General features: G+C 54.5%; 4 protein-coding genes across 10 annotated transcripts; 1 reads left to right on the plus strand and 3 right to left on the minus strand.

The window, feature by feature from the left end:
- Positions 1–3,068: 3,068 nt before the first annotated feature.
- Positions 3,069–24,631, minus strand: DEDD2 (death effector domain containing 2). 3 transcript variants are annotated; one of them, XM_004060833.4, is made up of 5 exons: positions 24,554–24,631; positions 21,151–21,516; positions 19,605–19,724; positions 14,187–14,327; positions 3,069–4,297 (listed from the first exon to the last, which is right to left on the minus strand). In XM_004060833.4, exons 2-5 carry the CDS (start codon positions 21,476–21,478, stop codon positions 3,906–3,908), a joined length of 981 nt encoding a protein of 326 aa, XP_004060881.1. In that variant the 5' UTR covers positions 21,479–21,516; positions 24,554–24,631; the 3' UTR covers positions 3,069–3,905. The 3 variants fall into 3 exon arrangements, with proteins under 3 accessions (XP_004060881.1, XP_004060880.1, XP_055225560.1); XM_004060832.4 differs by lacking the exon at positions 24,554–24,631 and adding an exon at positions 22,103–22,620; XM_055369585.2 differs by lacking the exon at positions 24,554–24,631 and adding an exon at positions 21,736–22,100.
- A 119-nt stretch (positions 24,632–24,750) lies between these two features.
- Positions 24,751–31,521, plus strand: ZNF526 (zinc finger protein 526). 2 transcript variants are annotated; one of them, XM_019014728.3, is made up of 3 exons: positions 24,751–24,867; positions 28,681–28,774; positions 28,856–31,521. In XM_019014728.3, exon 3 carries the CDS (start codon positions 28,873–28,875, stop codon positions 30,883–30,885), a length of 2,013 nt encoding a protein of 670 aa, XP_018870273.1. In that variant the 5' UTR covers positions 24,751–24,867; positions 28,681–28,774; positions 28,856–28,872; the 3' UTR covers positions 30,886–31,521. The 2 variants fall into 2 exon arrangements, with proteins under 2 accessions (XP_018870273.1, XP_055225534.1); XM_055369559.2 differs by having other exon boundaries at positions 24,791–25,115.
- A 3,130-nt stretch (positions 31,522–34,651) lies between these two features.
- Positions 34,652–47,248, minus strand: GSK3A (glycogen synthase kinase 3 alpha). 2 transcript variants are annotated; one of them, XR_002003534.3, is made up of 12 exons: positions 46,658–47,248; positions 44,428–44,615; positions 41,342–41,425; positions 41,090–41,200; positions 39,029–39,159; positions 38,834–38,940; positions 37,767–37,864; positions 37,591–37,686; positions 36,977–37,163; positions 36,538–36,630; positions 35,145–35,333; positions 34,652–34,857 (listed from the first exon to the last, which is right to left on the minus strand). XR_002003534.3 is itself a non-coding variant. In XM_004060834.4 (11 exons), exons 1-11 carry the CDS (start codon positions 46,938–46,940, stop codon positions 35,260–35,262), a joined length of 1,452 nt encoding a protein of 483 aa, XP_004060882.1. In that variant the 5' UTR covers positions 46,941–47,248; the 3' UTR covers positions 34,652–35,259. The 2 variants fall into 2 exon arrangements, 1 of the variants encoding a protein (XP_004060882.1); XM_004060834.4 differs by having other exon boundaries at positions 34,652–35,333.
- A 4,817-nt stretch (positions 47,249–52,065) lies between these two features.
- ERF (ETS2 repressor factor) lies at positions 52,066–59,648 on the minus strand. Of its 3 annotated transcripts, none has more exons than XM_004060835.5 (4): positions 59,476–59,648; positions 54,833–55,067; positions 54,330–54,445; positions 52,066–54,241 (listed from the first exon to the last, which is right to left on the minus strand). In XM_004060835.5, exons 1-4 carry the CDS (start codon positions 59,495–59,497, stop codon positions 52,968–52,970), a joined length of 1,647 nt encoding a protein of 548 aa, XP_004060883.1. In that variant the 5' UTR covers positions 59,498–59,648; the 3' UTR covers positions 52,066–52,967. The 3 variants fall into 3 exon arrangements, with proteins under 3 accessions (XP_004060883.1, XP_030859939.1, XP_063557464.1); XM_031004079.3 differs by lacking the exon at positions 59,476–59,648 and adding an exon at positions 58,345–58,804; XM_063701394.1 differs by lacking the exon at positions 59,476–59,648 and adding an exon at positions 55,897–55,918.
- Positions 59,649–68,128: the final 8,480 nt, after the last annotated feature.

Below are 68,128 nucleotides of genomic sequence, written 5' to 3' on the forward strand. Positions count from 1 at the left end.
GCTGGGATTACAGGCGTGAGCCACCGCGCCCGGCCCCCTCCCTCCCTTTCTTCCCTCCCTCCCTTCCTTCCTCTTTCCCTCCCTCCCTTTCTTCCTTCCTTCGTTCCTTTTTTCCTTCCTTCCACCACCTTCCCTCCCTCCCTCCCTCCCTTTCTCCCTTTCTGCCTTTCTTCCTCCCTCCCTCCCCTTCCTTTTTTTTTTCTGAGACAGAGTCTCACTCTGTTGCCCAGGCTGGACTTCAGTGGCGTGATTTCGGCTCACTGCAACCTCCACCTCCCAGGTTCAAGAGATCCTTCTGCTTCAGCCTCCCTGGCAGTTGGGATTACAGGCATGTGCCACCATACTCGGCTAATTTTTATATTTTTAGTAGATACGGGGTTTCACCATGTTGGCCAGGCTGGTCTCGAACTCCTGACCTCAGGTAATATGAACAGTTTGTTTCTGTCCTGCACTTTTCAGAATGTTATTTCACAACTAAACGTTATCCGGGCGGTGGTGGTGGTGATTCGTAGCAGAAAGCACAGGGAGCTTCCCGGTGCCCCCAGCGTCCCCTGGGCTCCGACCCGCTGTGTCCGCATCATCGCAGGTGCCCTCCAGAGCCAGTACCCAGGCCACAGTCCCCTCAAAGACCTGTGGGCCATTTGCTGGGCCTGTCTCACATGATCTCCTTGTAACTGTCGGGTTTCGGGCCTGTGTCCCCACCTGTGCCTGCTCCCCACGCGGAAAAACATGGGGACAATGGCTAATGACCCTCGAATGGGTGGTGGCGGCACGTTCCCACTTACCTTTGACTCTGTCCGTCTGACTACATCCCATTCAGGCACGTCCCGAGGCCTTCACAAGGGCCGAAAAATTCCAGCAAAGGCTGTCCCCTGCCCAGAATATCCCATCACTCTGTTGAATTCCTCCTCAGCCCGCATGGGCCAACCCAAGATTCCGCTCCTCCGTGGGGCCACGCCGGCCTCCCACATCTCCCATGGGCTCCGATCTCCTGTGGCCCCACGCCCTGTCCCCACACGATCCTGTTTCTCTACCCGATGCTCCCAGGGTTGTCCTCCGGGCTCAGATCTGACCCACCTCCAGGCCCCGAGGGTCTGTCCCTCACCCCCCGCGCCTCGCCCGCTCTCTTGACTAGCTCAAGGGAGCTCCACGGCGCATGCGCTCAGGGAAGCTCTGGAGGCGCGAGCCTCTGCCTCACGGTTCCCGCCAAGTGCACTGCGCCAGTGCAGATCCCTTCAGCCTCAAGGTTGGCCTTCCTGACTTCTGGCAGGCACGTGCTGGCCAGAGGCACGTCTGGGGCTGAACAAGGTTAAGGGGGAGGTGACCCAGAGAATGGGGTGGGGCCAATGACATGGAACGGAAGCAGGGGCAGAGCCTGAAATGTGTCCAGCCTTGAGGTGGGACCCGTATTCAAATGAGGCCAGGAGACAAGCCAGGGGCTAGGGGCTCAAGGGAATGGCAGGTCCTAGAATTTGGCCCAGTAATTGGGAGCCCAAACACAGGTAACCCCACCTAGAGGAGAGCCTCAGCCTTAGGTCATGAAAATGGAAGGGTCAGGGCAAGGGAGTGGAATTCCCCACCTCATTCCCCGCCTAACTGCTGTCACTAAGGTACTCTCCATCTCAATGCTCCCACCACTCAGGTAAATCACCTGCCCTCTCTCAGTCCATTTCACATCAAACATGGGTTTAAAATCCCACAGGGTGGCTGGGTGCTAAATAGATCTTGAGTAGGTGTCCAGTGGAACTCAGCTTCCTCCCAGAGAGGGTCAAGGCAGAACCTGGGATCACACAGCAGCTGGCTCGACCAGGCCTTGGCTCCTGGATAGGACTCACGACTAGAGTTTGCCACTCCCCTCCTGCACATCAAGACGGGTCGAAATTCCAGGACAGGCTCCAAGGTGTGGGCAGGGGCACCCATCCCTGCAAGAAAGGCAGCCTTGGAAATCCCTGCCACCCTACCCCCCACTCCCCACTCCTGAGGAAGGAAAACCCTGAATATTGAGTAAGAGAAACGAGTTCCTGAGCCCTTACATGAGGGGTGGGGGAAGGGCAGGAGGCCACAACCTCAGCTGGAGCCACAGAACAGCAGGAGGAAGTGTTTGGCCTCAGAAAGAACAGAGATCCAGGTGAAGAGAAAGTGAATGTCCAGGTGTGACCAGTGGGGAGCCACGTGGAGACAAATTCCAGGCAGAGAACCCCTGGCTGCCTATCCAGAGGGTGTGACCAGTGGGGAGCCACGTGGAGATAAATTCCAGGCAGAGAACCTCTGGCTGCCTATCTTTTCAATTTCCAAAGCTTAGGTGCTCCATCAGCCTTGGGTGTAGCTGGCCCACCTCACTGAACAAATTAAAAATCCTGGGAGTGGCCGGGTGCAGCAGCTCATGCCTGTAATCCCAGCGCTTTGGGAGGCTGAGGCGGGCGGATCACGAGGTCGGGAGATCGAGACCATCCTGGCTAACACGGTGAAACCCCGTCTCTACTAAAAATACAAAAAATTAGCCAGGTGTGGTGGCGGGCGCCTGTAGTCCCAGCTACTCGGGAGGCTGAGGCAGGAGAATGGCGTGAACCTGGGAGGCGGAGCTTGCAGTGAGCTGAGATCATGCCACTGCACTCCAGCCTGGGCAACAGAGCAAGACTCCGTCTCAAAAAAAAAAAAAAAAAATTCCTGGGAGCCCCCAAGGACATACAGGAGCAAAGCATGTGTGAACATGGTTGGAAGGGTTTCTGACTCCGAGGCAGTATTCTATTTCTTCCTTTGACAGAGGACAAGACTGACGCCCAGAGGGGAGGACAAGCGTGTGGTTATCAGCTGGCATGTGGTCCAGCATCCTGCCCACACTCCAGTCCCTAACGCTGGGCCAGGAACACTCCTCCTCCCAGCCCACTGAGGTCCAAAAGCTGGGCATGGTGACGGGCACCTGTAGTCCCAGCTACTTGGGAGGCTGAGGCAGTAGGATCGCTTGAGCCCAGGAATTTGAGGCTGGCCTGGGCAACATATCAAGACCCTCAACTCTAAAAAAAAAATTTAAATTAAATAATAAATAAAGAGTCCTAGAGAGGCCGATGCCCACCTATGCCCTTTCCAGGGCAGTTTAATTGGTATCATTTGTAAAAGGTCTTTTCCATCACCCCCAAAGCCTTTGCATTCCCTTTCCAAGAAGGTGGCTGTTTACTGGTTTTGGCCCCATGTGCAACAGTAGGCCTTGGTATGATGCTGCCATAACACTCCCATGTGACACTCCAGGTGACATCCAAGCGCAAGTCTATGTTCAGCTCTGGACAGCAGGGGGAAGGTGAGAAGAGTCAGGTCTGTAAATTGAAGCTGGGCAGGGCCCTGGCTGGCTGGAGATGTGTGGGCAAGGTGAGCAGGCCCCATGTGCACCCCAGCTCCAGTGCCCACTGATGTGGCTGAAGCCCAGGTTGGGTGTGGTCAAATTAGAGGTCCTGAGAGAGAAGCCCTTAGGCCAAAGAAGTGTGTGCTGGGAAGCAGGCCAGGGAAGAGGCCCAGAGAAGATCTCAGCAGGGGCAGTGTGAGCTTGAGCGAGTGTGTGCACCTGTGAGAGTGCAGACAGCCCAAGATCAGAGATACAATGTGCAGGGGGGCCTTTGGTGAGTGTGTAGCTGTGCCCCTCCCTTCTGAGATACAGGCCCAGCCCCCGCCTCCAGAGGCTAAGGGGGCACACCTGGGGGTAGGAGGAGTCTGGGAAGGAAACTCAGCTGGAAATGGTTTAGGCCTCAGAGCCCACATCCTGTGGGAGGGGCTGTCAAGGGGCCTGCTGTCCTGGTCCTGTCGCAGTCCTCAAAGATGCTAGAGTGACAGTCCTCTAGGGGTAGAGATGGTCGTCCTCCCAGGAGAAGGTGGCCCAGAGACTTGGAGGTGGGATCAATCCTGCCAGTCCTGGATCAGGAGGCCTCTGTCGGGCGCCGCCCCCCTTCCTCCTCCATCAGCAACAGGCGGCGCCGGCCAGCCTCATAGTCAGCCTCATCCACACTGACCAGCAGGCGAACAGCCTCCCGGCCCACAGCCTCTCGCAGGGCCTCAGTCAGGAACACGCCCCGCAGGGCCTGCAGCAGGGCGCCACTCAGGTAGTCGCCCCAGAAGGCGTCCAGATAGGAGAGCTCTGAGAACTTGATGTCACAAACCACGGAGCCCAGGTCCCTTGAGCGCAGCACTGCGGTGGCCTGCCCAAACACGTCCAGCTGCCGCGCCAGCGCCTGGGGCCGCCGGGATGCCACGCCCTGCTCCAAGGCTGGCCCATGCTCGCAGTACTCTGCTCGAACCCGGAGCCGGATGTCTGCAGGGGAAGGAGGGATTTGTCAGGGAGGGGGCCAACACTAGACACACTTATGGGGAACGCCACCCTTCCTCCCTCCAGCCTTCTCCCTCCACCCCCTTCCGGTAGCCTAGTCCTGACACAGCCTCCCCGGCTCTGTGGGGTTCCCTGACCAAATACGTCCTCCTCTTCTCCAGCCCCACCACCTCCTCACTGCTCCAACAAGCCTCCCCCCCGCCAGGGGTGCTCTTTCCCTGGATCTGCACAACACTTGCTCCCTCTCTTCCTGTAGGTCTTTGCTCAAAAGCCACCTTGCCAACAAGGCCCACCTAGGCCAACCTATTTACAACTGTAACCACCCACCCAGCCCTCTCCACAGCATGCCAGGTCCCACACCCTGCTCCATTTTTGTCCAAGGCACTTATCACTTTCTAACCTCCTCTGTCAGTTACTATCTGCTCATCATCTGTCTCTACACTCAGCATGGAAAGACAGATGACAGCAAGGAAGGGGTTTTTGTCTGTTTTGTTCACTTGTGTAACTGCGGCACATAGTAGGCGTTCAATATGTATTTGTGAAGAACTAATGCATGAACTAATGGACTTGCCTTAAGGCAACCAGCCTCACACCCTGCCCCCAAACAATGAGATTCACATGGTGCCAACCACATCCCCATCCCTCCCATCCACCTGAGCCAGCACTGCGGATGCGCAGGGTCCTGACCAGGCCCGGGAGGCTTGCGGCTGGACCTGTGCTGGCTCTACTGGGAGTCAGGTACTCTCTTGCCACAGAGCTGCTAAGATGATGGGTTGGAAGCCCAGAGCTGCTGGGGGCCACTGTGCCAAGAGGAAAGAAGGAAGCCTACGCAGGGCCAGCCCCGGAGATAAAAAGATTCCTGAGGTCATCACATGAGCCCACGATCGTAGCTGGATTTTCAGCTACACTCAACTCCCCTTTTTGCTGAAGCCAGTTTGAGTTGGTTTCTGTCACAACTCTCCCCACATCTGCGCAAAAGAGGTGGCAGCTGTGTACAGGGGACAGGACACTGGACTTCTAAGGCTATCCTGTAATCATGAACTTCACATACCACCTCTCTTCCGGGATTTCTGAATTCCCACCCATCACTTAGGCTAGTGACAATACCCCCTCTCTCTACACACCCAATGAGGCTGTCCTGAGGATCAGCTGTGAGCCAGAAACAGCAGCAGCCAACACTAACAGAGTGCCGACTATCTGCCAGGCGCCAAGTGCTTGAATCACAGAAACTCATTTAACCTATAAATGACCCTGTGGGACAGGTCCTATTATCACCCCCAACTTACAGATGAAAAAATGGAGGCCAAGAGAAGTGAAGTGACTCGCCCAAGGTCACACGGCCAGACAATGGCAGTGCCTGACAGAGGTCATTTAACCTCCTATGTCCCTGAGAGTAGGCTCCTCAATCAATGAAGTGGATTCCCACACAGGAGCCTTCAGCAGTGTGACCTGTGACAAGTCACAACCTCTCTGAACATGGGTTCCTGCCTAAACAAGGGGACAATTCCTACTGTGAGGAGCTGTTAAGAGGATTAAAAAGAGAGCAATGGATAGAAAGGAACAAGCTAGCACTGCACACAGTGTCCAAGGGGTGCTCCCAGAATGGCAGCCACCAACCCCTCTGATAGGTCAATTGCCTGACCCTTGGGGATGCACTAGAATCAGCCCTGTGGGGCAGAGGCCACCTTCAGCCCACTTGACAGATGAGGAAACAAGGCTCTGGGAGGGAATGTCTCACGCTGTGGCTCCCTTCAACTTTCACAGACCATGTCAGCCACAGAGCAGAAAGCAGAATGCAGGGCCCCTGCTCCCCAAGACAACTTCACAGCCCTGCCCACTTCCTCCTCCCACCCCAAACCCTTCCTCTTTCTGGCTCTAGGGGAACCGCATCCTCTCCACCCAACGCCCAGGGAAGCCTGCCCAGCCTCAGCCCCCAGGCCCTCCCATGGCATTCAGACCCAGCTGTCTCTACCCAGACGACCAGATCCTTGACTGCATCCTTGACTCCAGTAAGCAACTGGCCATGACCTCAATCAATGTGGGTGGGAGAGCAGGGGGCTGGGAGGAGCGGCACCTGTTCCAGGCCACCCAGGAGTGGTTGGCCACAGAGGCAGGGCCAGGTGGCAGAGTCCAACAGACCTTGAGGTGAGTCCCAGCTCTGCCACTCTCTAAGCTGTGGGGCCTTGGGCATGTGACCTTACCTCTCTGAGCCTGTTTCCCCATCTGAAACACAAACAAACAAGAGGTCCCTGCTGCACATTGAAGTCACAAGGATTAAATGAGGCAACTCATAAAATGCTTGCTCACAGCCCTACGACAAAGAAGGCTCCCAGAAACAGGAACTGTAATTTCGACACCCAACTCCCTACCCCCATGGCCCTCATCCAGGCCTTCATCTCTGTCTCACGGGTCCCTAAGCCAACCTCCTCCTTGGACTCCTCCAATCCCTGCCATGTCCCCCCATACCCTGCACTCCAGTCACAAGAAAATGTTCCCAACAAGAGCCTTACTTACAAAATGACCTGTCCACCTCCTCCATCCAGAACATTTGCCAAGGCTCAGCTTGTGGGACCCCCACATCCTGCCCAGTTGAATCCTCTCTCAGCTCGTCCTTCTCCCCAGCATGGACCTCTGGTGTAAGTTCTCAATCCACCCAGAGCCCCCACCATGTCAGAGTGGACAGGGTACAGGGACAAGGCCAGAGCAGATCTCCATGCCCCCATCCAATCTCTTATTCAACAGATATTTTATGAATGCCAGGCATGCTAGGGTGACACGAGAACCTTGCCACAAGTGGGACGGGGAGACATGTAACCCACAGTTAGGAAGCACTCCCCACAAGCCAGGCTCTACTCAAGGGCTTTCCTCTCTCAGCCCACCTAATCCTCAGAGTACTTTCACCAGCCCCATTCACAGATGAGCAAATCCTTCAGCAGACCACACTCCCACCTCTGAGCTGGAAAACATGATCATGGTGCACAGGGAAAAGACAGGGAGGTGCCACCAGGCAATAGGAGTAGGCGAGGCTTCTCTGAGCCTCTGCTCCACCCTTAGCACCCAATCACGTGCTTTACCCCTCCCCAAAATAATGACAACAGGTGACAGGTGACACCTGCCTATAGCTTTTACTACAGGCTGGCACGGTACTACATACTTCACATCTGCTGACCCCTTTGATTGTCCCCACAACAATCAGGTGATGCTGTTATTATTCCTTTTCTGCAGATGGGGAAATTGAGGCACACAGGTTGAGTCACCTGCCTAAGGCCACCAGATAGGAAATGGCAGAGCTGGAATTTTACCTCAAGTGTATGGCTCCAGTGCCCGAGCTCTTAACTACCCCTATCCTGTTTGCTACCTCACACAGAACCATACACATCAAATACACAACTAAAAGACATCCTGAGAGCCAGCAGAGAAAATTAGACAGGGTGAGTTATAGTTTAGATTGAAAGGATCAGACAGGATCTCTCTAGGAAATGACATCTGAAGTAAAATGTGAAGGAGGACAAGTAGGTTTAGAAAGAAAAACAGGAGAGAAAAAAAGAATGGCATTCTCAGGAGAGATGAGCATTTATGGAAGTCCAGAGAGAAAATAAACTTCAGGCCTGCACAGGCTGAGGGGCCGGCGTGGCAGGAACGTGGAGGGGAGAAGGGCACTAAGGGAGAACGGGCAGCCAGGTCAGGGAGGCTGATCTCAATCCCAATCGCCAGCAGACTCAAGATTCTAGGGCCTCTGGAAGTGACCACACCTCTCTGTACCTCGGTGGCCTCCTGTGTAAAACAAGGCTCCCCCTAACATCCGCCCATGTGGGGCTACTGTGAGAATTCAAGGCTCAATGCAAGGAAAGAGGGGAGGCCAGGAAGGCCAGGCATGCAGAGAGGACAGGAGGCAGGACCTGCCAACTTAGGGGCGACTCCAGCTGTGCTGTGAAGTGGCAGGTGGGTAGAAACAGGGCCAGGGCAGCAGGCGGGGGAAGGGTCACAAATGGCTGTCCAGGATGGGAGCAGTAGACATGGAGAGAAGTGGAGGAACTGTCCAGTGTGGCCCTGAGGCGGGAGGCGGGAAGAGCACCCAGCACCATGTGCGCTGGACCGGGAGCTGGCTGCATCTTTTCCATTTTGGCAGCTGTGGGGAAAAGTTCCCTGTCCCTGGGAGGGTGGGGGGCAGGTGCCATGCCTTCCTAGAGAGGAGAGCTGCTCCTGCTTCCTGCACTCAGGTGGGCCCAGCACCCTCTTGTCCCCCACTCCCATCTCACCAGTCTCTCTTCTGGGGCAAATGGGACATCAAGTGAAATGGGCTTCTCAGTGGGGGACCAGGGTGAAGTTCAAGGGAGCAGGCCCTGGGCTGGGTGTGTCTGGGAGCCCAGAGATGAACCTCACTCAAGTCGTCCCTCTAAGAGTTCCTAGTTGGGTGGTGATAAGGTTTGGATGTGTGTTCTCTCCAAATCTCATGCGGAAATGTGACTCCAACATTGTAGGTGGGACCTCATGGAAGGTGTTGGATCATGGGGCTGGGTCCCTCATGAATCCCTTGGTGATGAGTGAGTTCTTGCTCTGGTATTTCCCGTGAGAGCTGGTTAAGAGTGTGGCAGCTCCCCCACCCCCCACCTCTCACCATGTGACAAGCCTGTTCCCCTTGGCCTTCCACCATGAATGGAAGCTTCCGGAGGTCCTCAACAGAAGCAGATGCTGGCACCATGCTTCTTGTACAGCCTGCAGAACCGTGAGCCAAGTAAATCTCTTTTCTTTACAAATTACACAGTCTCAGGTATTTCTTTATAGCAACACAAAAATGAACTAACAAAGACGGGCTGGGGAAGAAGAGGACCTGTGCTCCCACAACACTGGGAGATGCTTCCAGCTTTGCTGGAGAGAGGCAGCCAATGTGCTTCAGTGGAGAGACCCCACCCCCGCCCCGCCACCACACCAGGACCAGCACCAGCCCCCTCTGGACAATGGTGGGAACCCTCCCAGCATCTTGGCTTGCCTCCCTCGTCTCTTCTCCACAACAAAGCCAGCATCATCATGTCAAATGGAAAGTTTTTCAACTCCTACTGAGTTCAACTCCTACTGAATTGAGGCAATGAGGAGAAGCTGCCTCCAACTCCAGAGAGGGATAAGCAGCCATCACCTGCTTCCTGATGGAGGCGCACAACACACCCTCAGAAGCGGGACTGAGGAAAACAAAACATCAAACCAGAATCTGATCAAGCCTCTCCATACCCCACTACCCATCTTCAGGAAATACAAAAGACAGGGTAGAACACACTGAATCAACCCTACTGCAGGATACAGTCAGCAAAATCCAGTCTTCGGGAAATGCCACAGGACAACTGCTTTAGAAAAATACAACGCAAGGCGGAGAAAGAGAGATGGTAGGGGAAAGGAGAGACTTCAGAGAACCTACATTTATAAAACAACTGAAAATCTGAGCACTGATCAGATATCTGATAGTAAGGAGTTACTAATCTTTTTTGGCGTGAAACCCTATTTTTATCTTTGGCCAGCCACAGTGGCTCACACCTGTAATCCCAGCACTTTGGGAGGCCAAGGCAGGTGAATCGCTTTGAGCTCAGGAGTTCGAGACCAGCCTGGGCAACAGGGCAAGACCCTGCCTCTAAAAAAACACACAGAAATTAGCCAGGCATGCTGGTTCACACTTGTAGTTCCAGCTACTCAGGAGGCTGAGGCTGAAGAATCCCTTCAACCCGGGAGGCAGAGGTTGCGGTAGGCTGAGATCACGTCATTGCACTCCAGCCTGGGCAACAACAGCAAAACTCCATCTCAAAAAAAAAAAATCTCTTTTCAAGATACACAGTGAAACATCTACAGATGAGATCATAGGGCAACCAGAATTGACTCCAAAATTCCTAATTATCCTAAGATGAGATCAGCCATGAGTTGACAATGGCTGAAGCTAGTCTATCTACTTTGGTATATTTTCCATAGAAAAAATTGCAGGGGCCAGGCGGTGGCTCATGCCTGTAATCCCAGCACTTTGGGAGGCCAAGGCAGGTGAATCGCTTTGAGCTCAGGAGTTCGAGACCAGCCTGGGCAACAGGACAAGACCCTGCCTCTAAAAAAACACACAGAAATTAGCCAGGCATGCTGGATCACGCTTGTAGTTCCAGCTACTCAGGAGGCTGAGGCTGGAGAATCACTTGACCTGGGAAGCAGAGGCTGCAGTGAGCTGAGACTGCGCCACTGTCTGTGCTCCAGCCTGGGCGACGGAGACCCTGTCCCATAATTTAAAAAAAAAAAAAAAAAAAAAAAATTGCAGGGGAGAAGCAAAGCTGATCCTGTCATTCAAATCCTCCAAGTGCTTTCCATAATAAAAAAAAAAAAATGCAAAGCCCAGGCCCTGCAGGATCTGCCCTGGTTCCCTCTCCCGCCCTCACCTCCTAGGGGTCTCCACCCTACTCCTCCATTCCTGTCAGTTTCCTTGCCATCCTCCACGCTGCCCTTGAGCACTGGCACATCCCACTTGGGCCTGTGCTCCCGCTGTCCTCTCCATCGGGAACACCCTTCCCCTGACATCTGAAATCTCTCTCTTGGCTTTCTCCCACCACAGCACAAGCTCAATGAGGGCAAGGTCTCCCACCCTGGCTGACCTAGCATATAGTAAATACCCTATAAATACATATGGAATAAACAAATAAACAAACCCAAGTTTCAGCCAAGCTCTGCCCCCTGCCACTCAGACTAGTGACCGCCTTTCCCTGAGCACGCCTCTTCCTTTGCAAGGTGTCATCCCACCTCAATGGCTGTCTTGAGAATTCAGGGCCGAGTAGTGCCCACCACAGACCCTGAGAGGCACATGGTCGCTCAGATGTCCTGTGTCCAACCCTAGGACCACCAAGGTGTCCTTCCTCACTGTCTCAGGCAGTCGAGAGTTTGTCTAGTTCTATCTCTCAATGGAGGGCAGCTGGCTGGGGGTCACAGGTATCACAGGCGAGGAGGGGTCAAGAATAGCAGGCCTCTTCTTCAGTCAGGCCTCCTTCCACCTCTGGCATTCGGCCTCTCTAAAAAGTAAGCCATTCCATTTTTCAGAGGGAAAAACAGGAGCCCAGATGGGGAGAGCCTCACTCCAGCCCCACCCTGCCTGGTGAGTCAGCAGTCAGACCTGCTCACCCATCTCCCATCAAGACCTAGCCAAGCCCTGGTTAACAACCTCCTCGCCTCGGGAAAGAGACCTGAAGCCTCCCTTGGCCTGTTCCTGTCTTCCTTGAGGCAATGACTCCCTCACCTGCCCAGCCAGCCTGGTGGCTCTGGGAATTACTGGCTGATTCGAGGGGGAGTCACCACCAGGCAACCACCCCCTCAAACCCTGCTGCGCAAGCCCACATAGCTGCCTGAGGACCCAGGGCTGGCTCTCTAGGTCTGTTCCTTCTGACAGCACCCAGCACAGGTTATCTGCTGCCTCATCTACAAAGCAGGCATGATGCCCACTCCCTGGAGGGCCATTATGGGCACTAGGAGGGGGCAGGTGTGCGTGCTTTGTGGGCTGGAGAAAGCTCTGCAGATGGCAGAAGGAAGCACCCCCAGGCCAAGGTCTCCTAGAAGACAGGACATGCCAGCATCTCACCAGCTCCAACGTGGTCTTCTGACCTCCAGCTTCCACACTGGCCTCCTCCACTGAACCCTTCCACTCCCCCCAGGGGCCTCCTCCCCTCCCTCAGCAGCCTCAGCCCTTTGCAGGGGCTCGGCACCACCCCTGGCCTCATGTTTCATTAGGGCACTTGTCACTAGCTGATGCCGTCTGCTACGCTGGCTTATTTTCGAGTTATCTGTCTTGCCCACTATAATGTAAACTCCTGGAGGCTGAGGACTTTCTTCACCTGGTCCAATTCTGAGCCCTCCGTGCCTGGAACAGTGCTTGGCATAAAGATGATCCTAATAAAAACTGGATGAAGGAATTAACAAACCCTTCCATGGCTCCCCCACCCACCGCCCCCTGTAATAAAATCCAAACCTTCAAGGCCCCCCGCCTGCCTCATCTCCCCCTGCTCCCACCCACAAAGCCTCTGCTCCAGACAGTCTCAGCCCTGACCACATCCGGCTGGGGACATTGTACGCATGAGTCACTCTGCCAGAATCACCCTTCCCAGCTCCTCTTCCAGCTTCCTTGAGCTTGTTCTAGACATGGCACCTCCACAAGGAAACTGGGGCTGGCCAGGAGACTCCCTGCACACCCCAGAGCCCCTGCACTCACAATACCCGTGCCACCTGTCACACCAGCCTGGCTGCCACTTCCCTCATCTGTCTTCCCTGCAGTCTGAGAGCTCGAAGACCATATTTGATCCCTTCTGTGTTTCCCAAGCTTGCCCAACTAGAGAAAGGAGTACTACAGTTGAGGGGGTGCTCATTGCTGTGTCCTCCCCACATGACCAAGTGGAATTTCTCAAGAGCAAGGTCAAAGTAGTCTCACAGTGGAGTCCCCAACCCACCCAACCCATCGTGTCTACAGTCAGCCCTATGGCCAGTGCCCTTCCTTATTTCCTAGGTTACTTCTCCTCACCCTCTCCAACACGACCCCCAGGCCAGACCTCTACCTAGTCCTTCTCCACAGACCTCACAGCCTCTTCAAGCGATTAATTTAATCTACTTAACACACGCCTAGCAGAGCACCTACTAGAAGCCCAGTGCATCCTAAACACTTCGAAAACCCTAACTTGCTTATTAACTGATTTTCCAGATGGAGTTAGAGTTCCCTGAAGAGGTATCACATCACGTCACCCTCCTGCTCAAAACCCACTGCCAGTGCCTGGCGCATGGAATAAAATCCAAACTGTCATCCCTGCCGTGGCCCGCGAGGCCAAGCTGCTCCGGCCCCAGCCTGGCTCCTCCACCTGCTCCCACCCTCTCTTGGTGGCACTTATCATTGTCTAAAATGATCTTCAGTTTCACTGGTCACCTGACTAGGTCAGCTCCACAAGAGCCGGGAACCTTGCTGCAGCACTCCTGCCCCAGGCACACTGCACAGCAACAGTGAGAACAAACCCTCGTACAGCGTGTGCCGGGTTGGGCACTGCTCCAGGCATACTGTGGGTAAATTTGTTTTCTCACAACAACCCAAACAGGGAGGTGATTATCAGCCTCACTTTACAGATGTAGAAACTGAGGTGGATGGCTGGGTGCGGTGGCTCACGCCTGTAATCCCAGAACTTTGGAAGGCTGAGGCGGGTGGATCACTTGAGGTCAGGAGTTCAAGACCAGCCTGGCCAACATAGTGAAACCCATCTCTACTAACTAAAAATACAAAAATTAGCTGGGCGTGGCAGTGGGTGCCAGTAATCCCAGCTACTTGGGAGGCTGAGGCAGGAGAACTGCTTGAACCCGGGAGGTGGAGGTGGAGGTTGCAGTAAGCCAAGATCACACCACTGCACTCCAGCCTGGGAGACAGAGGGAGATGGCGTCTCAAAAAAAAAGAAAAGAAAAGAAACGAAACTGAGGCAGAGAGGTTCAATTACTGGCCTGAGGTCGGACAACTTATTTAAGTGCCAAGATCAGGATGTAAATCAGGCAGCCTGATCCAGGATCGTTGTTTTTTTACCCCTTGATATGCTGCCACTGCACAAGAAATGTCTGAATAAGTAAACCCCGGCAGACGTTTGCTGAATACACAAATGAAACTAGGGCAGGGGGTTGTCAGGAAAGGCTTCCTGAAGGAGGTGGCACAAGATCTGATCCTTCAATGGACATGTAGACAGGTAAGATGGCGAGAGAAAGGACAAGAATTCCACTGTGGTGAACGAGAGCTGACACCCATCTGCCAAGTGTGTCACATCCCCCAGAAAAATGCTCATTTCTCCCACCCTCTGAACCCACCCGGGGCACTCTACATGCATTGCCAAGGCCTACAGACACCTACCACAGGTCACTTTGCCTTCAGAGGAAGGTCTGGCGGGCTCTGGCTGCTGCTGGGGTGCGGCTGGGGCCCCTCTCCGCCGCCGTCTGGCACCACCACTGGGCCGGCCCCGACTCCGCCGCTGCCGCTTGGTTGGGGGGGAGCCTGAGGGGAAAAAAATGGGGCAAGTTGAGGACCAGGATGACAGCTAGAGTGCCCAAGTGTATGCCTGGAAAAGAACTCAAGGTGTTCTCAGTGCTGAGACCCTGAGTGAGCCACTCTGCCTCCCTTCTTCAGTGGCCCTGTCTAAAAGATGAACAGTACCACCTAGCATCATCTAGAAGGGCAGATGAGTACACCCCAGCACGCTGCAGCAGGCTCACTCCAGGTGTGATGTGACCCTAGAGAAATCCCTGCACACTTACACCAGGAGACACACACGACAACCGCCACCAGGGCATTGTTTATCATGATGAAAACCTGAGAACAACATATCTGGCAAGAAGAAACAGGAATATAGGGAGATGTCCAGGATAGACTGTTTAAGGAAATAAAGCAAGATACAAAGTAAGTGTCTACAGTGTGCTGTACTTTGCATAAGGAGAGAAATTAAGATTATATATATTTGCAAAATGAAACACTAGAAGCACAGACTAGAAAAGAATGAATTGGGGGTGAGGGGCGCCCAGCAGTAGAAGTGACATGTCTAAAAATACTTTTCATAGTTTTTTTTTTTAAGACCGAGTTTCGCTCTTGTTGCCCAGGCTGGAGTGCAATGGCACAATCTTGGCTCACTGCAATCTCCGCCTCCCGGGTTCAAGCAATTCTCCTGCCTCAGGTTCCCAAGTAACTGGGATTACAGGTGTCTGCCACGACAACCGGCTAATTTTTTGTATTTTAAGTAGAGATGGGTTTCACCATGTTGGCCAGGCTGGTCTCAAACTCCTGACCTCAAGTGATCCACCTGCCTCGGCGTCCCAAAGTACTGGGATTATGGGCATTGAGTCACCAAGCCCGGCCCCACACTTTAGTTTTGACTTTTGACTCATATAACCGATTTACACACTTAAAATGTTAAAATGAAATAAACCATAAAATTAACACAAATAGGCCGCACACGGTGTGGCTCCCGCCTACAATCCCAACACTTTTGGAAGGCCGAGGTGGGTGGATCACTTGAGATCAGCAGTTCAAGACCAGTTTGACCAACATGGTGAAACCCTGTCTCTACTAAAAATACAAAAATCAGCTGGCCGTGGTGGCGCCTACCTGTAATCCCAGCTACTGGGGAAGCTGAGGCAGAAGAATTGCTTGAACCCAGGAGCTGGAGGCTGCAGTGAGCCGAGATTGTGCCACTGCACTCCAGCCTGGGTGACAGTGTGAGACCCTGTCTCAAAAAAAAAAAAAAAAAAATTAAACACAAACAGAAGAAAATGAACCTGGTCGGATGTTGTGGTTCATGTCTGTAATCCCAGCCTACGGCCTAGGAGTTCAAGACCAACCTGGAACCCGGGCAACATGGAAAAACCCGTCTCTATTAAAGTAAAATAAAAATTAGCCGGGTGTGGTGGCACGTGCCTGTAGTCCCAGCTACTTGGGAGGCTGAGGTGGGAGGGCTGCTTGAGCCCAGGAGATCTAGGCTGCAGTAAGCAGTGTTTGCGCCACTGGACTCCAGCCTGGGAAAGAGAGCTAGACCCTCAAAGGGAGAAGGGAGAAGAAAAGGAAGGAAGGAAGGAAGGGAGAGAGGGACGGAGGGAGGGAGGGAGGGAAGGAGGAAGAGAGGGAGGGAGGAAGGGAGGGAGGGGATTGTATACATAATTGGTAACAGGAATACTCAGATGAAACAATTATTCAAGTAACTTGAAGAACATTCTGACTGTAAAATCTCAATGGGATATGCTCAGAGAACAAGAAACACAAATAAAATCTATATTTCATTCACTAGATACAGTCAGCAGTTGTACTGACTTTGTTATTTTGATGCTATTTAATTACTGTTGTAAAATAAATCAAACAAACCCACATCTTAATGTTATTAAGAGGAAAGACTTTTAGTATAAAAAAGTCTGGCTGGGGCTGGGTGCAGTGGCTCACACCTATAATCCCAGCACTTTGGGAGGCCGAGGCGGGCGGATCACCTCAAGTCGGGAGTTCGAGACCAGCCTGACCAACATGGAGAAACCCTGTCTCCACTAAAAATACAAAATTAGTCGGGCGTGGTGGCACATGCCTGTAATCCCAGCTACTCAGGAGGCTGAGGCAGGAGAATCGCTTGAACCCGGGAGGCGGAGGTTGCGGTGAGCCAAGATTGTGCCATTGCACTGCAGCCTGGGCAACAAGAGTGAAACTCTTTCTCAATAATAATAATAATAATAATAATAATAATAAATTAATTAATTAATTAAAAAGTCTGGCTGGGAGCAGTGGCTCACACCTATAATCCCAGCACTTTGGGAGGCCAAGGCAAGCAGGTCACCTGAGGTCAGGACTTCGAGACTAGCCTGGCCAACATGGTGAAACTGCGTCCCTACTAAAAATACAAAAATTAGCTGGATATGGTGGTGTGTACCTGTAGTCCCCGCTACTCAGGAGGCTGAGGCAGGAGGATCGCTTAAACCTGGGAGGCAGAGGTTGCAGTGAGCTGAGATGGCGCCACTGTACTCCAGCCTGGGTGACAGAGTGAGACTCCATCTCAAAAAAAAGTATCTGTAATGTTATTGTTTCTTTGTTTAGAGTGGGGATCTCGTTCTGTTGCCCGGGCTGGAGTCCAGTGGCATGCCACCACACCCGGCTCGTTTTTTTTTCTCTGAGACAGGGTCTTGCTCTGTCACCCAGACTGGAGTGCAGTGGCGTGATCTCAGCTCACTGCAACCTCCACCTTCCCAACTCAAGCAATCCTCCTACCTCAGCCTCCTGAATAGCTGGGACTACACGTGCACATCACCATGCCAGGCTAATTTTTGTATTTTTTATAGAGACAGGGTTTTGCCATGTTGCCCAGGCTGGTCTCAAACGCCTGGGCTGAAGCAGTGCACCCGCCTTAGCCTCCCAAACTGCTGGGGCTACAGGTGTGAGCCACTGCACCCGGCTAGGTTTTTTATCTTTTTAGACACAGGGTCTTACTATATTGCCCAGGCTGATCTCGAACTCCTGGCCTCAGGCAATCCTCCTGCCTCAGCCACACAAAGCACTAAGATTACAGGCATGAGCCACCAAACATGGCTATAACATTAATCTTTAAAATACTAACAGAAACTTTTTGAAAAGTCAAGTCTCTAACACTGTTCACTGAAAGAACCTAGAAACAATATACACACTCAGCACCCAGGTTTTGGTCTCTAAATACCACAGCTTCCTTGAAAAACAGCTGATTCTAGGGTGCGGAAGGGAAAGTTCAAAATCAGCTCAGGACATCTTGCAGTGCCACAAAGCAGGAAGCACACAAAGAATGATACAAACACATGAAGAAGACACAAGAGGCTAGCCAGTTGGAACTGCAGGAAGACTGACTGACTGTAACAAGTCAGTAAATAGTGTATGGGTCTATAGTGACACTCAAACTCAAAGGGGCATTGGGGGAATACCTCTTGAAAGAGAAAGGAAAAAGAAAAAGAATTAGAAAAATCACCATTTTGCAAACACCAATGTGATAACTGGTTCAGGCAAAGCTCATAGATGTGAAACCCACTGAGTAAATGGCTATTAGGGAACAGGATATGCCAAAGTATCACCCCACAGACTGTTTACTAACCATGAGAACTAAATGTCCCTTCACAATGGACAAACATGGCAGATATCCCCTTAACCAAGTGACCAAACTTTCCCACATCAGAAAAGCCAGGCCGTACATGCCTGGAGATGTACTCCAATATGAACTAGATGGCAGCAACCAAGGATTATTCCTGCTAAAGACGTGTAAACTGAATCTAACCAAGCCTCAGACACAATTCCCATTTAAAAAAAAATGTAAGGGAAAGAGGGACGAGTTACATAACTCCATCAGGAAAAAAACAGACAGATAAAGAAACAATCAGGACATTCTACAAAACAACCGGCCTGCTAGGGTGAATAAATCAATGTTACAGGAAAAAGAAAAAGGTATGGGGTGTAGGGGCAGTTTCTGTGCTATAGCAGGAGACATAACAACTGAATGCATACCAACTCAACTATGAATAGATTCTGAATGGCCCCACAATCTGGGGATTTTTGAAAATGGACCATTAGAATATCAGAGAATTCGTGTTTACTTTCTTAGGTATAATAGTCTTAAAGTGGTACAGGAGAATATCCTTATTCTCCACGGATGCCTAATTTAGGGGTAAAGCATCCTGATGTCTGTAATTTACTTTCAAAGGGTTCAACAAAAAATCCAGAATTACGTATACACATAAAGCAAAAGTAGCAAAATCTTAACAATTATTGAACCTAAGTGGAAGATGTTAACTGTACTAATCTTTCAACTTGTATGTTTGAAATTTCACATAATAAAGAGGGGTGGCCAGGGCGCAGTGGCTCAAGCCTGTAATCCCAACACTTTCGGAGGCCCAGGTGGGCAGATCTCTTGAGGCCAGGAGTTCGAGACCAGCTTGAACAACATGGTGAAACCTCATCTCTACTAAAAATACAAAAAAATTAGCCAGGCATGGTGTCATGCGCCTGTAGTTCCAGCTACTTGGGAGGCTGAGGCAGGAGAATTGCTTGAATCTGGGTGGCAGAGGTTGCAGTGAGCCGAGATTGCACCACTGCACCCCAGCCTGAGTGACAGAGTGAGATTCTGCCTCAAAACAACAACAACTAAAGGTGGCTGGCATGATGGCTCATGCCTGTAATCCAGCACTTTGGGAGGCTGTGGGAGGACTGCTTGAGGCTAGGAGTTCAAGACCAGCCTGGACAACAAGGGAGAGACCACACCTCTATAAAGGATGAAAAAATTAGCCAGGCATGGTGGCATACCCCTGTAGTTCTAGTTACTTGAGAGGCTGAGGTGGAAGGACAGCTTGAGCCCAGGAGTTCAAGGCCGCAGAGAGCCATGATTTCATCACTGCACTCCAGCCTGGGTGAGAGACCAAGCCCCTATCTTGAAAAAGCCAAACAGAAAAAAACAAAAACTGGGGGTGGTGAGAATAAATAAGTTAATTGGGGCATGGCAATTAAAATAATACAATTAGAGATACTCAGCATGAATAAATCTCAGACACATCTAGCAAAGACAGCCAGGTGCAGAGTAATATCCACAATGTAATACCATTTAAACGAAACACGAAACTATGTGCAACAATTCCGTATGTTGCTTCAGAACAGAGTATCTGTAGCAATAAACACACACACACACACACACACAGTGAAAATGAGACAGAATAACCCCTCAGGCCCCTTCCTTGATGGGCACAATTCATAAGGAAAAGAGGGATGCTGCCATTACACCCACCCAGCTGGACTCACCTGTCTCCCACTGACCCTGCTGAGAATTTGCAGAACTGCTTGACTGCCGACGGCGACGGCAGCTACCCTCTGTCCTCTTTGAAGAGCTGGAGGTGCCATAGCTATAGCGTTCTGGAGACACTGGAGGAAGAGAAGAACAGGAAGAAGCATTCAGCCTCCTGGCCCTAATTCCCACCCCTGGAAGAATGCCTGCACCACGAGGTGCCTAAGTTCCCCAGAAGTCAGAGCCCAAATACCCACTCATTCTCAAACACCTCCTGCAGAGGTTGCTCAGATGCCTCCTAAGAGAGAGAACTTATCACGACTTGGGGCAATCTAACCCACGTCTACGGCAGCTCAAACTGTCAAGGTTATTCTGTTGATAGTCATGGTGAGGGTCCCTGTAATGGCCCTTTGCCCTGGCATCAACTGCCCCCAGCTCTCCCCAAGGAGTAAGCAGGCCGCTGTGCAGGCTTCCCAAATCTTCTCTTCTAGAGCGTGATCTTCAGACATAGATATCCAAAAATGCTGTCAGCTCTTCCCTAGAGCTGTCCTTCTCCTGCTTATCTAAATCCTGTGGGCTTACTCTGGGCCAGGGAAGGCCATAATCCCCCCTCCCCAAACTAGCCACTGCCCCTTTAGTAACCCAGACAAAGGCTTGGTCTATGCATGCACAGGGCTACCGGCAGCCTGAACCCCCCCCAGCTTCTCATGTGAAGACTGCTATCCTCCAGGAGCACTTCCTTCACAAGGATTAAGGGCATCAACTCTGGGGACAAGTTGGCTGGGTTTGAATCCTGGCTCCCACACTTCCCAGCTACGTTCTCTGCAAGCCCCTTCATGACATAACTTCTTACCTCCCTCTCTTCCCTAGCTTGGGTCCCCTCTGCTCCTGCCACACTGGCCTCTGATGATGCCAAACTCATTCCCACCTCAGGCCTTGGATGCTCCCTGGGATTTTCTCCCCTGGGGTCTATGCATGGCTGGCAGTGCAGCCTCAGGCCAAAGCCTCCCTTCACCTTGCTGCTCTCCTGACTCTCTCTATTCCATTACTTTTAGTCTTCCTACAACAGCGTCTAAAAATAAGTTCTCTTATTATCTGATTGCCCCACTAAACTTAAACTTCATGGAACAAACACCTTGTCAGCTCCATCATCCTGTATCCCTCCTAGGCCCAGCAAACAGGATTGTTATTATACGTGCAAACTGCTTAACTTCTCTGAACTTGTTATTTTCCTGGTTACAGTGAAGACAGTAACAGGACTTCCTTGTGAGATTACTGGGAGACTATAAGGCACTAGTTCATATGAAGGGCTGACAGCTGTGCCTGGCATGAAACAAGCCCTCCGTAAACAGTAGCCAAAATCATCATCACTGATGTGGCCAAATTCCCAAAGCCATGCTTTCTTCCTCTTATGTTGCTCATTGATATTGTGGAAAGAGAGAGTAGCAGAATGGGACATAAGCTGCCTGATATGGCACTGTCCGTATCAGGGCACCAGGGAGGCCCAGCGGGAGCCAGGCCCTTTCCTCCCAGGAAGTGTGACACCCTCCCATTCAACCGTACCTGGCCGGCGCCGCTTGCGCGCCAGGTGCGGCAGCAGGTCGTGGCGGGCCAGCACGCGCAGGAGTTGCCCCAGCAGCCGCAGGTTGCTCTCGTCGCACTGCCCGCGGCGCTCCAGCTCCAGCAGGAGCTCTAGGCCGCTGCGGGCCCGGGCTAAGCCTCCGGCGGCGCCAGGAGCCTCATCCAGCAGAAAGGCCAGGAGCTCCAGCTCGCACTCGGTCAGTTGCCCGCCCACCACCTCGAACATACGGTGAAGCGACAGCATCCCGTAGTAGTCCAGGCACTCATCCTCCTCCCAGCACGGGGCCGAGGTCGACCCGGATAGCGCCATTCCCGGGGGAGGGAGGCGGAACAAGCTCAGAACCCGGCCTAGAACCCACACAGCGGGGAGGGGGCAGTGGTCAGCGACGCGGAGGCCCGAACCCCACACCGCCAGCGCGTCTCCCCCGCCCAATCGCGCCGGGCAGGGCCGCTCCCGCACCCCCAACCGCCTCGGCCTCCCCCTCCCCCGGGAGGGAATGGTCCCGCCCGAGATCCCCTAAGAACAGGTCGGGACGCCGGAGCCCGCTCGGCTTCTGCCCCCCCTACCGTGCTACGTTCGGAGCTCGCCTTCGGACCTGACCAAACGATGCGGCCCAAACAAGCCTCGGGGCCCACCCCGGGGCTCCCTGCTGACTGCCCCTGACTCTGGGTAGGAATGCCCAGACGAGCCCCTTTTCTCCGTCCAGTGGTACCGTCTGATGAGTCCCGCGGCTCTACGCAAGTGGTACCTCCCGAAAGTGACCCTCTGCCCCCTACACAGAGGAGCGACCCAGGCAGCCCCTTTGCTCCACACAGGTGGTACCGTCCGAACCCGACCCCCTCGCCATGCAAGGGCGGCCCCGCCCGCTCCCCAGAGTCCAGGTGGTCCTGTCTACCCGCCACCAGTCACCATTAGGCCTCTCTGGATCCTCACCAGATTCTGACGTCCGGTGACTCCTGGGCGACGGCCGCAGCCACTTGTTTTGGATCTTTCTGGCACCTTCTCTATTATTACGCCTGCGTCACCTCGCCCCTCCTCCTTCCCCCAACTCGCGCAGGTGCGACCGCCACGCCCCTTCGGCGCATGCGCAGAACGAGGCCTCCAAGCCCCGCCCTTCCTGGGCCGCTTGACCTGCCCCCAACCGAAGCGTCTTGGTTCGCGAGTGCTGCGCTTGCGCAGAGCGAGAGCACGCCGCCTCTGGGGCTGTATCTGGTACCCGGTTCCAGGTCCCTACTTCCCGCCCGTGACTCAAGCCACCGGGGCCATGTAGCGCCACGTCACGAGTAGTTGTAACTACTCATCTCATAAACTACAGCCCCCTCCTGATCACGAGCTAGACGCCCACATCACCACTGCCCCTAGTTGCCGTGGCAAAGTAACACAATCACTACTTTCCCGTCTCCCAGTAACTCCCAGGCCTTATATGATCTGGTCCTGGGCACTCCTCCATTAGATTGTCCCTCACTTCTAGTGACAACCAGGGATCTACATCTCAACTGTGCTCTCTCGTGATCCCAAATGGAAATCCCGCCCCCCCACCACCACCCCCGCAGTCTATAAGTTCCTTCCCCTGATCAAAACCAGAATTCCCTCATCTCACGTTCAGGACGGATACCTCCTTCCAAGCGGCAACAGAACCCTCCATTCCGACTGTGTACATCTCGATGGCGTCCATCACGACCCCCATCACAGTCAGATGTCTCCACCCAGAGCCAAAACGGCCCCTCCGTAACCCCTTCCAATCTCTGCCCTCCAGCGTCGCCCAGATACCCGCTCCCTAACTTGCAACAACTAGAGAGGGTCTGTCAGGGAGTCTAGGCTGTGGTGTATGCGTGTCCCCTTACCGCGGGGCCTTGGGTGTGACGGTCGCCACGCCCCCCACTTAGGTGACTCAAGGTCAGGACCTGCATGTACTTGAGACAAGTCCCCTCCCTGGACCTCTTCCCACCCCCGCAATTAACTCCTCTTGGGAGTCGGGAGATCTGGGTCCTGCCTAGCACTGGCCCAGTACTGGCTCTGCCTGAGCTGTAGCAGTGAATTCAAAAGAATCAGCTGGGCGCGGTAGCTCACGTCTGTAATCCCAGCACTTTGAGAAGCCGAGGTGGGCGGATCACACGAGGCCAGGAGTTCGAGACCAGCCTGGCCAACATGATGAAACCCTGTCTGTTCTTAGCCGGACGTGGTGGCACGCGCCTGAAATCCCAACTACTTGGGAGGCTGAGACAAGAGAATCTGTTGAACCAGGGAGCAGTGAGCAGAGATAGTGCCACTGCACTCCAGCCTGGGCCACAGGGCGAGACTTTGTCTCAAGAAACAAACAAACGCCGGGTGCGGTGGCTCACGCCTGCATTCCCAGCACTTTGGGAGGCCGAGGCGGGCGGATCACCTGAGGTCGGGAGTTCGAGACCAGTCTGACCAACATGGAGAAACCCCATCTCTACTAAAAATACAAAATTAGCCGGGCGTGGTGACGCATGCCTGTAATCCCAGCTACTCGGGAGGCTGACGCAGGAGAATCGCTTGAACCCTGGAGGCGGAGGTTGCCGTGAGCCGAGATTGCGCCATTGCACTCCAGTCCGGGCAACAATAGCAAAACTCTGTCTCAAACAAACAAACAAACAAACAAGACCGGACGCGGTGGTTCACGCCTGTAATCCCAGCACTTTGGGAGGCCGAGACGGGTGGATCACCTGAGATCAGGAGTTCGAGAGCAGCCTCACCAATATGGCAAAACCCCGTCTCTACTAAAAATACAAACGTTAGCCGGGCGTGGTGGTGGACACCTGTAATCCCAACTACTCGGGAGGCTGAGGCAGGAGAATCGGTTGAACCCGGGAGGCGGAGTTTGCAGTGAGCCAAGATCGTGCCACTGCACTCCAGTCTGGGCGACAGAGCGAGACTCCGTCTCAAACAAACAAACAAACAAACCCTCCAAGAAATCCCTTCCCCTCTCTGGGCCTCAGTTGCCCTACTTGTGAAACAAATGGATGGCAATGGTAAGCTACGGAAGCATAGTCCTGGGCTAAACTCACAAGGGGGCCTGGTAAGTGACTATCATTAAATCAAACGAAGAGTAGGGAGAATAGGAAAGCAATTTAACAAACTGTGAAGGATTCTGTCTTGCTAAGTGGGTTGTAGTGGGCGCCTACAGTGTATGAGCGCTGTGCATGTGTGATATCATCCAATCCCCTAAACAACCTTTGAGGTGGCTGTGACTCAAGCTCACTTCACACCAGTAAAACAGAGGCCCGGAGAGGAGAATAACTCCAAGTGTGTCGGGCTCTAAAGCTGTACTCTCAGAAATGCTCCGTCTCTTCAGCTTTGAAATGACATCTCTGTCAAGGTCTCCCGCCGCCCAGTTCACTCCATGGGCCCAACGCTCACCAAAGGTTGCCCGAGTTTCTGTACAGAACTTGCCGACGCTTAGCCCGGGAGCGACCCAGAGAAATGCGCAGGCGCATCTCCTCGCCCTGAGCCCCGCCCACAGGGCGCAGATGTGTGCGTGGATAACTCCCAGAGCCCCGCCTGTGTGGCAACACGCAGGCGCAAGGTCGCGTGCCCTGCGCTGCGGGCTCTGATTGGTCGCCACGGGTAAGGGCACCGCCCAATGGGAGGTGTGGATAGTGAGGGGTCCCACACGCCTGGAGCCGAGGGTCTGTGTCAAGAGCGGCAGGGGCTGCAGGAGATAAGAGAAACGGGTGAGGGCGCCGCGCGGGGCTGGACTGGGAAGAGAACGCTGGGCGGACGGAGGGGGCGGAAGGAAAACTAAGGGGTCTGCAGGGATCGAAGAGCCTTGGGGCCTGCGCTAGGGCGGGAGCGGCGCGGGCTGGAAGGAGAGCACTCCTTCCTGTGTGCCCTGGGGCTCCTTTAGTGTGCGGGAGCCTACGCTGGAACTCGCCCACCACCCACTGCTGCGAGCTCTCACCCTGCCGAGGAGCTGAGTCTGGTAGGAGACAAGCGTTGTAAAGCGGGAAAGTTGAATTTCCAGGGCCCTAGTGGGTTCCTTCCTGGAAAGACTTACTGATATACTGTGTGAAAAACCCCCATTCCTTCCCTAAGTAGTTCACAATTCAAGAGTGGGAGAAAGAATCGTAGACGAGGAAAGGGCAAATTTCAAGTCTCCCGGGCCACCTCGTAGACATTTATTGGGTACCTGCTTTGTGCAAGCTTTGCAGCAGGCACTGGGCCTCGCCCTAGGGGAGTTCCCTGTTGGAAATGGGGCTGTAATCAAGGAAAAATGGAACTCTCGGGCCCCTGGTTGCCTACTTCCAGGAAGGTCCTTTGTGGAATGGCTGTTGTGTGCAGGGGCCTGGCAACTCAAAAATTAGGAAGGGGATTGGAATAGTAGATAAGGAAAGTTTAGCTCCAGGTCCTTTAGTGAATAATTTACTCAAGGAGTATGTATTGGGCATTAACTGAAAGCAGGGCCCTGTACTGGGCTGTGTATTTTGGGAATTCACAGTCTAATGGGGAAGTTGGTCTGGTAGAAATGGACTGTGCATAGGGACAGTTAAATTCAGGGTCGGCCAAGCAGTGGCTCACACCTGTAATTCCAGCGCTTTGGGAGGCCTGGGTGGGAGGATTGCTTGAGCTCAGTAGTTCGAGACCAGCCTGGGCAACATAGGGAGACCTTCTCTCTACAAATAATTTAAAAATTAGCCAGGGGCTAGGTGTGGTGGCTCACACCTGTAATCCCAGCACTTTGGGAGACCATGGTGGGTGGATTTCTTGAGGTCAGGAGTTGAAGACCAGCCTGGGCAACATGATGAAACCCCATCTCTACTGAAAATACAAAAATTATCCAGGCGTGGTGGTGAATGCCTGTAGTTCCAGCTACTCGGGTGACCGAGGCGGGAGAATCGCTTGGACCCAAGAGGCGGAGGTTGCAGTGAGCTGAGATCATGCCACTGCACTCCAGCCTGGGCAAAAAGAGAGAAATTCTGTCTCAAAAAAAGTAAAATAAAATAAATAAAAATAAAAATTTGCCAGGCATGGTGGCAGATACCTGTGGTCCCAGCTACTCAAGAGGCTGAGGCAGGAGGATCACCTGAGTCCAGGAGGTGGAGGCCTCAGTGAGCCAAGATCGCACCACTGCACTGCAGCCTGGGCAACAGAGTGAGACCCTGTCTCAAAAAGAGGAAAAAAAAAAAAAACCTCTCAAGGTCTCACTTCCTAGGGGAGGCTCACTGCAGCCTCCACCTCCTGGGCTCAAGTGATCAAACCACCTTAGCCTCCCAAAGTGCTAGGATTGCAGATGTGGGCCACCACACCTGGCCTGGGAGCATTTCTCAGTCACTAAATATGTACTGTGTGCTAGACGTTGTTCTTGGCACTGGACATGCTTCAGTGATGTGCAGGCTAAACTGCTACCGTCTAGGTGCTTAATATGAGCAACTTTTTTTTTTTTTTTTTCTCCTTGAGACAGAGTCTCACTCTGTCTCCAGGCTGGAGTGCAGTGGCGCAATCTCGGCTCACTGCAACCTCCGCCTCCCGGTTTCAAGCCATTCTCCTGCCTCAGCCTCCCAAGTAGCTGGGATTACAGGCGTGCACCACCACGCCCAGCTAATTTTTGTATTTTTTTTTTAGTAGAGACGGGGTTTCATCATGTTGGCCAGCATGGTCTCGATCTCTTGACCTTGTGATCGCCTGCCTTGGCCCCCAGAGTGTTGGGATTACAGGCGTGAGCCACTGCGCCCGGCAATATGAGCAACTTCTATATGCAAGGCTGTAAACCAGACTTCACCTGCCCTCTGGCACTAATAGATTAGGTGAAAAAGAGGTAAAGAAGGTGGGTTTGAATTCATAAGATTAGCTGCTAGGCCTGGGAGGGAGGCAGTCATTTGCCGAGTGTACTCTGAGTCCCTGCTGTGTGAAGGGGCCTGGGTGGGGTTGAGCCCACGTACGTAGAAGGGAACATGGGGCATATAGAGGGAAGTTTGAAAGTTAAAATTCCTGTCCCCGCTCAGAGGTTTTGTTGCTGACTGGAGCCTCCACAATGAATCAGACCCACAAACTCTCAGTCCAGTGAGGAACTGAGATGCCACCCCAAACTCATGATATTTGCCATGATAGAGGTGGCACAGGATATCATAGGAACCCTGAGGATGTAGAGATGTCAGAGAAGGCTTCACAAAAGGTGCTGGGTAGGAGTTTGTCAGACAAAAAGAGGAGAGAAGTTTCTTGGCAAAGGGAATAGTAACATCAAAGACTTAGGGTCCAAAAACAATCTTTCTGGAGAACTACACAGGGTTACAGCTGACCTTTACAAGTACCAGGGACTTTGTGTCAGTACTACTTTTAGCCCCATTTTACAGGTAAGAAGACAACCTCAGAGGAAGTAAGTGGTAGAGCTCAGATTCAAGCCAAGGGCAGTCTGGTTCCAGGGCCTGTGTTTTTAAACACTTGGGTGTATCTGTGTGTGTATATGTAAGAGGCAGAGGAAAAGCGTTGCACAAAGAGAAAGCTGCATGCAGGCAAAGGCTATGGTATTCTCAGAAAAGGTGTGCCTGGCCCTCTCGGTAAAGAGGCCAGGCTGGCTGGGCCGGGTGTGGTGGCTCACACCTGTAATCCCAGCACTTTGGGAGGCCAAGGCAGGCGGATCACGAGGTCAAGAGATCGAGACCATCCTGGCCAACATGGTGAAACCCCATCTCTACTAAAAATACAAAAATTGGCCGGGCGCGGTGGCTCATGCCTGTAATCCCAGCACTTTGGGACGCCCAGGCGGGCAGATCACGAGGTCAGGAGATCGAGATTGTCCTGGCTAACACGGTGAAACCCTGTCTCTACTAAAAATACAAAAAATTAGCCGGGCGTGGTTGCAGGCGCCTGTAGTCCCAGCTACTCGGGAGGCTGAGCCAGGAGAATGGCCTGAACCCGGGAGGCAGAGCTTGCAGTGAGCAGAGATTGCACCACTGCACTCCAGCCTGGGCGACAGAGCGAGCCTCCATCTCAACAATAACAACAAAAAAATACAAAAATTAGCTGGGCATGGTGGCGCACACTTGTAGTCCCAGCTACTCGGGAGGCTGAGATAGGAGAATCACTTGAACCTAGGAGGTGGAGGTTGTAGTGAGCCGAGATTGCGCCACTGTACTCTAGCCTGGCAACAGAGCTAGAGTCCATCTCAAAAAAAAAAAAAGGAGGCCGGGCTGTTGGCCGGGGTCGTGGCTCACATCTGTAATCCCAGCACTTTGGGAGGCCAAGGCGGGTGGATCACCTGAGGTCAGGAGTTCAAGACCAGCCTGGCCAACATGGTGAAACCTTGTCTCTACTAAAAAAAAATATATATATATATATATACAAAAATTAGCCAGGCGTGGTGGCACACCCCTGTAGTCCCGGCCACTCAGGAGGCTGAGGCACGAGAATAGCTTGAACCCAGGAGCGAGAGGTTGCAGTGAGCCAAGATTGTGCCACTGCACTCCAGCTTGGGTGACACACCAAGTCTCTGTCTCAGAAGAAAAAAAAAAAAAAAAGAGGCTGGGCTGAGTGCTGTTTCTCTCCTGCAGGCTGCCGTGGGGTGTGTGTAGGCTTCAGAGACATGGGATCATGGAAGACTGAAGCAGAAACAGTGGATTAAGACTTCCTGAGCGATACAGGCTGGTGAGTAGTGGGATGGGCAAGAGAATTCCACCTCCCCTTGGTTTCCTGCTGTCTCACTGGCTCCTGCCCCTCTTTCTTCAGGCACTGCCTTCCCCACAATGGCAGAGGTGGTGGCTGAGGTGGCCGAGATGCCAACACAGATGTCACCAGGGGCAGTGGAGATGTCAACACCTATGTCGGCGGAGATGATGGAGATGTCAACAGAAGTGACTGAGATGACACCTGGGGAGGCCCTTGCCTCATCCCTCTTCTTCCAGCATCACCAGTTCATGTGCTCTGAGTGTGGCAGCCTCTATAACACACTGGAGGAAGTCCTCTCACACCAGGAGCAGCACATGCTTGCTGTCTCAGAGGAGGAGGCACTGACCACACAGAATGTTGGCCTGGAGCCGGAGCTGGTGCCGGGTGCTGAGGGGCCCTTCCAGTGTGGTGAATGCAGCCAGCTCATCCTCTCCCCTGGGGAGCTCCTGGCCCACCAGGATGCCCACCTCCGAGAGTCTGCAAACCAGATCCAATACCAGTGCTGGGACTGCCAGGAGCTGTTCCCCTCGCCCGAGCTGTGGGTGGCTCATCGAAAGGCCCAGCACCTTTCTGCTACGGTAGCTGAGCCACCAGTGCCACCTCCTTTGCCTCCCCCAACACCACTGCCTCCACCTTCTCCCCCATCCGAAGTCAAGATGGAGCCCTATGAGTGTCCTGAGTGCTCTACCCTCTGCGCCACCCCTGAGGAGTTCTTGGAGCATCAGGGCACCCACTTTGACTCCCTAGAGAAAGAGGAGCGCAATGGGTTGGAGGAGGAGGAAGAGGACGATGAGGAGGATGAAGAAGATGATGAAGAGACAGAGGATGAGGAGGCCATGGCAGAGGTCGGTGATGATGCTGTGGGAGGTGATGAGTCCACAGCTGGCTGGGCTCAGGGCTGCGGGGACTGTCCCCAGCACCAGCCCTCAGCAGGGGCTCGCCGGCAACACCGGCGGACGGCTCACAGCCCGGCATCTGCCGCCCACCCCTTCCACTGCAGCCAGTGTCAGCGCAGTTTCAGCTCTGCCAACCGGCTGCAGGCTCATGGGCGGGCCCATGTTGGTGGCACACATGAGTGTACAACCTGCTCCAAGGTCTTCAAGAAAGCAGCATCGCTTGAGCAGCACTTGAGGCTGCATCGCGGGGAAGCCCGCTACCTCTGTGTAGACTGTGGCCGCGGCTTTGGCACAGAACTCACGTTGGTGGCTCACCGGCGGGCCCACACTGCCAACCCATTGCATCGCTGTCGTTGCGGCAAGACGTTCAGCAACATGACCAAGTTCCTCTACCACCGGCGCACTCACGCCGGCAAAAGCGGGGCACCTCCCACAGGAGCAACAGCTCCCCCAGCTCCAGCGGAGCCCACCCCTCCACCACCACCCCCTGCCCCACCTGCCCAGCTGCCATGCCCACAGTGCTCCAAGTCCTTTGCCTCAGCTTCCCGGCTGTCCCGGCACCGGCGTGCAGTACACGGGCCCCCTGAACGGCGTCACCGCTGTGGGGTTTGTGGCAAGGGCTTCAAGAAGCTGATCCACGTGCGCAACCACCTGCGGACACACACGGGTGAGAGGCCCTTCCAGTGCCACTCATGTGGCAAGACCTTTGCTTCTTTGGCCAACCTCAGCCGCCACCAGCTGACCCACACGGGTGCACGTCCCTACCAGTGCCTGGACTGTGGCAAGCGCTTCACACAGAGCTCCAACCTGCAGCAGCACCGGCGGTTGCACTTGCGGCCAGTCGCCTTTGCCCGCGCCCCCCGCCTCCCCATCACTGGTCTCTACAACAAGAGTCCCTACTACTGCGGGACTTGTGGCCGCTGGTTCCGCGCCATGGCGGGCTTGCGACTGCATCAGCGGGTCCATGCCCGAGCTCGGACTTTGACGCTACAGCCTCCCAGATCACCACCTCCTGCCCCACCCCCACCCCCAGAGCCTCAACAGACTATCATGTGCACAGAGCTGGGGGAGACCATCGCCATCATTGAGACATCCCAGCCACTGGCGCTTGAGGACACCCTGCAGCTGTGCCAGGCTGCACTGGGGGCCAGTGAAGCAGGCGGGCTCTTGCAGTTGGACACGGCCTTCGTGTGACACAGCTGAAAAGCAACAACAAAAGGGTTTGGTTGCAACAGCCAGTGTGGGTACCTCTGGGGAGAGAGGACCTCCTCTGGCAAACTGATCTGGTACCCACCATGTGCCAGGATCCACCCTGGCCTCTTTTACCCACTGACTCCCCAGAACAACCCTTCCAGGCTTCTCTTGTCATCTTTCTCTGCCTGAGGGGAAACTGAAGCTCTGAGATGCGATGTGATCTGTACCAGGTCACCCAGCTATGCTGCAAAGCGGGTTGGCCAAGGCCCTTTGCACTGCATCACCCTGGTGCCCAGCAACATCAGGTAACCTTCACTGAGCACCAAGCTTGTGCCAGGTCTGTGCTGGCCACTCTCATATACCTCTTCAGATCCTCTGCTTGTACCCCCAGCCCTTGCCTTCCCTGGATTTTGGGCACCCAGGACTTTGCTCTGCCTGGTGGAGGGTACTTGATTTCTCTGGGCTTCCTTCATCTCAATTCTGACAGTGTGGAAGGAAATCTGTAGGTACCCAGGTCCTTAGCTCCAGACTGGGTGATGCTGGAGACCCAGGAGCAAGTCAGCACAGGCTCTGCCCACAGGAGGCATGCACAATCTGGTAGGAGAAACACACAAGTACAGATAGCTTGCTCTCTGAGTGTGTCTCATTGATTCATTCAGCCTGTGTGTCCTAAAGCCTCCCTTCTCCCATACTGGGTGATGCTGGGGGCAGAGATGAGTCAGGCCTAAGGCTTCTCAGGGCTGTGATGGGGATGTGCAGGGACAGTGGGATCCCAGGAAACAGACCTCCATGGTGGGAGATCAGGAGTTAAGGACTTCCTAGAGAAGGTAGTCCCTGAAGGAAAAGTAGGAATCTGGTAGTGAAAGAGGAAAAGAACATTCCAGGCAGACAGCACTGCAAGAGGGTGAGCTCTAGGTGTATTTGGAGACCATCCAGTTATTCATCTGACTGCCTACCTGAGGCAAGCACCACACTTAACACTGTATGTGTACTATGATCCCAACAGGCTTGTGACATAGATTTTATATTATCCCTGTTGTATAGATTTTTAAAACTGGTGGCTGGGCGTGGTGGCTCACGCCTGTAATCCCAGCACTTTGGGAGGCCGAGGCGGGCAGATCACGAGGTCAGGAGATCGAGACCATCCTGGCTAACACGGTGAAACCCCGTCTCTACTAAAAATACAAAAAATTAGCCGGGAGTGGTGGCGGGCGCCTGTGGTGGCCAGCTACTCAGGAGGCTGAGGCAGGAGAATGGCGTGAACCTGGGAGGCAGAGCTTGCAGTGAGCCGAGATCGTGCCACTGCACTCCAGCCTGGGCGACAGAGTGAGACTCCGTCTCGAAAAGAAAAATAAAAATAAACTGGCCAGGTGCGGTGGCTCACGCTTGCAATCCCAGTGCTTTGGGAGACTGAAGCAGGAGGATCACTTAAGGCCAGGAGTTCGAGACCAGCCTGGGCAACAGCAAGATCTCATCTCTACAAAAATTAAAAGTTAGCCAGGCCTGGTGGCACATGCCTGTAATCCGAGTGCTTTGGGAGGCTGAGGCAGGAGGATCACTCGAGCTCAAGAATTCAAGACCTGGGCAAGAGAGAGAGACTTTGTCTCTATTAAAAATAAAAATGATTGGCCGAGCATGGTGGTGCACACCAGTATTCCCAGCAACTCTGGAGGCTGAGGCAGAGGCAGGATTGCTTGATATGGGGGAGATTGAGGCTGCAGTGAGCTGTGTTCACACCACTGCACTCCAGTCTGGGCAACAGTGCAAGACCCTGTCACTTAAAAAAAAAAAAGGAAAAAAAAGAAAACTAAGGACAGAGATTTGCCCAAGGTTTCACAGCTAGGCAGAGACGTGAGATTTGAGTACGGGAGGCCCCTGCGGCCCACATTTGTAACCCATACTATTCTGAGTGATTAAGACCTGAAACTTGTGCAGGGGTAGGGGATCAGAGGAAGATTCATTCTAACTAGAGGAAAAGTAAACCAGTGTCAGAGCTATTGGGATTTGAAGGGGCCTTGAAACATCAAAGGTCTTGGGAGCAGGAAGATTCCAACCTTGTTCAGAGGTTACCTAGGATAATAGTCTTTCTCTCCATTGATTGATTGATTGATTGAGATGGAGTCTTGCTCTGTTGCCCAGGCTGGAGCACAGTGGTGCAGTCTCAGCTCACTGCAACCTCCACCTTCCAGGCTCAAGCGACTCTCCTGCCTCAGTCTCCCTAATAGCTGGGATTACAGGCCCCCACCACTGCACCCAGCTAATTTTTGTATTTTAGTAGAGGCGGGGTTTTGCCACGTTGACCAGGCTGGTCTCGATCTTCTGACCTCAGGTGATCTGCCCGCCTTGGCCTCCCTAAGTGCTAGGATTACACGTGTGTGCCACCGCGCCCGGCCATAATAGTCTTTATCTCCCTAAGCAGATGCAGGTGATTCCTGATAGGCTCCTCCCAGGCCCCTGCAGCCCAGGGTGCTCAGGCAGGGGAGGCAGAATGCAGTTGGGGATGGAATTGTCCAGGAGGGAGGCCTAGACTTTGGAAGGCCTTGAAAGCTGGCTGAGTAGTTCCGGGTTGGGGGAGGGTCGTAACTGGTGTTAGATCTGGGCTCAAAGTGGGGTGAGTGGGAAGCTAAAGATGGTCCAGCAGAAGACAGGGCTGGACCTGGGAAGGGGTCATGGGGTGGTAGAAGGGTGAGGGACACCTCAGTGACTTCACGGCTGACCACGTGTGAGTAGCAGGGAGGAAGGCGTCCCCAGGATCCCAAGGTCTGCCCCTCACCCAGAACAGCCATCCTCCCCCTTATCCATCAGCTTGCTCTGTATATTCATTCACTGATACTACAAACCAGGCGAAATCTGGGTGGTGTTGAGCAAGGAAGGGGCAGGGTCTGTCCTATCCCAGGCAGTGTAAAGATGCCCCTGGAGTGGGGTGAGCAAACTGGAGAGCCCAGACCCCGCAGGAACAGTCCCTTCACTCCATCTGGGACATGTGAAACTCCTCCCTTTTTGTTCACCGGTGGAATCCAGTAGGGGGCATACCCATTACTCCTCCCCAGGCCCCCTTCCACCTCTGGGGTGTCCTGGCCACACTCACTGCTTGGTGCCATGTGGAGGAGATAACATTTCCTTCCGCCCATGCCCCACTATCTGGCCCCAGCATGTTTTAAGTGAGGATAAAAGTCAAGTTATCTGCCCCCACCTTCACAGGGTTGTCACTTCCCAACATCCCTAAGAGGTGGACCAGGTAGGTGTCCTGTTTAAGACTTGGAAATGAAGGCTTGGAATCTTCTAGGGTTCCGCCTCCAGCCATGGCCACCCAACAAAGAGTCTAGAAGCAGGCTAAGTTTTGGCCTGAGTGACTCCTCATCATCTCATGTCCCCCCAGACCCTAGAGCAGCAGGCAGCTTGGGCTAAGACAGACAGCCCATTGTTCAAGTCCTGACTCCTGTGTCACTTAAGCTCCATGGCCTTCCCCTCTCTGATCCCCAATTGGCTCACCAGTTACTGGGAGGTTAATCCCTCCCTCCCTAAGCAGAAGCAGATGATTTATGCTGGGTCATGGAGCAGGCTCCTCCTAGGCGTCTACAGCAGATAACCCAGATGGAGCTCATCACCACACGTGCAGAGAAAGCCACGGTGTGAGAAGGTTGGGCACCTGAGCCAGGGCCTTCGGACAGCCCTCTGCCTGAGATGCAGCTCACTCCCGTCCCAGAACAGTCCCCCCACCAGAAGCCCCCACCACCTCAGCGGAAACAGGCAGCCGGACAGAAAGCAGGTTTTCATGCCAATAATTTATTGAACGGAGGTCTGTACACAGGCAAACCTTACTGTGGAAACTAAGACATCAGGAGCTCTCTCCACTCCCCTGGCCCTCCAGGGTGGGGTGAGGAGGGAGTAGACCTTGGGGGCAGAGGACAGGAGGGGAGTTACAGCTGTAGGAGGGGCGGGGCCAGGTTGGACGGTGCGAATCGACGTTTTCTTTAAGAAAAAAATTATAACAATCTATTTACACCCGGGGGCCAGGGAAGGGAAGAGGAGACGGGCTGGGCTGGTTCTATTTACAAGGGACACAGGAGGGGAGGGGGTCTGGAGGAGGTGGAGGTCTGGGGGAGGGGAGGGGGCCAAGGGGGTAGGAGGTCCTCATCCCCCCAACACCCTGTCCTTCTCTTCCCTCCCCACAACCAGTTAAAATCCTCTTAAAAAGCCCACCACAGGGGTGAGGCTGGTGAGGGAGGGACTGGAGGTGGGGACAGGGACTCATTTACCTCTGCCCTCTAGTCTAGGGGCCCAGCCAGGGCAGGAGCTTGATGGGCTATGGCCCCCCTTCCCAGCCCCTCTTGGGGCTCCCAGATGGAAGTGGAAGGGTGCTTGGTGGGGCCCTCAGGAGGAGTTAGTGAGGGTAGGTGTGGCATCGGTCGACTGCCAGTCTGAGCTGGTCGGAGTCTCAGTTAAAGCTGGAGGGAGGCAGGGAAGGAGCAGAGTTAGCCTTTGCCTTTCAGACACCCCTTCGCCCAACCCAAAAGTAGGAATTCTCTTGTCATAGATGCTACATTAAAAGTTACAAGCTGTTACTTTAGGTGAAGGGTTGCAAACTCAAGTGCTAAAGGGCCAGGATAGTAACTGAGTGACACACCAGAGTGCCAGGCTCCATATAAGGCGGTGGCTGGGCTGGGCACAGTGGCTCACACCTGTAATCCCAGCACTTTGGGAGGCCGAGGTGGGCAGATCACAAGGTCAGCAGTTCGAGACCAGCCTGGCCAACATGGTGAAACTCCATCTCTACTCAAAATACAAAAATAAGCCAGGCATGGTGGTATGCGCGTGTAATCCTAGGTACTTGGGAGGCTGAGGCAGGAGAATCACTTGAACCCAGGAGGCAGAAGTTGGAGTGAGCCAGGATTGTGCCACTGCACTCCAGCCTGGGTGACAGAACAAGACTCCGTCTAAAAAATATAAAGGGCGCCCACTGTCTACTGTCAGTAGGATGGGCGGGCCCATTGCTGCCCAATCTGATTTTCTTCCCCAAGAGAAACAGGAAATCTGAATTTTTACATAAAATAGCCCCATTTTTAAACGTGGGCACCATGGCCAGGCACAGTGGTTCACGCCTGTAATCCCAACACTTTAGGAGGCCAAGCGGGAAAATCACCTGAAGTTCAAGACCAGTCTGGCCAACATGGTGAAACCTCATCTCTAGTAAAAATACAAAAATTAGCCAGGCGTAGTGGTGTATGTCTGTAATCCCAGCTACTCGGAGGCTGGGGCAGGAGAATTGCCTGAGCCCAGGAGGCGGAGATTGCAGTGAGCCGAGATCGAGCCACTGTACTGCAGCCTGGGTGGCGAGTGAAACTCTATCGCGCAAAAAAAAAAAAAAAAAAAAAAAAAAAACAAAACTTGGGCAACGAATTCAACTTTTTGTTTGTGTTCAGGCCAGACGTTATTTCTCTGGCTTTCCCATTGGCATTAAACACATTTAAACATTTGTACGCAAGAATGCCCTCTAAAGGTGGTCATTCACATGTTGTAAGATGTGTTTCCTATGCCATCAAAATGTCAATGATTTAAAAATACATTCAGGAAACCCAGCCACTGAGCGAACAGCCCCACCCTCCCCAGGCTGAGAGAAACTTTAACCCCCAGCAGATGGTCCCCACTTACCTTGTGAGGACTGGGTGAGGGTGGTAGTGCCCGCTGGGGACCTCAAGTGAGGAGGGATGAGAATGGCGTTGAGAGACGGTTGGATGGAGAGTTCTAGAAACAGGAATTGACATGCCAGTCAGGGTAGACTACAGCAGGGTTATGATGGGCACCAAATGGGAACCCAGCTGTTGGGAAGGCCAGTTGTTTGTGGACACCTTCAGCCACAGACCTCTCTCAATGAAAAACCAGAAAAAGCTTAGCACGAGGCAGATCACAGTAAAGCACAACTGAAGCAGGTTCGATTCCCCCTGAATCTGGGAGTCATCTTTCCTGAGCCCCAGGCCTGCCTTGTACCCTGCCCTTAGCTCCCCACTCCTGCTTCAACACCAAGCTCCTCACAATCTTTGGCTGCCCCCCTACCCCGCCCCACTCCCCAGATCCCAGGCTATGCCCTCACCACCAGCACTGAAGTTGAAGAGAGGAGGAAGTGGGCGGTTGTTAGGCAGCTGGGTTCCCAGACATCGCAGTTCATCAAAGAAGCTATGCGCACAGGCCTCTAGTGGGGAGAGCCTTGAGGATGGGGTGTACTCCAGCAGGCTAGAGCAGAGCGCGATGGCCTCTGGCGGCGTTCGAGATTTGAACACCTGAGGGATGGGTGCAGGGGTCATGAGGGTGAGATGCCCTGGACACTGGCATACTCCTGTTATCTCACTGCCACAGTGCCTGCGGCAAGTTATGACTGGTTGCTTCCCACACCCCCACCTTCCAAATGAAGAAACTAAGGCCCAACCACTAAGGAGAGGTCAGTTTGTATCGGGTAAGCAGGCAGCCCAGGTCTGGGACTATATGAGCCCTGCTGACCCTCCATAAATATTGGAATCTTGAATTTACTTGTGGGTTCTCAACTTTTAAAATGCCATAAACTTTGAAAGCGGATGGATGTTATTGATCCCTGGATAACTCTTCAAATCCTCCCAAGCCGTGATTCTGAGGCTAGGTCCACAGAACAGTTGACCTCCAAGGGGGACCAGCTCTCAGCCATACTGCCCTGAGCCCCTAGCCCTACGCCACCTTTGTCCAGGGGTGAGCTTTAATCTGAGGGAACTTGAACTCCGTGTAGTTGGGGTTCATCTCTCGGATTTGTTCCCGGGTTGGTGTTCCCAGCACCTGTAAAGAGAGGGAGGGGTCTGAGACAAGGGCCCTATCCCTCAGCCCCACCCCCTGCCCAGCCCAGCCCCGCCCCTCACCTTGATGATCTCCACCAGCTGGTCCACCCCACTGTCCCCAGGGAAGATGGGCTGGCCCAAGAGGAGCTCCGCCAGTACACAGCCAGCTGACCAAACATCTGAGGGGAAATGGAGGGAGCGTCAGGGCTAGGCGAGTAGGGCCACCAACCTCCCAATGCTTTTATTCCTCATGGCCATCCTAAGAGTGTCAGGAGCCCCGTTTTCTCAAAGACAAAGCACCTGGCCCAAGGTCACATGCAGCTTAGAAACACGGGCCCGACCTTGACCCTGCCTTTGCTGCACTCTCTAGTCTAGGTGTGTTTCCAGCCCTCAGTTCCTCTCTCTGCTAAGGACCCCAATGAGCTCCTTCTCTCCTGCTAGCCTTGGACGACAGACCAAATTAGGCCCAAACCTGCCAACAGGCACCCATGTTCTTTGGGCCACAGGAAGGTACAGCCTTAAATCCTGGACTGCCTTCCTCTTGTTCCAGCCTCTCTCCTGCCCATGAGAAGAGCTGCAGCCTGGCAGTCTCACCCCTCCCTGCTTTGTACCTTGACCCCCACAGCACGAGTTCATACCTAAGGACTCCACAGTTCGTCATGCTGCTGTGGAAGGTGCCCTTTCAAACTCTCATGCCCATTCCCTCAATTCAGACTTCCCCTCATGCCTGGAAAATGGCAGTTGTCCCCACAAACAGGGAAGGACACAGAGGCCCTGGGAGCAAGTTGCACCTTCATGGTGGCAAAGCCTTGCTTCCCGGTTCCCCCAAGGTCTCCGGCAGCCCTTCCCCCTAGCTGAGAACGGAGGGCTGACAGGGAGGTTCCAGAGCTGGTATGGACTCTGGAGTCAGGTCAGCTTTCAAATCCCAGTCCTGCCCAGTCCCAGTGGTGCCAGTGCGGGCAGGCGGCCTCACAGCTCTAAGCTCATCTGTAAAATTAGCATTCAACAGCATCAGCCTCCTAAGTTTGTGAGGACTGGATACAAGAACAGAAGTTAAGCTTTCATCACCAAGCTTGGCATACAGCATACAGAAAACTCCAAAACTTCCCAGATTGCCACTCCCCCCGCCACCCTCCCATAACTCTGACCGATGGATGAGGTGTAATCAGTGGCTCCAAAGATGAGCTCTGGGGCCCGGTAGTAGCGAGAACAGATGTAGGAGACATTGGGCTCCCCTCGGACCAACTGCTTTGCACTGTGGGAAGAGATGGGCAGGGGTACACATGAGGCAAGGGTTGGGGTCCCCCCTGCCTCTTCAGCCACCCAACATGCCCCAGGCCCACCTGCCAAAATCGCAGAGCTTGAGGACAGCAGTGTCAGGGTCCACCAGCAGGTTCTGGGGCTTGATGTCACGGTGACACACGCCCTGGGAGTGGATGTAGGCCAAGCTGCGGAAGAGCTGGTACATGTACACCTGCGGCAGGCACAGGATAGCAGAACTTTAGCCCAGCTTTCCCCATACAGCACCACTACCCCACCAGCTTGGCCTGAAGAGCCCTTCCAGGCCCACTCTCCCTGCTGCCCCCACAGCTTTGAGGAAACCCATTTGAAACCTTGGTTCTCTTAATGTGCACCACAATCACTTAAAGGACTTGTTAAAACAGGGACTACTGGCTGGGCATGGTGGGTCACGCCTGTAATCCCAGTATTTTGGGAGGCCAAGACCAGCCTCGCCAACATGTTGAGATCCCGTCTCTACTAAAAATACAAAAATTAGCCGGGCGTGGTGGTGCACACCTGTAATCCCAGCTACTCGGGAGGCTGAGGCAGAAGAATCACTTGAACTCAGGAGGCAGAGGTTGCAGTGAGCCGAGATTGCACCACTGCACTCCAGTGTGGGAGACAGAGTGAGACCCTGTCTCAAAAAAAACAAAAAAACAGGGACTGCTGGGCCCCACTCTTAGAGTTTCTGATCAGTGAGTTCCGAATGAGGCATTTGCAACAAGCTCTCCAGCACTGATGCTGGTCCCCGGACCACACTCTGAGAACCACTGCTTTAATCACAACCCTTGGCAGAAGCCTGATAAGTAAGGTACATCGGGAGGTTGTCATAAAACAGGCTAGGGAGCCAGGCACTCAGCTTCCCCCTCACCAAAACCACTGGCTCCTTAATGCGACAATCAAAACCACCCCTGAGCCTGCCCCCTCTCGAGCTCCATTTTCCTGCCACTCTCCCTCCCACTGACTAGAACAGAAGTACCATGAGAGCAGGATTTTGAGTTTCAGTTACTGCTGCATCCCCCAGGGCCTAGACAGACCAGGTCCTGACATGGCTGCTTCCTAGGCCCCCTTCCTTTTATTCCAGTTCCCCTCGGCCAAAGATGCCACTTCCTTGCCCTGTGCTTGGTCTCCTCCAGGAAGCCTTCCTTGATCCTTCTCACCCACAAACCAGGCTGGGTGCTTCCTCCATTTCCAGAATTCCCTGTGCTCCTTCTGGTATGGCAGCAGCTAGTTCATTTAACAGTTTTCTGTGATGACGCCTTTCTACCCTACCAAACTGAGAGCTCTTCAAGGCCAAGGCCTGGGTCGCAGTCAGTGGTGCCTCTGGAATTCCTCAGCCCTGGGACCCGTATGCAGGCAGCCACAGGACAGATTAGCCAAACCAGAGAGCTCCCCTCCTGGGAAGTGAGGTCCAACAGCCACAACCACTGGTAGAGCCCACATCGGCTCACCCGTGCTTGGGTACGTAAAGCCAGCAGGAGCAGCAGCTGGGCCCCAAGTGACCTTCAGCAAACAAACCCACCCACCTCCTTCCAATGCAGTAGGCTGCTCCAGCCTGTTCGCCACATCATCCCTGGGCTGCAATCATTCATTCATTCATTCAAACACCTCCTGAAGGTCTGTAACACCCAGGGCACGATGCCAGGCACTGGGGAATGAGCCTGCACAGATGATGGACGGAGATGCATTCCTGGCTCTGTGGATGCTAACCTTCCTCCAGCCCTAACTCCTTCCCACCTACCCCCAGCCAAGGCTCTAAAGGCCCGAACTCTGGCCTCAGCAGCTGTCTCTGTGCAGTCCTGGTCCCCACCACCCCCTTATCCTGAGCTAACTCCAACATCTCTGGTGCCACTGGACTCCCTGTATGGACCTGAGCAAGTACCTGGCAGCTTCTGCAACCCCAGGTCAGGCTGCCTTCCTGATTCAGTCAGGCCTTGCCTGCCTTGGCCCTCCCCTGTGTTAGGTGAGCTCCATCTCTGGGGGTTATGGGAACAACAGCAGGGGACATGGGGCCTCCAAAAACCAACATAAACTTGGCGGATGAGGGATCCCATAAAAGGCAGGAGGCTCCAGAGCCCCTGGCTTTGTGGGCCTGGGTCCCAGCAGCCCACCTGCCGGCCTACCTTGACATAGAGAATAGGGATGGTCAACTTGGCCTTGGTGAAGTGGCGGGCCACCCGGTACACTGTCTCGGGCACATATTCCAGCACCAGATTTAGGTAAAGCTCGTCTTTCTGCAGGGAGCAAAGGAGAGGTGTGAGGTACTGTGAGAAGAGTGAGGAGGGGGAAGGAAGGTATGCAGGGAGCAGTGGGGGAAAGGCAGGCAGGCAGGAAAATGGCTGGAGCAACCCACCACCACCACCTCGAGATCTCACCTTCTCGCCACTGGAGTAGAAAAAGTATCTCAGCCTCACAATATTGCAGTGGTCCAGCTTACGCATGATCTGCAGCTCTCGGTTCTTGAGGGCAAAGGGAGAGTCTCAGAATACGACCAACTCTCTCGGCTGCTCCTCCCTACTCACACTCACTCCCAACAACAGCCAGGCAGCTACTCCCTGTGTCCCGGCTCCAAGGTCCCCTGGAGTATCCTCCAATTCCTTGTCTCCAGACTATTCCCCTCCCACAGGAGCTGGAAGCCCACAGGTTAAACCCAGGCCACAGATATGTTTTCTTCACCCCATTTTTTTTTTTTTTTTTGAGACAGAGTCTTGCTCTGTTGCCAGGCTGGCATGCAGTGGCTCGATATCGGCTCACTGCAACCTCTGCCTCCCTGGATCAAGCAATTCTCCTGCCTCAGCCTTCCAAGTAGCTGGGATTACAGGCATGCACCACCACACCCAGCTAATTTTTGTATTTTTAGTAGAGATGGGGTTTCACCACGTTAGCCAGGATGGTCTCCATCTCCTGACCTCGTGATCCACCTGCCTCGGCCTCCCTGACCTCATGATCCACAGGCCTCAGCCTCCCAAAGTGCTGGGATTACAGGTGTGAGGCACCGCGCCCAGCCACCCCACTTTTAAAAAAAAAAAATTTCAACTTATTGCTGACATGTAAAAGCCAAATGGCACCTTCTGATTTTTTTCTCCAAAATAAAGTTTTAAAAAGGATAGGCCGGGGCCAGGCGTGGTGGCTCACGCCTGTAATCCCAGCACTTTGGGAGGCTGAGGTGGGTGGATCACGAGGTCAGGAGATTGAGACCATCCTGGTTAACACGGTGAAACCCTGTCTCTACTAAAAATACAAAAAAAATTAGCCAAGCATGGTGGCAGGCGCCTGTAGTCCCAGCTACTCGGGAGGCTTAGGCAGGAGAATGGCGTGAACCCAGGTGGCGGAGCTTGCAGTGAGCTGAGATCGCGCCACTGCACTCCAGCCTGGGCGACAGACTCTGTCTCAAAAAATAATAATAATAAATAAAACAAATAAAAAAGATAAAATTTATTATTATTATTATTTTTAAAAGAACCTGGCTATGTTGGCCAGGTTGGTTTTGAACTCCTAGTCTCAGGCAGTCCTCCTGCCTCAGGCTCTCCAAGTTCAAGGATTACAGGCGTGAGCTACCATACCCAGCCGTAAAATAAAAATAAAATAAAATAAAAAACAGCTGGGCATGGTGGCTCACCCCTGTAATCCCAGCACTTTGGGAGGCCAAGGCAGGGAAATCACTTGAGGCCAGGAGTTCGAGACCAGCCTGGCCAACATGGCAAAACCCCATCTCTACTAAAAATACAAAAAAATTAGCTGGGCATGGTGGCGCACACCTGTGATTCCAACTACTCAGGTGGATGAGGTACAAGAATTGCTTGAACCCAGGAGGCAGAGGTTGCAGCGCTTGAACCCAGGAGGCAGAGGTTGCAGTGAGCCGACATCACACCACTGCACTCCAGCCTTGGTGACAGAATGAGATTCTGTCTTAAAAAAAAAAAAATAGAGACCATCCTGGCTAACACGGTGAAACCCCGTCCCTACTAGAAATACAAAAAATTAGCCGAGAGTGGTGGCACACGCCTGTAGTCCCAGCTACTAGGGAGGCTGAGGCAGAGGAATCGCTTGAACCTGGCAGGCGGAGGTTGCAGTGACCCGAGATCACGCCACCACACTCCAGCCTGGGTGACAGCATGAGACTCCGTCTCAAAAAAAAAAAAAAAAGAGATTTCACATCTAAATCCAGTTTTCAGTTTGTCTTGAAAAATCAGGGCTAGGTATGCTGGCTCATGCCTGTAATACCAGCACTTTGGGAGGTCGAGGCGGGGGCGGATTACTTGAGGTCAGGAGTTCGAGACCAGCCTGGCCAACATGGCAAAACCCTGTCTCTACTAAAAATACAAAAAAAAAAAAATTAGCCAGGCATAGTGGCCCACGCCTGCAATCCCAGCTACTCAGGTGGTTGAGGCACGAGAATCGCTTGAACCCGGGAGGCAGAGGTTGCAGCGGGCCAAGATCGTGCCACTGCACTCCTGCCTGGGTGACAGAGTAAGACTCCATCTCAAAAAAAAAAAAAATCAGGCATGGGCACATGAGGCTTGCCCCCCTACCTGGCACAAGCAACAACAGACAGGTAGTGGCCATCCAGCTCACTTTGGTCCCGTGGAAGCATCTGGGTCCTCGAACTCTATCTAGGATCCTGAGTCCCAGACTCCAGGCATTGGACTTTTCCCAGAACGCGGTCTCAGCATTCTTCCCCATTCTCTATTCCTCAGTGAGGCCTAGGAACTCCCTGCCCCTACATCCCTCTTACTTCTGGAACTCAACTCCAATCAAATTCTGACACCCTGGAGCTCCTCCTGCCCAAGGGCCCTCCCTGCCAAGACCGAGGCCCTGGTCTGGTTCCTTTCCAGTCTAGGCTCAGTTCTCCTACACCCAGACTAGTCTAAGCTCCAAATGCCAGGCCCTTAAACACCAATTATTCCTCAACTTCCACTTCCTCCATCTCCTTCTAGTTCCCCGAGCCTCTCCTAGCTCAACAGGGCACCTCCATTCCATTCTGCACTGGCCAAACACCTGGGAAGAGCGCGACCTTCAGAACCACCCGCGCTAGCCCTGCCAGGTCCCTTTCTCTCCTGGGAAGAAGTGTAACCAAATGGTTAAGGTATCAGATTCCAGCCTTGACTGGGGCACTTGCTCTATGACCTCAGGCAATCCTCTTATCTGAGTTTGTTTCCCTGCTTTTAAACTTAGCTTACACTTAGAATGGGTATAACCATAGTACCTACCCTCAGAGAATCTTTATGTAAATTAAACAAGAATTTGCTTATTAAGCACTTACATTGAGCAAATGCCCAGTAAAAGCTCTGGGCTCTCCTGGGATCCACATTTCCCATCTTCCACAGGTCTCATTTCCTCTTTTCCCCCTTCTCTTCTGGCCCATGGCTCTGAAACCCAAGCCTCCAGCTCTCTGGCTAGGGTTCTCCCACCAGTCACACCCAGTCCCCAAACCTCCCTGTCCCCATCCCGCCCAAGCTACCTTGAACCTCTTGTCCTGGAGAACCTTCTTAATGGCGACTAGTTCCCTGGTCTCTGCCAGCCGTGCCTGGTACACGACCCCAAATGAGCCATTGCCAATCACTTTGATGTCCGTGTAAGCCACTTCTTGGGAGCGCTCTGGGCCTTGGCCTAGAGTGGCTACGACTGTGGTCACCTTCCCGCTGTCACCTGGGGAACAAAGGGGATACACAATCCACTGACCCATCCTGTCTGCGCATCACCCTATCCTGGGGCTGTGGGAGGAAGGGAAATCTCTGCAGGAAGCTCGTTGGGGACCTCTTTGTCCCCTCCTCCTCTTTGAGGAAAGGTGGATGCTGGGACCTTCCCAGTGACTTTTCCCCTCTTCCTTTCTGGGAATCTTAAGTCCTGCTCCCCTCCACATAGGAGGATATTGATACCTTAAATCTCTCTGCTTCAAGGGTTGGCAACCCCAAATTTCTACTTCTAGGAAGCAACAGATCACTGGTCCATCTTGGTACTGGGAGACATCAGATGTTGACTCCATCTACTCTGGATCTACTGCCCTCTGGCCCCTCCTATTTGGAGAAAGCTTGACCGAGCCTCTTCCACTTCAGGGAGCAGTAACCCTGAGGTACTCCTACTTTAGGAAAGCACTAACCTCTCTCACAGCCTAGAGGATACTGATGTCTAAATCCTCCCCTGTAGAGCTGGTAACTTTACTGGTTCTTGGTGACAGAAATGAATGTCCTCTCCTGCTATATGTACCAGTGCCCTGACCCTCACTTTTTGGTACTTTGAGATTAGAAAAAAACACTGACCTGACCTCTTCATCTGAGTGGTCCAGAGACCCAGACCCCTCACTATATGTGGGTGGTCCCTAATGGACAAGCACCAAATTATGAGAATGATGAACCTGACCTTTATTATCAAGGAGCTATTCCAGCCTCAGTCCTTTGAAGGAAAGCTATAATTCCCAATTCCCATTATTCAAATGGTGGCAAACCTTGGTGCCATTCTTAGAGGACAGTGATCCCTTTGAGTAACTGATGAACCAAATCCATTTTTTTTTTTTTTTTTTTTTTGAGACACAGTTTCGCTCTCGTTGCCCAGCTGGAGTGCAATGGCATGATCTCGACTCACTGCAACCTCCGCCTGCTGGGTTCAAGCGATTCTCCTGCCTCAGCCTCCCGAGAAGCTGGGATTACAGGCGCCCGCCACCACGCCCAGCTAATTTTTTATATTTTTAGTAGAGACAGGGTTCCACCAGTTGGCCAGGCTGGTCTCGAACTCCTGACCGCAGGTGATCCGCCCACCTCAGCCTCCCAAAGTGCTGGGATTACAGGCGTGAGCCACCGCGCCCGGCCACCAAATCCATTTTGAGGGGCCAGTGACAAGTTCTTTCAGAGGGAGATAACCCTACATCACTTTTTTTTTTCAGAGCCAATGACACCATACCTTAGAACAATTATTAAAAAAGTATAACCTTAGATCCATATTCTATAGGAAACTGTGACCTACCCTGCTCCATTCCATTTTTGTTAAAGGAGACACACCAAGCCATGTATTTTAAAACATGGACTATGGACTTGGTTTGAAGGATATGCTGACTCCCAATGTCTTTATATCTAAGAGGCAGTAACTATTCTCACCATTGGCAGTACAGCTCAACAAGATTTAGGGTGGGTAATGATGCCAGGTCTTGGTTTTAATAGGGAAGATGATCTGAGTACCAGGTTTGGAAAGCCTGGCCCTATTCTTCGGGGACAAAACACAGTAACCTCAAAGCCCTGCTTCTAAGTGATATTCGCTCCAAATCCCCGTCTTCTGAAGGACAGCGAATGCAGATCCCTCTTTTTCGGGGTTGGTCTTATTCTTGTTCTCTTAGGAGACAATAACCCTAGATCCCCATTTGCAAGCGACTGTGACCTCTGATCCAATATTATAATGAATAGCAACGTCAGATACCTGTTCTTAAGGCTCAAGGACCCAAGACCTCAATAATGGAAGAACAGAGACTTGTAACCCCTGTTTCTTTGAGTGTTAGTAATTCTGATCCAAGAGTAATTATGATCTCCAAGAGATGGTAACCCCAAGACTCCTTTTCCTGGGAGGAAGAGGGCTCGGATCCCCGGTATGGGGAGGCACAGTGACCTCGAGCTCCTATCTAAGCACATGAAAGAATCTGATGGATGTCTGAGGAGCTTTGGGAACCCTGATCACCACCCTACACGGGCGCCACTAGTACTCACGGCCCAGCTTCACCCCGGGCGGCGGGAAGCTAGTGCCTGCGCCGGGGCCTCCGCTGCCTCCTCCGCCGCTGCCGCCGGGTCCACCCCCGGAGCTCGAGGCCCCGACGCCCCCACCCATGGCCCCGACAGATGCCTTTCCGCCGCCGGTGCCGCCTGGGCCGGAGGCCGAGCCTCCGGGGCCGCCGCCGCCTCCTCCGCCTCCGCCGCCGGGCTCCGCGAACGAGCTGGTCCGCGCCCTGCCCGAGCCCCCAGGGCCGCCTCCCGAAGGCCCGCCGCCGCTCATGGCGCCGAGCACAGGCCCAGGCTGCGGGGCTCGGGCTGCCCGGGCTGCCCCAGCCGCCGCCGCTGCCGCCGCCTCCCCCGGGCTCTGGCCTCTTCCAGGCCGCGCCGCTCTGGCTTGGGCTCCGGCTCCGGCCCAGCGCCCGCCGCGGGGCACGCCGGGAGATGCAGTCCGGCTGTCGTCCGCGCCGCCGTCACCGCCCTCGGCCCGCACAGAGAGCCGCGTGGCACGCCGGGAAATGAAGTCCACAAAAGCCTCAGAGTAGACCGCGGGAATGATGAGCGGGAATGACGGGTCACGCTGTACGTCGGGAAATGGAGTCCAGGGTAATCTGTCAGCCGACTGTACGACGGGGAGCCCTGAAGCACTTTGGGAAGCAGAGAGCCTGATGCACGCTGGGAAACGGAGTCCACTCACTCAGTCTATTAGCTGTGTATGCGTCCCAGAGCCCGGTGCGCTCTGGGAAATTGAGTCGGCCCGCGTGAACCTGCGGGTCTCTGGCCGTGAGGCAAGCCGGGAAATGGAGTCGTCGCCACGCCCTCACCGCATTGCAGGTGTAAAGCGATTTTTAAAGCACGCCGGGAAATGGAGTCTCAGGTGGTTTTTAAGCCCCAAGTGGATACTGCAGTTCCGGAGATGGGCGAGGAAATGGAGTAGGTTTACGCGCTCCTCTTTCCAGGTACGCTGGGCCGCAGTCTCTGCCGGGAAGTGTAGTCAGCACCAAGGCCTCAGTGCAGTTGCCACAGCGAGCCCTGGTGTGTTCTGGGAAATGGAGTTCGACGTATCCTCCCCATTGACTGAGGGGGCGGGATCGCCCATGAGCTCCAAGCATGCTGGGGAATAGTCCAGACCTGACCCTTTGTGAGGCCAGTCTGCGGAGGCTTGCCGGGAAGCGAAGTCCAATGGCCACCATCAGGGGCGTGTGAACGAAAGGTTAGAGACTGCGGCAGTTCCCTGGAGAGACTTAAAAGTGTTTCAGCGCCTCCTTCCTCGCCCCCAGGTCCTTCTTTCAGAAAGAGCCGAGGTCGATCAAGGACTGCTGGAAAATGGATCCAAGCACCTTTAAGTTCCAGGTGACCATAGATCAGGAAAGAAAAAATGTCCCCTCTCTAACCGCAACTCTGCAAAGATTCGGGAAACAAAGTTCCCGGCGGTTTCTCAGAACACTAACTAGTCTTCGGATACAGTCTAGCTTTTCCTAGCAATGTGGTTCGCACCAGGAAGATGAATGGAGCATTAAAAAGACGGAAACATCATTTCTGGGCCTGGCGCTGTGGCTCAGGCTGGGCGCCGGTAGCTCACGCCTGTAATCCCAGCACTTTGGGAGGCCGAGGCTGGCGGATCATCCGAGGTCAGGAGTTCGAGACCAGCCCGGCCAACATAGCGAAACCCCCGTCTCTACTAAAAGTACAAAAATTAGCCGGGTGTGGTGGCGGGCGCCTGTAATACCAGCTACTCAGGAGGCTGAAGCAGGAGAATCGCTTGAACCCGGGAGGCGTAGGTTGCAGTGAGCCGAGATCGCGCCACTGCACTCCAGTCTGGGCGACAAGAGTGAGACTCCGTCTCAAAAAAAAAAAAAAAAAAAAAAAAAAAAATCCTGTCTTGAACCACCATTCAGTTTTCAGTTTTTGGTTTGTTTTGAGACAGGGTCTCGCTCTGTCGCCCAGGCTGGCGGGCAGTGGCGCAATCATAGGTCACTGCAGCCTCTAACTCCCAGGCTCAAGCAATCCCGCCACCTAAGCCTCCCATGTAGGTGGGACTACAGGCGTGCACCATCACGCCCAGCTAATTTGGTTTGGTTTGGTTTTTGGGGTGGTGGTGGGTAGCGGGGTGGGCTTCGCCATGTTGCCCAGGCTGGTCTCCAATTCCTGGGCTCAAGCGATTCTACCTCAGCCTCCAACGTGCTGGTATTTCAGGCTTGAGCCACGGCACCGGGCCTCCCACTCTTGTGTTTTGCGTCCTCCGCTTCCTAAATTACAAGATCCCGGAAAGCCAAAAATAAGGAAGCCAGCTGCAAAGAGTAGCCTCAGGTTTTGTGTACTCAGTGAGTCGTCCTATTTATCGATTAATACCCGAAGGAGAGTAGCCCCCAAAGGGCGCTGGGAAACAGAGTTCCTGTGTCTGTATGTGTCTCTTCCTCCCCCGGAAATACTTAGAAGTAGAATGAAAGCATTCTCAGCCCCTCCCGCATCCTGGAATGGTGGGAAATGGAGTCTCTGGACTTCACGTTAATCCGAGCTTGTGCTTATACTAACTGTCCTGTCCTTTCTGAAACCAGAAGAAAGTCCTGTCCACTCAGTTTGTTCCTGACTGCGATTCCCCGCGGACACAACTGCGGGGGTCGGTAGCGCCAAAGCCTGTTGAGACTACATTACCCAGAAGGCAAAGTGCGGACACGCTTCCGCTCCCTTGACAAAGCAGGTGGCCGCACCACCTGCGGCTAGGCGCGGGCGTTTCTGGGAGTTGCAGTTTCCCAGCCAAATGGTACCTGCTGCCCTCTGATGGCAGCTCTGAGTCAAAAAGTAAAAATTTCAGTCAAGCCCTTTGGCCTAGGGATTCCAACACGGGACCAAGACGGCTCAAAAGGGCGGCGACATGGGGCAGGATAGCGAGGGTTATTTAACCGCCAGAACCCGTGGGGCATGCGCCGCTGCGTGTGGGCAACCGCCACGAGGGGATTGGGCTCCGTGGGAGTTTGAAGGTGACGGTCTGCAATCTATCAGGATGTTTGTAGAGGATGAGAATGTTCATAGAGGGATGCTAGGAAGGGTTGTAAACGTCTGAGAGAGGCCTATGGGTGTCTAGAAGGGCTAAGAGGAGTGCGTGGAGCGGTGAAGGGGTCTTTGATGAGCTTAGTTGACAGGATAATTACTGGGGACCAGTGGAGAAGCCTGAGGGGACTTAAGCTGTCTGCTAAAAGTTCTATGGGTGGGTGGACGCGATGGCTTACACTTGCAATCCCAGCACTTTGTGAGGTCAAGGCCGTGGATCACTTGAGGTCAGTCAGAAGTTCGAGACCCGCCTGGCCAACATGGAGGAAGCCCCATCTCTACTAAAAACACACAAAAAAATTAGCCGGGCGTGGTGGCCCACGCCTGTAATCCCAGCTACTCGGGAAGCTGAGGCACAAGAATCTCTTGAACCTGGGAGGCTGAGGTTGCAGTGGGCTGAGATTGCACCACTGCACTCCACCCTGGGCAACAAAGTGAGACTCTGTTTTGAAAAAAAGAAAAAAAAAAAAAAAAGGTCTATGGGAGACAGAAATTACTGGTGACCAAAGGGATCTCTGAGCGACCTGAAGGGGTGAGGGATGGTTGAGAAGCATTGGGAAGGGGCTTTGAGAGTCTGTGGAGGTACTGGGGCTACAGGTACAAAGCAGGGAGGTCTCTAATGAGATTAATTAATATGTGAAGTGCCTTGAGAGCATCTGTAAAGGGCTTTCTACTTGGAAGCAAGGATCTCAGAGGATATGGATGGGACCAAGGGTGTCTTCTTGCAGGAACATTTCAAGCCAGCTAGCTAATAGATTTAGGTGGGCGATTAAAGGTTAGAGTAGCCGCTGGAGTTTTCAAGGCCAAATGCCACCTGTGACATCCTACACAGCCAGAATCTGGGGCAACTTGTCTGGTAGGGCTGTGGTCTGACCTGGACAGCAGTTAGGGAGCTGAGCTGAGCACTTATGATTCCATATTAGATGTGGTTAGAGGTGCTTTGAAGGCACTGGGTTCAGGGGCTGAGGCCAGTAGTTAGGGTCCTCTCCTCCCTAGTGACAACATCCCCTTCTCCATCACCCCACCACCACCACCAACTCAGCTGCAACTATGTTGCCTGGAGACATGTCTCATCCCAGCTTCCAGAAATAGCCCACTGGCCCCCACCCCAGGGAATGACTTACATCACCCAGGAGAGGGAGCAGTTTCCCGCAGGCCGCCTCGGGAGCCTCGGTTTCCTGCCAGTATCCTAGTCCTGGATCCTCTCTTCCCTGCCAACCGACATCATCTGGGACCACCCACCCTGGCTGGCATGAAATGAGATGCGAGTGGGTAGCAGTTGCCAGTCAACGTTTCTTCCCCCTCAGGGTTGCACAGGGTGGAGTTTCATGGCGAAGCCAGTCCAACAAGCCCTCAATTGCCACTCCATCTCTTAGCAGCTGTGTGGCCTTGGGGAAACCCCTTCCCCTTTCTGGGCCTCAGGCACCTCACCTGCATGAAGGAGACAGAACTTGTCTCTAAGGGCACTTCCAGCCTGGATTATTCCTCCTAATTCTTTCATCCCTGATTCAAGCTCTCCAATCTCAGCTTCTAGCTTTATGAGCTCATCTCAAATCCTCTGATCCTGAAAGCCTGATCTGGATCCAACTATCTTGGTGTTAGGAAGGAAAAGTCAGGAGTTGTTGAAAGAACGTGGGCTTTGAAGTCCTGGCTCAGGCACAGGGCCCTGGGCAAGTCACTTAGCAGCACTGGTTGCCCCTACCTTACTGGATACTGAAAGAGCTACAACACTGCAGCTCTTAACTATTGGACACACAGTAGGTCAACAGCATCGATGACTAGTGAGCCAGTCCCTTGGCTGCGTGCTGGCTGGGGGTGTTCCCATAGCTGGACCTGAAGATCATCAAGTTACCTTGCAAGGTCTACATTTCAAGAGACACCACAGGCTGTTCTCCAAAGGACTCCCAGCTGAACTCAGAGCAACAAGAGAGGGGTGTGGGCAGGGTGCGAGGGGCAGTGCAAAAGGGAGCTCCTAGTCTTCACTGGGGACCTGGGGTGTGGGAAGAATTCCTAGCCACAAGTGGGAAGGCGTCCAGGCAATCAGAAGAGCAAGGGCAGTGGGGTTGTGGTGAAAAACAATGGGAAGAGCTTTCAAGGACAAGGTCCCCATGGAACAGGGGAGCAGTCAGATGAAGCCGGCGCATGCCCGAGACCACTATCATCAAGCTCTGGGGCTCATGTGCCTCTGAGGTCAGGAGACGGTTTCCCAGGCCTGGATTTGGCCCATTCTGATTAGGGTTAGGCCCTCTATACTGATCTGGCCACAGACCCACTAGCAGCCAGGCTGGGGCCCCTCCTTCAGAATCAAGCAAAAGCTGTGGTCCTCAGGGGGCTGCACCGAGCACCTAGGACATTGATCACTGCATCCAAAGGTCCAAAGTTTTATTGTTTTGAATACATTCTCCAGCGGCCCCTCTACTCCCCCCACCCTCAGTCCCCAATACAGAATAAGGCTTGACCACAGCCCCCCACCCCACCCCAGAGGCCCCAGCTGGGAGGCAGAGGGGGCTTCCAGTTTGGTTTCAGGGCACCCCCTTCCCATCCCCCCACCCGCCTGCCCATGGGCCAGTCCTAGGAGCAGCTGGGGATGAAGGGGTTGGACCGGTGCTGGGGTGGGGAGTGGGAGAGGGATAGCAGGCACTTGTAGAGATTTGTGGCCCATGGGCGGCACCCCTCACCCTCCTCCGCCCCCCACCCCCCAACACATGGAATTTTTGGTTCATTATAAAATTGTCCCTCCCTCCCCTGCTGTGACCTTGTGGGGTATGAGAAACCTAGGCACTCATGGCCCCCTGGAGGGGCAGGGCAGGCAGGGCTGGGGCTGAGGAGGGCTGGGAGTGGGACAGAGCGGGTGGGTCAGAGGGGTACAAGAGGCAGAGAACAGGGAGGGAGACAAGGCTTTACTTCCTAAGCGATTGTAATAGAAAAGTTCCTGGGTGTTAAGGCCAAAGCCTCAATTCAAATATAAATTCCCCAGAATGGAGGTGACCCCCTTAACTTCCCCCTCCCTCCCCCTACCACCACTTTGCCCAGAGCTTAGAAACCCACAGAGACAGGGAACAGCCCCTAGCCCTGGGCACCCACCCACCCCCACCATTTAAAAAAAAGAAATTAAAGTTTTATACAAAATGTGGGGATGGAAAAGGGAGGAGGCAGGGAAGAGACAAGAGAGCTGCCCTCACCTCCAGGGCATAGGGGGCTTAAGGCAGCAAAAGAAGCATGGGGGGTGGGGGGCACACAGGTCCCCTGCCCACAGCCCTCAGGAGTCTCGGTGCTCCAGGGAGAGCTGGGCCGTGGCATGCTGGAGGTCAGAGCTCACCCGCCTTGGGGTGAGGGGCCCCCCAGCCTCCCCAGGCCCCTCCCCACGCACCTTCTTGTCCTCGCCCTCATCCTCAAAGCCCCCAGCGGGGCCCCCACCCCCTTCGAGGCGACAGTCTTCACTCCAGCGCCGCTTAAAGCGTAGCTTGAGGGGCATGCACTGGGATGCCCCGGGTGCCTCGCCGGGCTCAGGCTTAGGGGGTGCAGGTGGGGCACGGGGCGTCTTGAACACCTCCCCGTCTTCCTCATCCTCATCACTGATGTCAGTCACCTCCACCTCCTCCGACTCGCCTTCCGAGATGGGCTCCACCTTGATCTGTGGTGGCGGGGGCGGTGGGGCTAGCGCCCCTGCCCCCTCGGCCAGCCCGCCCGCACCGCCACCGCTCTTGTCAGCACCGGCTGCGGCCTTCTCCCCAGCTGCCCGCTGCCGGCGTCCGAGTGGGGGCGGCTGGAGCTTAAACTTGAATGGGGAGGAAGAAGAAGAAGAGGATGACGAGGCCGAGGAGGGGACCGGTGGGGTCTCGGGTGCCATGGGCGGCAGCGGGCACTTGTCAGGGCGCTGGGGCTGGGGCACCACCAGCCCAGGGTAGTGCAGGAAGGCGCGGGGGCTGAGGTGGTAGTTGTAGACGCTTTGGGTGTGGGCCTGCAGGTACCGTTTCATGTCCTCAGGGCTGAAGGAGAAGTGGGAGCCTCCCCCTGAGCCGCTGGGCCCCCCGCCACCACTGGGGTACATCGGGCTCAGCGTGGGCGAGGGAGTGTAGGCCAGGTGGGTGGGCGTCATGGGCAGAGCCGGGGAGAGCTGAGGGGGCAGCAGGGATCCAGGACCGGCCAGAGGTGACACAGGGAAGGGGCTGAGGGGTTCAGGGCCACCCCGAGGCCGGGGATAGACTCGGAAGACACCAGGGTCATGGGGCAGGCGGGCCAGCGGGGGCCCTCGGAAGGCACCCAGATCCGGAGGGCCAGGTGGTCGGGCCCGGGGATCCTCTCCCAGCGGTTCCTCCAGCTCTGACGTGCCATCACTACAGTCACTGACTGAGCCTCGGCCCAGGCGGCGGGCCACCACAGCCGAGAAGAGGGAAGATGAAGATGAAGAGCAGGCTGGTGGTGAGCGGGGGTCCTCGGTGGGGGACAGCACCTCGGAGGGCGTTGAGGGAGGGAAGCGGAAGTGGCTACCACCCGACGGCACTGGCGGGGCACTCTGGGGCACCGCACCCCCTGGCAGAAGGGAGACAGTGTCAAGGCCCCTGGCCTAGCCTGAAGGGGCATGTAGACCCTCTCCACACCAACCATCCCTGGTACTCACCAGCCAACCCCACATCAATGAAAGGGTAATTGACCAGCACCAGTTTGTTGAAATTGAACTTGTAGGTGAACCGTTTCCCCTTGGTCTTGTGCAGAATGCGCTTGTTATAGTAATAGCTGTGGGTACAGAAATGCCATTGGGAAGGTCAGGTACGTGGGACCCAGGTCTAGACTCCACACCTTAACACGCACTTAGGTGTGGTTTCCAAAGGCCAACTGAGGAACGTAGGCCACAAAAGACAAATCAAGTGCCCAGAGGGTGGGTACCAGCTCTCTCCTCACATCTAAGGCAGGACTAGAGGATTCACTGGTGACTGTAATCTCTCCTCCGGATATGTCTGCGTTACCAAGGGGCTCAGGGAAGGGCTGGGAGTGGCCCAAGGTCACACAGCTAGGATTTGGCAAAGCCAGGGGTCAGACCCAATGCTTGTTCCCACAGGCAAGGGGCTGTGCAACCCGGGGGGGCACTCCACATGTGCTCAGGGGTCCCCAGCCCGTCCTCACCGCAGGGCCCGGCTCAGCTTGTCGTAATTCATCTGGGGCTTGCACTTGCGGACGCCCCACAGCCGGGCCACCTCATCAGGGTCTTTGATGACGAATTCCCCGTAGTCCCCCTGCCAGGCAATGACGCCCTGGTACTCCTCCTTCCGCAGCAGCTCCAGGATAAAGTGCCACAGCTGGATCTGCCTTGAGCCAGGGGACGACTCTGGCTTGTAGGCCCAATCCGGGAAGGCAAACCCTGGGGACAGGAGGCAGGGAGTGGCCTGGGGTCAGGCTGCCAAGTCCAGGGCTCTGGGTCCGATCCCAGGGTCCACCTCTGCCCTGCCTTCAACATGGGGAAATCTGTCTCACCTCAGCCAAGTCAAGATCTGATTTAAGAGAACACAGTGTGTGTCTGTCTGTCTGCATGTGAGGGGCTAGACAGGAGCTGGGGGGGAGGGGAAGCTGGAGCCCGCTCCAGCGACACCGGGAGAAACAGGAAACCGTCGGCGGTGGGTCCCGGGGCCAGTGCCAGGGGGCCAGGCACCAAGCCAGGCTGGCGGGCAGGGCTGCCAGTGGGGGAGGGGCAGGGAGGGGCACACGTGGCCAGCCGGGTTGGGGTGCAGCCCCCCAGCTTACCCCCACTCCCATTCAGAGCCAGTTGCACCACCCCAGCTCCTCGGATGTCCTCCTTAGAAACATGCACTGTCTCCTCCAAAGACCCAACAGAGCCCCTACTCCCAACCCCAAGACCTGAGAGGAAGATTTTTTTTTTTTTTTTTTTCTTAAAAGGACCAAGGAGGGGTGGGGTGACTGGTTGCCGATGAGGTCAGCGCTTGCACACACAGAGGCTTCTGTCTTCCCTGGAGAGTGAAACCCAGACTGTCTGAGAGGCCCCCCCAAGCCCTGGACCCTCTGAGCTACACTGCCCTCCCCAGACCCAGGCATCCAGGCCCCACCTGGCTGGAGGGCCCAGCCCAGGCCTGGAGCTTGAGCAGGCACCCTGGAGCTGTCACCCTCTTCCCACTTCTGCGTTCTCATCTTCAGCTCCTTCCCTGCCCACCTGCCTGCCCACCCCCAGCATTAACCTTGGGTAGAGGTTGGCGGTGGGCTGGCTGGTCTCTGGAGGGGGTGGGCAGCCTGGGGTGGGGGGTTGGGGGGCTGCGGTTGTTGTCATTTCCCAAACCCCCGGGTAATCAGGGGCCATCAATAATTCAGCACCAGGCAGCCGGTAATGGAGGGGTGGGAGGAGGGAAAGGGGAGGAAGGGAAGGAGTGGGGAGGCAGGGCAGGGTCCCTGGTGCCACTAGAGAGAGAAGGCCAAGGTGGCCGGCTAAAGATGGGCGGCTCCCAAATCCAGTGAGGCTGCAGGGGTCAATCCGACTCCCTTGGCCCCAGCTCAAGCAGGTACCAACAAGGCCTCCGGGCAACACATCCACCCTCAAAGACTCCACCCAAGTCTGGAATCCAACAGGGGATCCTTCCCCTTGGGAATCCAGGGAATCAGTAGTTCCTGCTCCCACAGGGACCACCCCCTCCAAATCCAGAGCTCACTGTAGGCCCCCAACTCCTGCCCAGACTGGGCTGCAGTACCACATAGCCCCCGGAGTCCCTGCCCCATTCAGATATATCCCAGCCTTCCACCAGCCCCTCAGGGTGCCAGGGATATGACCTCCGGCTGTTCACAGACCAGCACCAACAGCCCCTGTTCCATTTAAAAGTGACAGCCTTTGACATCCCCTTCCAGAGACCCCAGAGCCCCATCGCTCTCTTGGGAATCTAGGTGTTCACCCCATTATCCTCACCCTTCTAGAGAATCCAGATCACAAGGTCTCCTGCAAGGCCCAGGGTCCTTTGGAACCCAGGTGACCCAGCCACCAGCTTCATGGACCCTCACATCCCCTCCAAAAAGCTCCCAGCCCCTCTCAGGGAACCAAGCTCCATGCTACTTCCACCTCAGCCCCAATCTGGCTCTAGACCTAGGGGAGCCGAAGCCCCTGAGACATCAATCTGGGGGTGGGGGATGTACTGACTTCCACCCTCCCCCCAAAATTAAAGCCACCCTTCCCAGCCCACCCGCCCCAGCCTCCGTGTCCCGGTAACCAGGCAACGTGTGTGCAGCGACAGTCCTGGGAGCGGGGGAGCAGGAGGCTAAAAATAAACTTTGCAGAAGAGAGGGAGTGAGAGAGACTACATGCAACACAAAGGGAACTCGGAAAGGAGGTGGGGGGGCTCTGGAAAGGCCTCAAGCCGCATTCTGGGAGCTGTCCCAGGCCCCCTTGTTAAACTCCTTCCCTGAGCAACCCCTCCTCCAGGGCCTGGACCCTGGCTCCCACTTCTGGCAGGGACCCTTCCCCACTCCCAGGCCCACCACAACGGCGGCTTTCCTCATCGGACACAGCATACATGAAGGCCTGTTCCCGGCTTTGGGGGGGAGAATGAAGAGGGGGTGACGTCAGGGTGTCTCAATGGGGCTCTGTTCCCCAGGCCTTGGAGCCAGGAGCCAGGCACGGGCAAGGGGAGCATGTGTGAGTGTGCTGTGTATGCGTCCACGTGCTTAAAACAGGGAAACACCAGACCTGCACGGAGGAAGCTTGGGGGTGCGGGACCTCGGGAACATGGGGGCCAGTGAGGCAGGGAGAGAGCAGGCACATGGAGAGAGGGGTTCAGGAGACTGGGAGACAGAGTGCAGAAGTGGCAGCAGTCAGACAGCAAGGGCTGGGATGGCGAGGTCCCAGAAGCACACCTGGGTCCCACAGAGGCGGGGTAGGGATTCTCCCAGACAGACTATGCAAGCCTGGGGGGGACAAAACTCCTGGGCACCCCCCAACCTCACGTGACGGCCCAAACTTTTTTTAAGGGACTATGAGGGTCGGAAGGGAGGAGTGGTGGCAGAGGAAGAACACACCGGCCTCCTGGGGGGCCCCACCACCTCCCCCACTCCAGGCGGCCCTCTATGGCGCCAGAGCCGGGAAGAAAACAGGAAGTGGGAAACAGCCACGGCAGAGAGAGGGACCGGGATGGAGGACTGGATGGAGGGGTGCGGAGCGGCAGGCCAGGAGGCAGACGGGAAAGATGCACCGATCGGAGGCCATTCCAGGCCTCCTTCCCCTCCCCTCCCCCAGCCGGAAAACCCACACACTGTCCCGCCCCCCGACAGGGTTGGGGAAGCGACCCGCGGATCCTATCAGGCCAAGGCCGATAGCAGGGAGAGAAGATGAAGCGAGGTTGTCTGGGTGCCTCGGCCTCCTCCTTGGGCGAGGGTAGGCTCCTGCTGCCCCCCAGGGCCCAGCCACCCGGGAGCGAGTGGAAGCCGGGGGAGTGTGTAGGACGCACGTGACTGACCCTACCGCACTCCGCACCCCGGCCCCACCCCCAGGGCCCCTCCTCGGTCCGGGTCCCAATCCCCTGGCGCCGGATCCCAGCTCGGAGCCCTTTAAGATTAAGCCGCCCCCACCCGCCGAGCAGGGGGATGGGGATGGGAATGGGGTGGGGATGGGGTGGGGATGGGGTGGGTGGGCCGGTCGGGGCACACACCCGCACACAGGAGCCCGAGCCGCCGCCGCCGCCGCCGCCGCCGGGGGAAGGAAACAAGTTTGAACAGCGGCGCCCGGCCCCCTTCCCCCTCCCCCGTCCCCGCCCCGGGCCGGATTCCGACGGGGTAGACGGGCAGGGGGCCGCTGGGACCCCTCCCCCTGCGCGCTCGGGCGCAAAGTCCAGCCCGCGCGAGCCCGGGGGCGGCGGGGGAGGGGAGGGGGAAAAGTCCGAGTGGGAGGGGGGTTAATCCCGCTGCCCCCCGCCCGCCGACCGAGGGGGAGGGGAACCTTGGCCCCTTAAGGAGGAGCAAGTTGGCGGGGAAGAGAGGGGCGGAGGGAAGAGACGGCCCGCTGAAAGAGAAGAGGTGGATCCGGGAGGGGGGCGAGGGGGGAGCCTCTGCGTCTCCCCCCACCTTCCCCACCCTCCTCAACCCCGGGCCCCCGGTGGCGCGGGAGGAGGGTACCCAGGTCTCCCCGGAGCCACCTTAAAGCCGCGCGTTCTAAGGTCGGAAACAAAAAGTTCCTTTTTCGAACGTTCGGGCTGCGCTTTGGAACTTTGCGACTCGGCGAGGGCGGGGGAGCGAGGAGCCGACAGAGGCGGGCGGGGGAGGGGCGGCGCAGCCAGGACCCCGAGTCCCGGGCTCCCCACTCACGCCCTCCTCCTAGAGGCCATCCCGTATCCCCCGCTAACCTGGTGCAGGGCACGCGCCGCCGTGAAGGTCACCAGCCGGACCGTGCAGCGCAGAACCAGGGATAGCGGGCCCGGTGGACGAGCCCCCCCGCCCCGCACACGTCCCGGCCCCCAGAGTGCAACGTGACAAGAGCGGAGGGGAAGGACCCCGCCACCCCCGTGATCCCGGGAGTGGGGGAGAGCCCGGCCTGCGGGGTCCCGGTAGGGATACAGGACCAAGACCCGCAGCACCCACACCACTCCGCCCGGAGCCAGGAATCGGGGGTCCCAGGCAGCAACCCCGCTCGCGCCACGAGAAGCAACAGGTCTCCAGTGCTTGAGGGGTCCCCCAGAACTGGGGATCACTCGGGCTCCCCCGGACCCCTTCAGCCCCCCCAAAGTTTCTCCGTTCGGTTTCCCGGGGCAACAAGTCTCCCCCACACGTGCTGCCCCCGCCCCCACCTGTGTCCGCCGGGGTCTTCATGCTGGGGGGCCCAGGGCGAAGCGCCCCGACTCCGGGCCGCGGCTCCCGGCGCCCTCGCTGCCCCGTCCCGTCCCGCGCCCGTCGGGCCGCCCTCGCCGCCTCACCCGGCCTCGCCTCTCAGAGCCTCTCCCCTCCCCGCCGCCGCCTCCCGGGTTAATATCGCACTCCGGGGCCGGGACGCCCACGCCCCCCGGCCGGCGACGTCACCGCCGCGTCGCCATGGAGACACTGCGCCCGCCCCCTCCCCGCGCACTCACACACACGCTCGTCGGCGCGCAGCCACTGAGGACCGGCCGGCTCTGGGCTTAAAGGGGCCGCGCGGCGGGGGAGGGAGGAAGGAGGGGGTGGGGGTGGGATGGGGTCCCGCGGGTCATGACCCTAGTCAGAGGCTCCGAGTCTGCAGCTAACTTAAGTCCTCGGCACTCGCTACCTGCTGCCCCTCCTCCTCTCCTGCCCACTGCGGGCTCCAGAGTTTCTTTTGGGAGCCTGTATGGGAAAACGGGGGGCCCTTCCGAGGAAGCGGGGGTCAGAAACTTTTGTGGGGAGGGGGCAGAATCTTCTCTGCAGAGGGGCGGGGTCAGGACCTTAGAAGATGATGAAGACCACAGCATTTCCCAGCTTGGTTTTACCCAACCCCCCAACCCTGAGCCTGAATGGGGGCAGCTGTCCAGGGGTGGGGTGGAATGGGTGGGATGCATTTCCCAGCATCGGAAATGGGGAGGTGGCTGTGCCCTCCGCTCCTGTGGGGATGGGGTCTTGGCTTTCCTGATAGCCCCAGTCCAGCTGGGGAGGAAGTGACCAGAGAGAATGCATTTGGAAGCCCCCACCACCACCGTCCCCAGGCTGCAGCTGTCCCGGGGATAGGGCTGGCGCCGGAGGTCCCCCCACGTCCACTACTAGGACCGGGGGTTCCGGAGGCGGGGCCGGGATACGAGGGGGCGACCAAAGTCTGAACAAATGTGCTCCCAAGGGGCACTGAGGGTCGCCAGGAGAGAGGAAGACAGGGCTTAAGATCGAAAGCCAGAGCGTAGAGAAGTGTTAAGTCTCCGTTCTCTGCCTCTGCCGGGAGGGAAGGATGAAGCCTGAGTCTCTGGGAAACAGGAAATCACAGCGCAGATCTGATGGAGCCCAGGAGCCGGCAGCAGGGTAGAGGCCAAATAGAAGCAATATTCACAGGCATAGCCTGGAAACAGGGTCTCAAAAAAGACTCTGAGGTTCCGAAGGAGGGGCGTATGGGTGGCGGGCGGGAGTTGGGGGGGCAGGGTGGGGGACGAATCCAGAAGATGGGCGGGGAGACAGAAAAGTCACAGATAGGGAAGGCCTGCGGAGCTCAGGCTCCCGGTACCCAGGGCTTCAATCCCAGCCTCCTCGCTTGCGGGGTACCTAGTCCGCCTTAGACAGGCTCCTCACCAGTGCCTCAAAAAAAAAAAAGTCTCAGGCCTCCTCCTTGGGGAGACCAAAGGCTCCAGGGAAGCTTTCCCCTACAACCCCCGGGAATTATGTAACCTTGCCTACGGACAGTACAGCTCCCCCACGGATATTGTAACCCTCTGGGAGCGGTGTGGTCCAGCAATAATAATCATCATCATTGTTCGAATAACAGCTCCCGAATTCCGAGTGTTCATGATGTGCCAGGCACCGGGCCAAGCATTGTCAGGGGCATCTTCTCATTTAATCCTCACAAAATCCCAACGAGGGGAATTACTGCTGTTATCCCCATTTACAGATAAAGAAAGTGATGCTCTCTGAGGGAAAATCAGTCCACTAAATCTTACAGCCAGGAAGTATTGGAACTAAGATTCGAACCCAGATCTAACCAATTCCAAACCACCACATTTACCATTTACCATTATGCTTTATTACCTCTTTTACTACCCCCTCCAAAAAAAAAAAAAATGCAGATTTTCAAAGATATTACATCAGGGCCCGGCGCAGTGGCGCACGCCTGTAAACCTAGCACTTTGGGAGCCGAGGCGGGAGATCATTTCAGGTCAGAAGTTCCAGACCAGCCTGGCCAACATGGTGAAACCCCATCTCTACTAAAAATACAGAAATTTGCCAGGCGTGGTGGCGCGCCTGTAATCCCGGCTACTCAGGAGGCTGAGGCAGGAGAATCGCTTGAACCCAGGAGTATCGCTTGAATCCAGGAGGCGGAGGCTGTAGTGAGCCGAGATCGCTCCGCTGCACTCCACCCTGGGTAACAGCAAAACTCCGTCTAAAAATAAATAAATAAAAAGGCCGGGCGCGGTGGCTCACGCCTGTAATCCCAGCACTTTGGGAGGCCGAGGCAGGTGGATCACCTGAGGTCTGTAGTTCGAGACCAGCCTGACCAACATGGAGAAACCCCGTCTCTACTAAAAATACAAAATATTAGCCGGGCTTGGTGGTGCATGTCTGTAATCCCAGCTGCTCAGGAGGCTAAGGTAGAATCGCTTGAACCCGGGAGGGGGGTGGTTGCAGTGAGCCGAGATCGCGCCATTGCACTCCAGCCTGGGCAACAAGAGCGAAACTCAGTTTCAAAACAAACAAGCAAAAAGATAACACATCAGTAACAAACCCAGTGACCCCTACCCTCCCACCAGCAAGACAGAGATCTGAGTTACACCCAACCTTTTTTTTTTTTTTTTTTTTGAGAGGGAGTCTCACTCTGTCACCCAGGGTGGAGTGCAGTGGCCCCATCTCGGCTCACTGCAAGCTCCGCCTCCCGGGTTCACGCCATTCTCCTGCCTCAGCCTCCTGAGTAGCTGGGACTACAGGCGCCCCCCACCACGCCCGGCTAATCTTTTGTATTTTTAGTGGAGACAGGGTTTCACCGTGTTAGCCAGGATGGTCTCAATCTTCTGACCTCGTGATCCGCCCGCCTCAGCCTCCCAAAGTGCTGGGATTACAGGTGTGAGCCACCACACCTAGCCGTTACACCCAACCTTTGCTACTTCTTGTCTCTGACAAGGCAAGTGAACTCAGTTCACCTCTTTTTTTTTTTTTTTTTTTTTTTTTGAGATAGGGGTCTCACTGTGTTGCCCAGGCTGGATTGCAGTGGTACAATAATGGCTCACTACAGCCTCGACTTCCCTGCCTCAAGCAATTCTCCCACTTCAGCCTCCTGAGTAGCTGGGACTACAGACACATGCCACCATGCCCAGTTACTTTTTTTTTTTTTTTTTTTTGAGATGGAATTTTGCTCTTGTCACCCAGGCTGTAAGTGCAATGGCACGATCTTGACTCACTGCAACCTCTGCCTCCCTGGTTCAAGCAATTTTCCTGTCTCAGCCTCCTGAGTAGCTGGAATTACAAGCGCCCACCACCATGCCCAGCTTTTTTTTTTTTTTTTTTTGAGACGCAGTTTTGCTCTCCTTGCCCAGGCTGGAGTGCAATGACACCATCTTGGCACATCACAACCTCCGTCTCCCGGGTTCAAGCAATTCTCCTGCCTCAGCCTCCCGAGTAGCTAGGATTACAGGCATGCGCCACCACGCCCAGCTAATTTGTATTTTTAGTAGAGACGGGGTTTTTCCATGTTGGTCAGGCTGGTTTTGAACTCCTGACCTCAGATGATCCACCCGCCTCAGCATCCCAAAGTGCTGGGATTACAGGCGTGAGCCACCATGCCCAGCCAACCCAGCTAATTTTTTTTTATTTTTAGTGGAGTTGGGGTCTCTCTGTGTTGACCATGATAGTCTCCAACTCCTGGGCTCAAACGATCCGCCCACCTTGGCCTCCCAGAGTGCTGGAATTACAGGTGTGAGTCACCCTGCCTAGCCAAGTTCACCTCTTTTTTTTTTTTTTTGAGATGGAGTCTCGCTCTTTCGCCCAGGCCGGACTGCAGTGGCGCTATCTCGGCTCACTGCAAGCTCCACCTCCCGGGTTCATGCCATTCTCCTGCCTCAGCCTCCCGAGTAGCTGGGACTACAGGCACCCGCCATCACGCCCAGCTAATTTTGTGTATTTTTAGTAGAGACGGGGTTTCACCGTGTTAGCCAGAATGGTCTCGATCTCCTGACCTCGTGATCCGCCCTCCTTGGCCTCCCAAAGTGCTGGGATTACAGGCGTGAGCCACTGCGCCTGGCCAAGTTCACCTCTTTGAGCCTCAATTTTCCTCATTTGTAAAATGGAGGTGTTAATAGATCCTACATGATCAAGTTATTGTGAAAAATCAGAGATGTGGCCAGGCGAGGTGGCTCACGCCTGTAATCCCAGCACTTTGGGAGGCCGAGGCAGGTGGATCACCTGAGGTCAGGAGTTCCAGACCATCCTGGCCAACATGGTGAAACCCCGTCTCTATTAAAAATACAAAAATTAGCTGGGCGTGGTGGCTGGCGCCTGTAATCCTAGCTACTCAGGAGGCTGAGGCAGGAGAATCATTTGAACCCGGGAGGCAGAGGTTGCAGTGAGCCGAGATCATGCCATTGCACTCCAGCCTGAGTGACGGGGTGATACTCCGTCTTAAAAAAAAAAAAAAAGAAAAATCAGAGATGCGAAGTAAGTATGCAATAAATACTGTTAATAATTATTAGCAGAGTGAACTCTATGCCCCATGGATAACAAGAGCACTCTACCCTACAGACTCCAACTGTAACAACAGTTAGAGTAAACAGCAATAAACAGGCTGGCTGCAGTTTGTGTCTGACACATGTAATCCCAGCACTTTGGGAGGCCGAAGCAGGAGAATTTCAAGAGGCCAGGAGTTCAAGACCAGCCTGGGCAACAGAGTGAGACTCTCTCTACAAAAAATTTATTTATTTATTTATTTATTTGAGATGGAGTCTCCCTGTGTCACCCAGGATGCAGTGCAGTGACAGGATCTCGGCTCACTGCAACCTCTCCCTCCCAGGTTCAAGCAATTCTCCTGCCTCAGCCTCCCGAGTAGCCTAGATTACAGGCATGTGCCACCACGCCCGGCTAATTTTGTGTTTTTAGTAGAGACAGGGTTTCTCCATGTTGGCCAGGCTGGTCTCGAACTCCTGACCTCAGGTGATCCGCCCACCTCGGCCTCCCAAAGAGCTGGGATTACAGGCGTGAGCCACCAAGCCTGGCCGGGAGGATGGTTCTTACTGGCAGATCTGTGTCCGTGGTGTCCAAAGGGCAGCCCAGGCTTATGTTTTCTTTTTCTTTTTTTTTTAATTTTTATTTTAAGTTCTGGGATACATGTGCAGGAGGTACAGGTTTGTTACATAGGTAAACGTGCATCATGGTGGTTTACTGCACCTATCAACCCATCACCTAGGTGTTAAGGGACCTTTTCTCTTTAAAATTTAAAAAAATAAAGCACTCAGCACTGACAGTGTGAAATTGTGTATTAATGTCATAATCCCACTCTGACCCAGATGGATGGCTCAAACTCAGTGTTTCTATGAAACACAATCACGGATGATCGGCATGCCTCGTGGGAGAATCTGAACGATCCACGGAGAGTGAAAGTCCCTCGTGAAAATGTCGTCTGGACCTCTTAAGTTTGGTGGTTTGTGCAAACGTGTCCATGGATATTGTAATCTTTCAGTGGCCTATGTGACTCCAATTGCTTTATCAACACTGATACCCACCCCCAGAGATGGTAGAGATGGTGAAATATTGGCCAGGTGCGGTGGCTCATGCCCGTAATCCCAGCACTTTGGGAGGCTGAGGTGGGCGGGTGGATCACCTGAGGTCAGGAGTTCAAGTCCAGCCTGGCCAACATGGTGAAACCTCGTCTCTACTAAAACTACAAAAATTAGCTGGACGTGGTGTCGGGTGCCTGTAACCCCAGCTACTCGGAAGGCTGAGGCAGGAGAATTGATTGAACCCAGGAGGCAGATGTTGCAGTGAGCTGAGATTGGGTTCAAGTGATTCTCCTGCCTCAGACTCCCGAGTAGCTAGGATTACAGGCGCACGCCACCATGCCCAGCTAATTTGTTTTTGTATTTTTAGTAGAGGCAGGGTTTCACCATGTTGCCACGCTGGTCTCAAACTCCTGACCTCAGGTAACCACCCTCTTTGGCCTCCTGAAGTGCTGAGATTACAGGCCTGAGCCACCACACCCAGCTTTTTTATTTTTTATTTATTATTATTTTTTTTTGAGGTGGAATTTCGCTTCGTCGCCCAGGCTGGAGTGCGGTGGCACGATCTCGGCTCACTGCCACCTCCACCTCTTGGGTTCAAGCAATTCTGCTGCCTCAGCCTCCCAAGTAGCTGCGATTACAAGTACCCGCCACCACGCCTGGCTGAAAACCCTGTTTTTTTCCCCCCCGAGACAGAGTCTTTCTCTATCACCCAGGCTGGAGTGCAGTGGCACAATCTTGGCTCACTGCAACCACCGCCTCCCGGGTTCAAGCTATTCTTCTGCCTCAGCCTCCCAAGTAGCTGGGATTACAGGTGCCCACCACCACACCTGGCTAATTTTTGTATTTTTAGTAGAGATGGGGTTTCAACATGTTGGACAGGCTGGTCTTGAACTCCTGACCTCGTGATCTGCCTCAGCCTCCCAAAGTGCTGGGATTACAGGCGTGAGCCACCGAGCCCTGTTTCTTTTTTTTTTTTTTTGAGACGGAGTCTCACTATGTCGCCCAGGCTGGAGTGCAGTGGCGCAATCTCAGCTCACTGCAACTCAGCCTCCTGGGTTCACGCCATTCTCCTGCCTCAGTCTCCCAAGTAGCTGGGACTACAGAGGCCCACCACCACGCCCAGCTAATTTTTTGTATTTTTTGTAGAGATGGGCTTTCACCATGTTAGCTAGGATGGTCTCGATCTCCTGACCTCGTGATCCGCCCGCCTCAGCCTCCAAAAGTGCTGGGATTACAGGCGTGAGCCACTGCGCCCGGCCTAACCCTGTTTCTTAAGAAAAAAAAATAGTGTGATGCGGGGGATTGAGTCCAATCTCTCCCCCTCTGCAAAACCCTGTTGCAGTGTTCTCTATCAAAACAAAACAAAAATTTAAAAAATGAATAGTATGACTCATCTCATATGGTATAGCCACCATAAACAGTGTGACCACCTCTAAACAGAATGTCACCCCCTTAGAGTATCACTCTTTCTCATCTCCCAGACTGAAGATGCTGAAGGCACCAGGGCTCAGATCCCTCTTTTCTCCTGTCTAGACTCATTCCCTTGATAACCTCCACCAGTCCCACGGTGGGTATGCCATCTCTATATTGATTACACCCACAGTTATTTATTTATTTATTGGTTTATTTCTCTCTCTCTTCTCTCCTTCTGTCTCCCTCCCTCTCTCTCTCTCTCTCGTCTCTGATCTCTCTCTCTTTCTTTCTTTCCTCTTTTTCCTTCTTGACAGGGTCTCACTCTGTTGTCTGGCTGCAGTGCAGTGGTGCGATCACAGCTCACAGCAGCCTTGACACCCTTAGGCTCAGGTGATCCTCCCACCTCAGCCTCCTGAGCAGCTGAGACTACAGCTGTGCACCACCACACCTGGCTAATTTTTGTATCTTTTTGGAGAGATGGGGATCTTACTGTGTTGGCCAGACTGGTCTTGAACTCCTGGGCTCAAGTGATGCTCCCACCTCAGCCTCCCAATAGTGTTGGGATTACAGCTGTGAACCACCGCGCCCAGCCTCCGCCCACAATTCTATCTCGATCTCGACTCTCCCCTGAACTCCAATCTGGCACATCCAACTACCTCACCAGTGTGTCTGGATTTCTCAAGCTTGCCAAATCAAAAATGGTCTTCCTGAACTCCCCCAAACTGCTGTCCCCACAAGCTTCCCCATCTCAGGAAATTGCAATTCCATTTTGCTGGCTGTTCAGGCTGAATACCTTGGAGTCATCCTTGCCCCCTTTCTCTCATCCGATATCCAATCTGAAGGGAATTTCCACCAGCTGTACCTTTGACTATTCTAAAATCAGCTACTTTTTTCTTCCTTTTTTTGAGATAGGGTTTGGCTCTGTTGCCCAGGGTGGAGTGCAGTGACACCATCTCGGCTCACTGCAACCTCCGCCTGCCAGGCTCAAGCCATCCTCCTACCTCAGCCTCCCAAGTAAGTGGGACCAAGTCATATGCCACCACTCCTGGCTAATTTTTTTTTTTTTTTTTTTTGAGACGGAGTCTCGCTCTGTTGCCAGGCTGGAGTGCAATGGCGTGATCTCAGCTCACTGCAACCTCCGCCTCCCAGGTTCAAGGGATTCTCCTGCCTCAGCCTCCTGAGTAGCTGGGACTACAGGCGCCCGCCCCCATGCCCGACTAATTTTTGTAATTTTAGTAGAGACGGGGTTCCACCATATTGGCCAGGATGGTCTCAAACTCCTGACCTTGTGATCTGCCCGCCTCGGCCTCCCAAAGTGCTGGGATTACAGGCGTGAGTCACCATGCCCAGCCACTCCTGGCTAACTTTTTTTTGTATTTTTTTTGTTGAGATGGGGTTTCACTATGTTGCTCAGGCTGGTCTCAAACTCCTGGACTCAAGTGATCCTCCCATCTCAGCCTCCCAAAGTGCTGGGATTACAAGCGGGAGGCATTGTATCCAGCTTATTTTATTTATTTATTTATTTATTTATTTATTTATTTATTTATTTATTTATATTTTTCTGAGACAGAGTTTCGTTCTTGTGTGTTGCCCAGGCTGGAGTGCAATGGCACAATCTTGGTTCACTGCAACCTCTGCCTCCCGGGTTCAAGCAATTCTCCTGCCTCAGCCTCCTGAGTAG

Source organism: Gorilla gorilla, chromosome 20 (genome assembly GCF_029281585.2).
Source record: "Gorilla gorilla gorilla isolate KB3781 chromosome 20, NHGRI_mGorGor1-v2.1_pri, whole genome shotgun sequence".
Taxonomy (NCBI): domain Eukaryota; kingdom Metazoa; phylum Chordata; class Mammalia; order Primates; family Hominidae; genus Gorilla; species Gorilla gorilla.

Bases quoted from the DNA above. Each gene is read 5' to 3' on its own strand.
- ZNF526 (XM_019014728.3), top strand. From the start codon at position 28,873: ATGGCAGAGGTGGTGGCTGAGGTGGCCGAGATGCCAACACAGATGTCA.
- ERF (XM_004060835.5), bottom strand. From the start codon at position 59,497: ATGAAGACCCCGGCGGACACAG. The intron at 55,068-59,475 runs GTGGGGGCGGGG...TCCTGTCCCCAG, and splicing joins GAAGACCCCGGCGGACACAG to GGTTTGCCTTCCCGGATTGG. The intron at 54,242-54,329 runs GTGAGTACCAGG...CCCTTCTGCCAG, and splicing joins CATTGATGTGGGGTTGGCTG to GGGGTGCGGTGCCCCAGAGT.
- GSK3A (XM_004060834.4), bottom strand. From the start codon at position 46,940: ATGAGCGGCGGCGGGCCTTCGGGAGGCGGCCCTGGGGGCTCGGGCAGG. The intron at 44,616-46,657 runs GTGAGTACTAGT...TTTGTTCCCCAG, and splicing joins GCCCGGGGTGAAGCTGGGCC to GTGACAGCGGGAAGGTGACC. The intron at 39,160-41,089 runs GTAGGCCGGCAG...TGCCTGCCGCAG, and splicing joins TCCCTATTCTCTATGTCAAG to GTGTACATGTACCAGCTCTT.
- DEDD2 (XM_004060833.4), bottom strand. From the start codon at position 21,478: ATGGCGCTATCCGGGTCGACCTCGGCCCCGTGCTGGGAGGAGGATGAG. The intron at 19,725-21,150 runs GTACGGTTGAAT...CTCTTCCTCCAG, and splicing joins GCGCAAGCGGCGCCGGCCAG to TGTCTCCAGAACGCTATAGC. The intron at 14,328-19,604 runs GTGAGTCCAGCT...TTTTCCCCTCAG, and splicing joins GCAGGGTCAGTGGGAGACAG to GCTCCCCCCCAACCAAGCGG.